This window comes from Cupressus sempervirens, chromosome 4 (assembly GCF_028749045.1).
Source record: "Cupressus sempervirens isolate cs-2001-9-10 chromosome 4, ASM2874904v1, whole genome shotgun sequence".
In the NCBI taxonomy this organism is placed as follows: Eukaryota; Viridiplantae; Streptophyta; class Pinopsida; order Cupressales; family Cupressaceae; genus Cupressus; species Cupressus sempervirens.
In genome coordinates, this window is record NC_143121.1 from 220,015,135 (window position 1) to 220,087,223 (window position 72,089).

The 72,089-nt window shown below is 36.0% G+C and overlaps 1 long non-coding RNA gene and 2 pseudogenes across 1 annotated transcript; 1 reads left to right on the forward strand and 2 right to left on the reverse strand.

Moving 5' to 3' along the window:
- Positions 1-4,336: 4,336 nt before the first annotated feature.
- Positions 4,337-5,376, reverse strand: LOC149560790 (protein NRT1/ PTR FAMILY 5.12 pseudogene; annotated as a pseudogene).
- A 13,126-nt stretch (positions 5,377-18,502) lies between these two features.
- LOC149560791 (EG45-like domain containing protein) lies at positions 18,503-19,531 on the forward strand (annotated as a pseudogene).
- A 7,226-nt stretch (positions 19,532-26,757) lies between these two features.
- Positions 26,758-28,449, reverse strand: LOC149560792 (uncharacterized). The gene is made up of 2 exons (XR_016363379.1): positions 27,586-28,449; positions 26,758-27,449 (listed from the first exon to the last, which is right to left on the reverse strand). It is a non-coding gene; the product is annotated as an uncharacterized LOC149560792 (long non-coding RNA).
- Between the last annotated feature and the right edge of the window lie 43,640 nt (positions 28,450-72,089).

Below are 72,089 nucleotides of genomic sequence, written 5' to 3' on the forward strand. Positions count from 1 at the left end.
AATTTGGGTCAAAAATTTGATCAATGAAGGTCAAAAAATGAACCCAAATGCACTGGTGCAAGTATGCTCGCCAAGTTGACTCTTTGAGTTCGGTCATCAAGTCACCCCACCAAAGTGCCTCATCAAGGTCAATCTTTAGGTCCGCTCATCAAGCTTGCTCACCAAGTCAACTCGCCATGTCACGTCTCTAAGTGGCCTCACTAAGTCGGCTCACCAACTTGCCCCACCAAGTTGCCACTTTAAGCCCACTCACCATGTTAGATCGCCAGGTCGACTCCCCAAGTCATCTTGCCAAGCTGACAATTGAAGTATGCTCACCAAGTTGACTCTCTAAGTTCGCTCACCAAGTCCACCCCCTAGGCCAACTCTCCAGGTCAACTCACCAAGTCACCCCCACCCAGTCACCTCAACAAGTTGACTCATTAAGTCAGCTCACGAAGTCAACTCACCCAATGGTTTTACCACCTTGCCCCATAGAGTTGCTTCTCTAAGCTCGCTCACCATGTAAACTCACTTGGTCGGCACGCCAAGTTGACACTTTAAGTTTTCTGATCAAGTCACCCAACCAAAGTGCCTCATCAAGGTCAATCTTTAAGTACACTTAGTAGGTTGGCTCACCAAGTCGCTTCGCGAAGTCGCCTCACCAAGTGGCCTCGATAAGTCAGCTCACCAACTTGCACCACCAAGTCACCACTTTAAGTCGACTCGCCATATCAGCTTGCCAAGCTGACTCCCATAGTCAGCTTGCCAAGCTGACAATTCAAGTACGCTCACCAAGTCAACTCTTTAAGTTTGCTCACTAAGTCTGCCCCCTAGGTCAACTCTCCAAGTCAGCCCACCAAGCCCATCCCCTAGGTCAACTCTCCAGGTCAGCTCGCCAAGTCACTCCCACCTAGTCACCTCAATGTAACTTATCTTGGAACTACTCCAACTAAGAATCATTAGCATTGTACAAGGATGGGTGACAAGCATTTTGGTAATTCTTTATGTCTTGTTAGATAAAGATGTAATCATGTTTAGCAAACAAAAATCCAAAACTAGTAACATACATTGCAAAAACCAAAAATTTCACGTGATGGGAATAAAACGATCACTAATTTTAGTATCCCAATGTTTTTAAGTTCCATTCCATTAGAAGTGAGCTATTTGTGCATAGTAAACAACTTTTCCCTGCCTCAGAGAATCGTTTCAATATTATGATACATGTAAACACTATATCCATTGCGACACATATTTGAGGGAAATGAGAATAATTTAAGATACAAGATAGATAAATAGTCATTACCAAAACTCTATATTAAATTGATTTTGTACAAGAAACCATGCTATTAATTCACTCCCTAATATGTCCAGTTGTTGTACCCAGCAAAGGAGCTAGCTATTAGCGCATCACAAATTGCAGTTTCCCAATCATGTGTAAAAAGAATGAGATGATTAGAGGTATGAGAATAAGATAATACCATCGCAATACAATTTTAATAGGTGTTGTGAGACATGAAGTGAAGATATCAACTAGAAATTCAGGACTCTGAGGAAGAATCTCATCTACTCCAGAAGCTGCAAGTAATATACAATCCTTCATTGCGACTGCAGAAGAAATGCCAGAACCCAAATCTTGATGCTGCACATCAACCAAAGACACTGTCAAGAAATATATTATATATACTCAAACAAATAATTAACTTATAAAGGGGCATATGTATTTGTTGGGATTAATCATAGAAGATTCCATGCGCTTCACAATTTATTGAGTAAAACTTATCTCCAGAAAAGCATTCACAATCATATCACGTAAATTTTTCTAAAGTCTGAAGGATACAATGTTGAAGCAGCTTCAAAAAGATCATCTGAAGGACATGATATGCTCAGGCTGAAGGAGCTTTGAGATTCATTACCACAGTCAGGAATGGGCTCATATTCAATCTTCTGAAGATTGAAGATGAGCCCATTCCTGAGTGTAGTAATGAATCTATAACCTTGACACCCATCTCTTTGTAGACTTGGACACAGGCTTCAGAATACTAATGACACAATTCATTTTTCCATACTATTGGAGCAAAAATACTACTGTAGAATCCAAAAAAGTTAGGCCAAACAAGTAGATTACAGAATCATGAAATTGTGAACCATTACACACACACACAAGAAGAACAGTACCTTGAAACACTACTGCATGATCTTATTGCAACTTTAATATCTCATTCCATCATTCTCTCGGAGAGAAAAGATTCAAAATAAACTACAAGAGAATGACCCACCTGTACTAGAATACTTTTCAATACATTAAACATATGAAGAGAAGGTGGGCATCTTGTAAAGGAGCACATGCAAGACTCAGTGCTTTTTGGGTTGTGTGCAGTGGGCAGCATGTGAATGTTTAAATCTCACTGAACATATCACATGATTGATTCTTCAACTATAAAGATAATATCTATGTAAACTTCTAAATACATATATATAATTGAGTTTCTATCTGACAGTATTATTTAATGGATTTAGTGAAACTTCCTAACGTCATTGTAGCATACTACCTCCTACTATGCCACAAACTAAACCCTCCTTTAGGAATCTAAACAAATCAAGTACAAAGGAAACCAAATAAGAGTTATAAGGGACAACGATTGCACCTAAAAAGTACTTCTAGAATGCTAATAAAAATCTAACAAATATCTAGGACCAAATCAGAGACTTGAGAATAGCAAGCAAACTCTTCCCTTGATTGTTGTGTTACTTGAAATCAGTACAAGAAACTTAAGGGCGCAGTAAAAATGAAGGTTAACTAATGCAAATTGGTATTGGTACCTTATGTTTTTGAGCTTTCAAATGCAATATAAGTCTATCTAACAAGCCAAATTTGCCACACTGCTGAACCAACTGAGCCACTGGTGGGTAATCAACTGAAGAGAAAGCTCAATGTTAGACATAACACTAAATCAATTTGTCCCACTAGTAATTAGTTTCAAAAAAACCAAGCTTAATTACTAATTAAAATGTTACTTGATTGATCGAATTGTGATTCCAACAGATCAAGATGATTGCAGTTCTTTCTCAGTTGAATCATCAAATTGTTTAGCTTTGTTCTGATACCTGTTCCTGAAACAAATGAAGGAAGTCATACCAAGCTTTTACTATTCAAGCAAATAAGACTGGCTAAATGGCTGATAGTACAATTTAATAAAGGAACGCAACTTATGCAGGAGCTCTACAAAATAACTCTTTAAAATTAGAGAACACATTACCCTACCTCTCTCTGCCTTACTCTGCAGGTAGGCCTCAAGTGTTTTATTGACTAAATGCTCTTGTATCTGTTTTTGATGTTCCGTCATATTTGCATACAGGATTATTTCTTTTTTCTTTGGGAGGTTCTGTTCCACCTCTTCCTTCAGTCTTCTGAGGAGAAATGGCCGAAGAATCAAATGAAGCTTTGAAATTACCTGAAAAGGCAACTATTGTCAATCTCAAGTCCAACAACAGAAAACAAACATAAAATTAACTGCTTGAATTTGTGTGCTTGTCTACATTTTGTCTTTATGGGTTTTTTGATGCCATCACGATGCTATTTAGCTTTTCATGGCCTGCAGTTAATATCATGTGATATGTAACCCCTTTTCGTAGTCCCCATTTTGGTGAACTTAACGTAAAAATGCCAAGAATCTAATGAATATGCAAGATTTATTTATGTTTGTAAGGGTAAATACACTTGATTTGGTTTTTGCACAATTATAGAATCACTTACTACCCAAAGTTGTTCACTAGTAGCTGTGCAATTGATTATTTTTTCTCTCATATTTATTTATGTCTAACCTAACCAATGTGTGCATGCACTCTACAATATACATCTAAATTAATTAGACATTTTGAATAAGTTACAACTCAATTAATTTAATTAGGTGTTAAAAATGAACAACAATTTGTACTTTTAAGCCTAATAAGGATTATGAATAAAAAAATAACTCTCAAATAGTCTAATTAAGAGAAATAATGAGCTTTTCAATTATCACTTAGACCTAAAGAAGGGGTTCAATTGAACAATTGTAAGAAAATATATTTATTCTCAGTCAATTATATGTTGAAAAAAATGCACTCATGTAGAGAACAAATAATCGAGAGGAAATAATTCATAGTAAAATTCTATTTAATAAAATGTTCTCTGTCAATCGTAGAGGAACGAATGTAAACATTCTTGCTCAAAAAGATTGAACAATGATATGGATGTGGTTGATGGAAAAAAAATATTTACACTATCATGATAAAATTTAAATAACAAATTAGAATAGTAAAACTGGTAATGTAAGCACTAGTGTCACCCCTCATAGGTATAACATGAAGTTAGTTTCTAGGAAGCATTCTCTGTGTCAGTAGATGCAGTCTCTTTGTACTTGTAATAGCTAGCAAAGGTCATGAACATGCCCAGATTGAGTAAACTCAAAGAAGCAAGAAGCCAATAAAAGTAATCTAAATGAGATCTATTCAAGTTGTTTGCAAACCAGCAATGCTCCTGCTTTCCACAAGTAGCCTTCTCAATGATCAAAATGAGGAAACTACTAAGGAGATTACCAACTCCTAAAACACTCAAATAAATAGAAATACCCAAGCTTTTCATTATGTCTAGCATATGATCATAAAAGTACTCTTGCATTCCTACCATTGTAAACACATCAGCCATGCCAAAAAGAACATATTGTGGAAGTAGCCCAAAAACACTTATTGGGATTGTTGTCGAGGGAACGTCTATGAGTCCACTATCCCTTGTTGCATTGATTCTCTTAATTTCTACCCCTACAGCAACAATCATTGAAATGGCAGAAATGAACATACCAGTTCCTATCCTTTGGAGCAATGTTATACCCCTCTCATTCCCTGATAATCTTCTTGCAATTGGAACAAAGATATGGTCGTAGACAAGGAGCAATAGGATTATAGATATGTTCATGAAACATTGCATACTTGCTGAAGGGATCACAAAATGTCGACCAATTTTTCTATCCATTGTGCTACCCTATTTTGTGAAGAATGTTGATGATTGTGCAAAGACAACGCCATACATTAAACATGCCATCCAAATGGGTAATATGCCTAGGAGGAGTTTTACCTCTTCGACCTATTGTACTGTGCAAAGTCTCCAATTGCGTGTTGTTTTGCACTCAAAGTCTAGTTCATCTTCAATTGTTGCTTTGTCAAGAAACCTGAAAAAATAAGACTATGAGTTTCATCAAAAAGGAATCTCCCAAGCATATAGGCCCAAAACAAACACAGTTGAGAACTCCAAGCATTTGAACTAGCATTATTCCCAAATGTTGTTACTGAACTAGAATTTGAAATTGCATCCACCATCCCTTTTGTTTGGCATGCCTATAATGGAAACTTGGCAGACATTTCGAAATTCCCCTCAGCCTCATATTAAACCACGACCAATTTGGTCCATTCCCAGTTTGAAAACACAAAACTTATCATCTAAGTCTATCAGATTTTCACAATCCATATTAAATATTTGCTTTCTTTTCTGGGATCATGGGACAGTTTTTAGCATTAACCAAGTAGAGTGAGAAGAAACCAAGTAGAGTGAGAAGAAAAAAAACCCAATCTTAAAATGTGATGTTTTGAGTCTGGAGCAAGACTCTGACATATACTTGCATAGTGAGGGTTTGAGACTCCTGAGGGAGGCCGATAGAGTCACCAAGATTAGCCCCTGCCATGTTGCATTGCATGAAGTGTTACTTGGGCATGTTAAAACACTGGAAAATGAAAACTTATTCATCTACTTTGAAACCAAATGGACATCTGATTCAGTTTCCAACAAGTGCATATTCAGTTTCTTTATTCACAAAAACTCTTAAATCTGTAGATAATACTGGTTAAGGAATTTTATTCCAAATTACTCTACCCATTAATTGTACCGTTAAGGAAAAGGATTTTGTGAAGGAAAAGAATACTAACAAGTAGGTAGATGAGAGAAGAAATAAGGATTGTCCAGTACCGACCCAAATATGAATCAGCAAAAAAAGCACCCAAAAAAGGAAAAATGTATTGTACCCCTGACCATATGTTCACATTGCATACAGTAGTTGCAGTGCTTTCATTCAAAACACTTGTGAGATAAATCATCAAATTTGAAGATATGTCGGCATGAGCAAACCTCTCTACAATCTCCACCCTTGTTATTAACAAATAAATTTAATGGTTGAAAATTGTCTCTGAATGGATAGACTCCTCAAAACCAAAGGAGAAAAGGGTTGGTCATGTTTAAAAATACTTGTCCACTTCTCTCCACATGGAGAAAATGTAGCTGAAAAGAACCTTCAAGGCTTCAAAAGCAAAGGAAAACTCAACTAATCTAGATGGAGAAAACATAACTGAAAAAAATCTTCTGTAAAACTTATAAAACCACTTCTGATAGGAAGGGTAAGCAATGCAATACAACAGGAAACACCAAGAGCAATTTTAACAAACACTTACACTAAAGACCTTTCCACCTCACACTGTTTGCTCCCCTTAAAGAGAACACTATTATTTAGCCTTTAGATACTTTAAATTTATTACATTGAATGCAAACTTGAGAGTTGAGAGGGTAGTGAAAACATGACATCATTTAATCCTTGGCACAACTGGCATATGCATATTTCTAAATATCTAATGAAGCACATCTTATGGTAAGAGGAGCATGTCCCAAAGTATGGGATTTTGAATTCGAGTAAGCAGCTATTATTTGATGGTCTATCCAAGCACAGATTCCTGACAACGAGGAATTATATCTACATCCTTACAGAAGGTAATGGAAGGTTAGCTTTCTTCAATAAGGAAGATGGATCATGGAGCTACTTGGGAGTGGATGACAGTAGAAAGAACATCACAACTACTGTTAATGCGCATCTCTGTGATCCATCATTGATTAATCTTGAATTAATGACTAATGTCTTAGGGGCGAGGTGAGGTGCTAGAACTTGATGACAAATCAACTTCATTGTGTGAGATTGATTTATCTCAAATCACCTTGTCTATATTTTGATCTACATGGATAATTGCACAATCAATCATACAACCATGCATCTCGTGTTGTTACATAGTGTGAGATGTGTAGCAATCAAAGTTTTGCACCTCTTTGTTATGTTATAATTGGTGAAACTTTCCGATGCACTTTTTGAATGGTGTCATTTTGAGTTGTAATTGCAAAATTATGAACACAAAGTTGAGCTAATAGGCTTGTTCTAGTTTTTTTTCATAACTCTAAATTTCCATATGGATCAACATCAGTAGCGAGTACTTTCGTGTTTGTTCCAAGTAAATCCTAGAAAACAACTATAGTTATTGATTCCACAAGTTGATATAATTTTTATTTTTTTTCTTGTCCCCCCTGTTGTATTCACATTTTTCTCCCTTGTCTTGTGTGGCAGTTACAACAATATCATCATAAAATATGCTTACCTTGCCACAAAGCTCACATAAATTTCTGTACTAGTGTACTAAGTGGGTTAAAATTTTGTTAGAGAAGGTATGCCTCATGACCTGGAAAATCAAATGAGTTAATTCTAGTTCCATCCATTGTTCTATTATCCAGGATGTTACTAGAGTCCAGATGAGCTTCACGTCTCCTCTCATTCAATTGGCATGACACTTATAGAACTCTCTTGATGTGGGTATGATCCATACATCAGAGAAATAATTGATTCCTAGAGTATCATTTTGTACAAAATAAGCGACGACTAATTCATCTTCTTGATATATCTTCTCTTAAATGCAATTTTTCTAATTCCTTTTATTGATTTTTTTCATTTCGTGCACTGCTTCCTAACTTGTTTTCAATCAAATCCAACATCTTCATTTCATAATGTCAGTTCTATGTTGCACAAGAAGCATGTTGCTTCAATTTATTTTAAGGGCTTTGAGATTATCTATTCGTACACAAATTAATGATGACTGATTTCCCACTTCTAATACAAAACGCATATAGCTTTGAAAAAATGAGACCCAATTAGCTTGTTTTCTTAGAGAAAATCAAGTGAACTTCCTATAAATTCCTATTCTGTCATACTAAGTGGGAAAAAAATTAAAATAGGCAAAGTGAGTCAGCTAAATCAACCAAGAAAATCACCAATGCAAACCCTCATGATCCTACAGTCAATAGCTATCCTCCTAAGACCTCTCTTACTCAAGGTAGCTCCAATCCCAATGTTCAATCTATAACAATAAAGAGTCTTGTCTTCCCAGAAGAAATCTTAATGTAATATATAGTAGCCACTGCTTAATTAAACTACTAAGCTCAAAATCCTAAACTCCTACCAATGTAGACAAGATGCTCTAAACTCATTATATCATTTATCCAAAAATGCTAAAAATTAGTCTACAATGGTGTCAGCAGATGTCGTTTCCAAGATTGTTCATCTCCTCACTATCTGTGAAGTTGATTTTACAGAAATTTTCATTAGCATCTTATATAATCTAGCTACCATTGAAGATGGAAGAATAGTAATTGCCAATACTAATGGTTGCATCATGACTATAGCAGAGCTGCTTGATACAGGCACCCCTAAGGAACAAGAACAATCGGTGGCTATACTCTCATTGCTATGCACCAAGAGCTTTGACCATTGTCAACTGGTTTTAAGAGATGTACTTTGAAATGATGTACTTTGAAATCAACAAATGCCCTCTTATATTATTCAAACATTATTTTATAGACTTGTAGGCAAATATCAACATGAGGCCAAAGTTGTAGATTTGAATATTGATTATTAGATAGGTTCAAGAGATACTAACCAGTGTCAGATGCCAAATAGATGATTGCCATAGCAACATCCCATTTTTCTCCTTCTTTATAAAGAGGTTGGTTTTTCTAAAGATCACCTAAGAATTCCTTGGGTGAAAGTATGCCCATTCCAATAATACCTTCAATTGGACCATATGCAATACCATTTACACATATTCCATAATGCATAATAATTAATAAAGACTATAATGCACAATAATTAATAAATATTGTACAGATTATGGAAAAACTTAATAAATTTCTTGTGCTACTCTTTGTTTGAAGGAACTACATCTGGGGTTTATAGCCACTTTATAAGTTATCATCATACAAAGGACTTAAATTGGATCCTACATGGCATGGATCAGAAGGCACATTCCAATTAACCAAGAAGATTATGCCTACGATATTGTCATGTCCCATGAGAAAGAAGACGATGGAAACTGTGGGCAGAACAAGTAAATAGAAATCACCCTCAAAAAAGAAATCATTGAGTTCCAAAGGAAGCTTAAAGATCAATACAGCTTAGCATTACCAAATGAACTTCTGGATAAAATCTCAAAAAAAAACAGTCAAACCAGACCTTGTGTATAGAAAGAAAATAAAATTATATTAATGTCCACAAGGGACTAGAGATAGCAAAAGTTAAAAAAAAGTTGTAGGAAGATGAAAAGCAGAATTGTCTGAACTTTGAATTTTGAAGGTGTATTTATTATTGAAGTAATATGTTAAAACTTAAGACACATAAATCATTGATAAGTAGGAGATATTTTCCACATCAAGTCAAATTCTGATATTGCTATCAAGATTCAACAGTGTAGTTTTTGAGTCAAACTCATTGAACCATGATTCATGCATAGTAGTTCACACAGACTCATTTCTCATGAGAATGAATGAACACTTTGCACTCATTGCATCGAGGGAGTGCTCACAAAGATGAAGCACCACGACTTGCTCAAAGGCTCAACCATTGCAGTACTACTCCAGCTCAAGAAGGCTTAACTATGGAGTTTCCTCCATGGTTTAAACCACTCTACTTGGAATCCCATTTGCAAAACCTACAAAAAGTGGTGTACCTTATGAACCATTCATTAGAAAGCCCCTTAAGCTCATCAATAGATAAGCCTAAGATATTTTCCACAGCAAGTCAAATTGTGATATTGCTATCACGATTCAACTGTACATTTTTTGAGTCAAACCCATTGACCCATGAATATAATATATGACCCAAGAAAGAGGGTGAAATTGTAAATGTAATGGATTATACATCCTTTCCTCCTACTACCAGATGACTAAAGGTGCTTGTGTGCTAATTGTAACCCCTTTTCTTGTAGTTATTTGCAAAATATATGTAGAAAAATGAAATTTCTAAAATGAAAACTCACAGTAATACAATCAAATTTCTAAATGAAATGTAACCATAAATACTGGTAGAAGCCTTCAATTACTTAACACAAATATATAATTGGATTGTCGTTGAATTAAATCCTACATTGGTCAAAATTAAATAACAAGGATAACATATAGAGCATCACATGTCCCAAAATGCTTTGTCAATAGGACAAGTGGCTAGACAGTGAAAATCTCAACATGGGACGATTATACCATTCACTACTCCCCTACTAACAAAATGTCAAAAAGTCTTTAAATGACTATGTGCCATGCAGGTCCCTTTATCCTTAATACCAACATACATGAGGAAGATATGTCTTAGTTCAATGACTAGTTGAACTTTGTATATACACTCAAAGACTTAGGTCTACATTTAAACAAGAAATTCAAAAGCCTTCTGAACAAATCAATCTTATCTCAATTTAGATTATGAAAATGAAAGCACAACTTTTACTTCTTTACAATGACTGATACATATCAGATCTATCCATTTAGAATGGAAGGCAAATAAGCCTTTTCAACGAGGTAATATCAAATAATTTCTAAGTATTCAAACAAGAAAATAAACTACCTTACTCTATGATTTCAAACAGTGAATATCAAATGAGCCATATAGAACAATCAATGAAAATGTTCTAAGTGGTCAAGCAAACTGTCAAAACTGTATAAAGATCAATGGTATGTAATAACCCCAACTGGGTATGGCTTCAATAAGCACCAATTTCCTTTCCAATTCAATTGTTTGACATTTCATCAAACACTTTGACAATGACTAACCCTCACTGTTATGCAGTTTCTTGTGGGATTTTTAAGTGATTCTTCTAGTCTGAATTTTAGATAATATGTTGGAAAGAAATGATAGTACTAAAACTTCATCAAACTAAGCCAATTCTAAATATGAGAATCAAATTTGTAATGTTGAATGTACCAATGAAACTCATAAAATTGAAATGCGAATAACTGATATCAAGAACAGTGTAATAATCCCTGCTTGCTCTGATCAACTAAAACATCGTGACAATTAAAGCAGACACCAAATGAATTAAAGCACAATTATGGATATAATCAAATTGAAGAAATTGACTAGCAAAAATGTTTTTTCCTTGCATTCCATTAAGGATTGCATGTCCTAGACTGCATGTCCTATTTTTAACAATCAAATTTTGCAATAGTTTATAAGGATTTTATGAGTAGTTAGTTTAGAAGAACTCATCTCTCATGAATGGAACATATAGCAATCATTGCATCTAAGTAGGGTCTTCACACGAATGCAAAATATGTATGTATGTATGTATGCATGGTGTGTGTATGCATGTGTTTGTGTGTATGCAGGCTTCTATAGACATCATTTAAGCACTGATATGCTACTTCATTGTTCATCAACTTGTACAAATACATTACAAAATATAGTAAAACAAGGTTTTACCAATTCTAGTGGGCATAGATGAGGATTTCTGCATGCCCCTTGTTCCTGACGATGCACTAGGCAATAGTGGACCGGCAACTGAAGGAGGAGTTTGCACTTCATCATGAGTTGAAGAATACAATATTGTTTGCAAAGACATTTGCAATGGATAAAGATCAAATGGAATACTAGCTACAAATGTCCACAAAAAAAAAGTAAGTGTTATAATGTTGATGAAAACAAACAAAGTGCTACTTACATGAAGGTTGTGCGCAACGACCATCACCATGTTCACCATGTGATGTCACAAATGGCACAAATGTCTATACAAGTACACATAAAATTAGAGATCATGATCCATAAGATAGTATAAAATATTCATATCTATTGAACTTCTATTATTGCTTTAGTTGAATTATTGCTTACCTGCAAAGATTGGATTCTACGGCCCAATTCTGTTCTCAGTGCCTCTTTCTCCTCACTTTTGTCAGCCTCGATGATAATGTTAACAAGTTCATCAGTGTATCTTTGCTTGATTTTTATGGTGATGAACACAGGGTCAGTACTAAGGGTGATGTTATGTAGATATGAAGCCCATATTTCAGATCGCATTTGATCAGCGATCATTCTAGCTTTTTCCTATCATTTGTGACATCAAATATCAGTAAAATTTCATCAAAACAACTCCAAAGCCATAAAGAAAAGAACATAATAATACGACATTTGTTTCCATATTTACATTATAATTTACAATATTTAATGTTTACCTATACTGAAGTTGTCTGAGATGGTGCATCCATATCGCCCTGTGAAAAAAATTAGTAAATCTTAGAAATCAGTAGCGAAATTAAAGTAATAGACTTACCAAAAAAAAATATTAATAATAAAGTAGATTGTATATGTAAATCATTTGTCTTAAGTTAAAAATTTAGTGTAACTAATGTGTATATTTAAAAAAATATTTGACATGTTCTACTTAATGTTTATATGTGCACATATGGTTTAGAAAAAAAAGTTTGGTCGTACAAGACCCCATCATAGTTGACATTGATCCTAGCTGTACATTTCATTGATCATCACGATCTTCATCCATGTCATCATCATCATCATCATCACCATCATCGTACTTGTCACTTTGATCATCGTCGTCACCACCACCATCTTCATCGCCATCATCATCTTTATCACCATCATCATCATGACCATCATCGCCATGATCATGATCATCATCAACATCATCATCATCATTATCACCATTATCATCAGCATGACCAAAATCATCACCATCTTCTTCATCTTCATCACTGGGTAATTGTTGTTCCTGATAATCAATTACTTCCTCTTCTACTTCTTCAATTTCTTCTTCTTCGATCACATTATACTTTACTGGCCTTCCTCTTGGGTCATGTCTAACAACAAATGACCAACCTAGTTTGTGTGGAACACCAAAATAAAACACTTGCTCGCATTGGCTTGGAAGAACATAGGGCTCATCTTCGACTGGCTCAAATGACCTTGTATTAATCATAGTAAATCCACTATCATGTTCAATAACAGTCCTATCAGGATCATTTCGATTCAGTCATAACCTAAACCATTTGACGACAAATAGAACTATTTTGAATGAATTAAAGTCACACTCAAGTATATCATCCAAAATGCCATAGTATCAATTTTCAGATTGTTGAGGATGTATGTCAGTTCTAGATGAAATATTGGTGACCGCAAAGACAACACTTATCTCGGAATCACACGTTTTCTTCGTTTCATCTAACTTTTTTGTGAAATTTATAGCCATGGTAGTACATAGCTTTGTGGTGTTTGACCTGCAATTATTCAAACATGTCAAGATTATTTGCATCGATCTATGAGTTGATATTAAACTTATGTGTGATGATTAGTAATCTTATGCGTACCTTTGTATCTCTTAAGCCATATATTAGATCAAGTACCATTTGTGTAACATTGGGATCTCCATTATGATGAGCTTCTTTAACCAATGATACAACACCATCCCATGTTAATGAGCGACCATTTTCTTGAGACTGTTCAATCCATATTGTCATCCAATCAAGGTTGTTTGCAATACACAAGTGTAGTGCATCCCACTCACGACCAACTATAAAGAAAATAATTACACTAGTTACAAACAACTTATATATATTGATGATGAATAATAATTATTAAAGTTTTAAAAAAAAACTTATAATTACCTCTCAACCTCCTCATTCTACCTTTCCCCATCAGGTACTCCCCTTCGAATTTGTCATTAGAGTTGGGATCCCAAATGCGATCTACATAGATATCTGCTGCAAACTTTGGAAGATATTCAGTAATGTACACCATGGTCTGGTATATCATTTATCCCTCTATCATAGAACCCTCAGGATGTGCTCTTTGTCGAACCAAGCCCTTCATAAATTTCAAGTGCCTCTCAACCATCCACATTGATCTAGCTTGTACAACTCCACACAATTCAATCTCCTCAACTTGATGTATGAGGTAGTGTTCTTGAGCATTGAAAAAGGTTGGAGGTAAACACTTCTGCATTTCACACATAAGCAGTGGAATTTTTCTCTTCCAATATTTTATATCTTTTTTGTCAATTTCTTTAGATGATAACCACCTAAAAGAGATTCAACACGCAAAACAAGATAAACGAGATTTCAAATAAAATTTTACAATAGATTTAAGAGAAAAAGCTACAAATCTAAGAAAAAACACTTCTAACCTCATGTATTTTCCAAGATCATATATAACTTATTTAATACTATTGTCAAATTGTTGTGGAAGGGATAGAGGTAGGACGAACTGCAATCATTAAAAATGATCATTTCAATATATTATTAAATAATGCAATAGGTAGTACATTCAATCTTACAAATATACTATAAATAGAGAACATGACTTACCCTGACGAAGGTATGCCAATCATGTGTTTTCAACCCTGGCCCAAAATCACCTTTCTTTGATAGAAGAGTGCTTATATTTGCAGCAAATCCTGTTGGAAATTTTTATTTTATTTTATGACTCCTTTTAATGCATCACTTTGTTGCTTCGTTAATAACCAAGGAAGGGCACTTGTATTTATGCAGTCTCCATTGCTATTTGATTCAATGGAAGCTTTTAGTGCATGATTGGATTCATAAATGTCGATACAGATTTTGGCAATTTGTTCTCTATCACACCTTCCATCCAACATTTTCCATAGTGTCTATGTTACATTCTTTCCAATATGCATAGCATCAAACAAATGCGCAATTGGGAGATCCTTGTAGTACGATAACCTACTAAATTGAGTAGGATAACTTTTCATTCCTCTAGGAAGTTGGTCATTGATGCCTTGACAACCTTCACAAGCATCAATTACAACATTAGTAAATATAAGACAATATCAAAATACAAATTTTAAACTTCAGACGACAAATTGGATATTACCTCGACAATTTAGTCGATCATATTCCAACTTCCATAAATGAGGTGTCATTCTTCGTGGCCTTGATGATGTCTCTTCTTTTCCATTGAAAAGATGTTTTTTAGCAATTCGATACCTATGATTATTGTGGAGAAAGTGTCTAAACTCATCAAACACCTGCTTTCTTAAAGTTTTCAAATGACAAGATTTCATCTTCGGACCACAAACTGGACATGCAAATTTTTCCTTTGTCTGAAGACCTAAAAGATCATGTAGAAGTGGATCATGTACAATTATCATGCGCAACTTAAGCATTTGATAGTAATGTGTAAGCAATATAACAGACCAAAACTATGTGATATTAATAATATAACATACCACAAAAATGAGTTAGCCCAGGGGCATCATGTATTGTCCATACAAGCATTGCATGGAATTGAAATTGTCGATGTCCTATCAGTCTAGAGATGTCATACATAGTGATTCCATTCCATAACTTCAACAACTCGTCAATTAGGGGCTCAATATACACGTTCATATCTTTAACTTGGTATTTACCTAGCAATTGAATGAACATAAACATTACATCATTATTATGACCATTTTCATGCACTATTTATAAATTAATTTAGATAACTATAAAATGAAAAAAAATTATGAACATCCAAGGAGGAATATTATTGTTAATAACAAAAATAGGCCACACTGAGTAAACAGATCTCATATCTCCATATGGATTGACACCATTCGCTGCCAATGAAAGCTTCAGATTACGAGGTTCTTCTTTAAAATGTGACCATGTTTCTTCTATCTCTTTAAATGCAGAACCATCGACAGGCATTCGCATAATGTCATCTTGACTTCTATTGTGTGCATGGTAATCCATAAATTGTGCCAAGCTAGCGCACCTGAATAACCGTTGAAGACGTGGAATAATGGGAATGTATCGAAGAACCTTGTGAGGCACTTTTTTTGTTATTTGATCTGATCGATATCTACTACTATGACAATTAGGGCATTCTGTTGCAAATTCATGTTGTTTATGATATAGAATGTGATCATTGGGACATGCATGTATTGTTTGATACTTCATTCCAATTTGATCCATAATGTTAGATAATTCTTGGTACGAACGAGAAAAAATGTTTGATGGTGGTAACAAAAACTCACTAGTCAACCTACAACAACAAATATGCATTGTTAATATAATGAATAGTAATTGTATGCTAACATTGAAGATGACAAAAATGACATACCTCAGCATATGTGACATTGCTACATTGGATATACCATTCATAACCTTTAAATTCACCAACAACACTATAGCCGAGAGCAGAGTTGTTTGGGAGCCTTCGTATAAGGGCTCGTGTGCCTTATCAAGTAAAGGTATATCAAGACCATCTTCATCATCATTATCAGATTCGCTAGTACCATCATTGTGAGCCTCTTCATCACCTGCCCCAATACCATCTTCTTCAATCATGTCCTCTGGCACATTATCATCTTCTTCCATGAGAGTATTATCCTCAGCTTGGATATTCACACCTCCATGTTCCTCCAATACGAAATCCACATTTAGCAATGGACAAAAATCATGGCCCCCTTCAACATGACCATGTTGCCTACAATGACTCTGGGCTGTTGTGATTGGAATTCTTCAAGTCTTTAACCCTTTACACTTTTTGCAAGGACAATAACATTTATTAGGTTTTCTTCGGAACTGAGCCCACAATGTAGCCATTGTCTCATTTTGTTCAGCGTTCATATTGTCAAGCGTGGTCTTTCTTCATAGGAAAATATATCTGCAAATAAATTGGAAATTTTGTGATTAATGTTTATATCTGCACATATGGTTTTTCTTGATTATTGTTTTCAAATGTAACTAAAATGATCCTGTAATTTCTAGAAGGCATAGATGTTTGCAAAATGTGGATTTATAGACAATGTATGTTAATTATTTCCATCTAAAAGAGTATGTTAATTAGAGAAGGATAACTTATCAACAAAATCAAAATGTTGAATACAAAATATCTACACAAAAAATATCTAGCAGTGTATCTACAAAAATTAGAATTGCTATAATCTGACACATTTAAACCTAGAATATACTGACTACAATTGCATTCAAAATAGTGAAATATTTCAACGCATCCTTGGTCTTTTGGTGAAGTTGAAAGTTGAAATCATCCATAACGTAAAAAAGAAAATAATAAGTGATTTCCTTCTTATGATAAGTTTGAAGTACTCGCATTTATTTTAGTTATCTCTAAAATCATTTATTTTCTGGAGATCTCCCTATGTTCAAATGATTTCATATGGAATGTGGGGATGTCGGCTGGCGGCCCTAAAATTCTATGGCGTTAGATATTACAGGGCTCATATGATCAGCATTAAACATTAAACGATTAAGCAATAAACGATTGAGCAAAGCCATTGGATTAAACTAAAATGTTTGTGTTTGTAATGAAGAAAAGAAACATGCACCCACATGCTTCGACTAATTATGTACCAACAAATACTTTGGTAACTGAGCACTACCGCATGTAATACAAAGGTGACATTATTTGTGATCTACTTGGTTTGTTCAAGGGATTTCAAATAGAGATGAAATATATGCATACAATACCTAGGTTAGTTGTGGAGAAGTATACAGATATAAATTGCTTTATGGTTGAAACTAATTTGGCATGCATGGAGGTTACTGATTAAAGTGTAAATATTTAGTGATACAATAAATGCTACAAAAACTTTAAAATGTGGAATTGTACGAGTTAGTGCCAAGCAATTGATTTGATCCTCAAGACATTGCTGGAACTATTGAAAATTGTAGCCTGGTGATGAAATTTATGAGAAGAATTTACCATGAGTATCAAGAGGTATCAGTAAAAGATGCAATTGCATCCATTTCCCGTTTTAAAACAAGAGCATCAACAAAATTATCCAAGCCTTCACCCTGCATTTTATCTTCAATAGGATGATGAGTTATCCCAACTCGGTGATGTATTACACGCCCCTGAGGAAAATTATATGTTACGAATTCCAATCACACTTGACACTACTCCTGAGGATAAAGAGCACAATCGAAACAACTTCATGGCCAATGAGGTTAGTAATTTAGAAATTTAAGAGATTATGACAAAGGCGACGCATGAGGCTGAATACATTGAAGATGATGTGCTGAACAACGAAAAGAAGGAGATATAACAAAGATAGAACCTTACTATTCCGGCAGAGGTTACACTAAAGTTGCTAAACGCTGCTGGAACTCAAACAATAAAACTAGCCTAGAGGACGTGTTAGACACATTTATATGGTGGCCACAAGCATGGAATTGAATGATATTTCACAAGTCAAGTCAATGGCTTTTAATGACTCGAAGGTTCCACGTTGCTCAATTCATTTGTTTATCCACTTCCATCATGGCATCCCAGATCATCATGTATTCTCCACGAAGCTACAACAGTTGAATGGAATCTTAATGAAATTGACCATTCATTCACTCTATTCAACAACTTTGTAGTGGACGCTCTGTGCAACTAAGATTTGAATGGCCATGGTGATAGAAATGAGAACCATCACAATTCTATGAAGTTTCTTTGCAATTGCAATTTACAGGTGCTTGGGAGATGTGGGCACGGCTACTTTTTATTCTCCTCCTTATGTTCGTAAGTTCTACTGCTCTCTACTTCTCTCTTGGCTTTTGATTCAATTCATTTATTGATGTCTTTGAAACTTTGAGTTTTTCAAATCAGAGATCTATAGATCTATTTGGATGATGAATCATCGAGTATGATTTGAATACTGATATTAAAAACTTTGGATCTACTATTTTGGATGTTGATTGTACAATGTGATTTCAAATATAGATACTCAAAATCAAGCATCTAACTTTTTTGATAATGAATCATAGAATGTTGTTTGAAACCAGGTTATGAAAATTAGAGATCTTGGATCATAGAGTGTGATTTTGAAATGTCGATATCAAAATCAAGCGTCAAACTTTACTATAATGAATCATAGGACATGATTTGAAATTTGTTATTTCATTTGAAGCGAGGTTCTAAAAATTAGAGATCTTAGATCATAGAGTATGATTTTGAAATGATGATATCAAAAATTGAGAGCTTACATTCTGATAATAAATCCATAGTGTGGGATTTGAAATGTCATGGGATCTTGAAATGAGAATGATAGACTTAGATATTGTAAAGATTTGGTAAGTAATTTAATCACTAGATTCATATTGGAATGTTTTGTGAAACAAAAATTGTTGGCAGCCTCAGAATGCTATTGGAATGATGAAAAGCAATTTCCAGCTGGAAATCTGTTTGCAGCAGTGAGTGATGCAATTCGGGACAATGGAGCAGCTTGTGGGAGACAGTACAGTGTCAGATGTCTCAGTGGTACAAATAAAATCTCACAAAATCCATGCTCAGACAACACCAATTCCATTGTTGTCAAGATACTCCATTACTGCTCTTCTAACTGCAATGGAACACTCCAACTCTCTGCTGATGCCTTCAGAGATATTGCTACTTCCACAACAGGGACAATCAATATTGAAGATGATCAGTAAGTTTATATTTAACTTTTAATCTGGTCATTCTTCTTTAAAATAAGATGTGGGCCTATTTATTATTGACTAGTCTCCTCCCAATTCACCCAAATTAGAGTTGGGGGTTGGATTATAGACATTTCAAACCTATAAAACAATAAAAGAAAACACTAATCTCCGACCTAAAATTCTCTCAAGTTGTTAAAATTGGTAGCTTTCAATGATTATTGACTTTGATGTGTTCTATTACAGAGTATAATAGCATCAAGTTCTATTACACAAGTGTTAGGAAACTCTTATGTTTAAGGTTGCCATGAATTGGGGAATTAAAGGTCAGAAACATTGTGTAAAGAGAATTATTGTATAAGCATCTTATTTATTCCATTTTATGTATCACACAACTTCTGTAATAACATTAATATTGATTGTAGCCCATTCCAACATTATCACATTCATTGTGATTGTCTATTGCAAATGTTCCTTATCATTATATGTGGAATAGTGTAAACTGATTGTTGATATATATTCGATTAATCTTAATTTCCTCTAAAAAAATTATTTTGGAAGATGAAATAATAAAAGAATGGAAGATCCCATAGGTGTGATAGTGGAATCAAATTTAAAATCCTACAAAGAGGGAGTGGAGATACAAATTCCCATCTCCAAAGAATTTGTCAGAACCAAACCCAATTGTGTGGAATTGATAATTTGTTCTTGGGAATTCCTAGTTCAAGTGATAAGTCATGGCCTTCTATAGAGAGTTTTCTTCGTTAGATCCAAAACAATTTGGGTAACATCGTCAAGTTTATGGTATTCCTGACTATTTTAAGAAGGATACAACTAGTAGAAATTATTGAGGGTTGCCATGGATGATGGATGGCACTGGAATTTATCTAAGAGATTGGGAACCAAATATCTAATAAAACATACAATTTTCAACCTCGATATGGATATCTGAATTGAAATTAACCCCATCTAGATGCATGAAGTCAGCAATATAATACCATGGTGTAGTAAGGGGAACATTGATGTAGAGAAATCTCAAGGAAAAATAATGGAGATGCTTACAGAAATTTTCATGGGAGGGTAAACTTTATAATGTTACATCATTAGTCATAATCTTGACAATTAGTGATATAGTGAAAGGAATAATTGGACGATGGAACATAAAGTGACCTTTCAAATGAACGATCTATTCAAATGGATGGCCTTTGTCTAAATTGATAAGAAATGAATGGCCTATTGTAAATTGATAAGGAGCATGTAATGTCTTGACTTTATACCACTCAATTACTGAATAATAAATGAAGGTAAATTGTTTTTCCATTTCACAAATATGATAAGCACGTCACTATTCATATTTGCACATAATGTATTGAAACTAAGCAACACTATGATCTAGCTATTGTGACACCTCTCTCAGGTAGCCGACAGAAATTAATCTATTAAGTTATAACTATTTTTTTCCTTAAAAGTTTATACAACGCTATGGTACACAATGCGGAAGCAATATGAAACATACACATTAAGCAATGCAAATATAGTTTTGATTACTAAAAGCTTCCTTACTGTTCCGGCAAAGGTTGCACTGAAGTTGTCAAACGTTGTTGGCACCGGCAGTAAAACATTGTTGGCACGTAATCTTCAAACCCTTCCTCTGCTGGCACCACAAAATGCAGTAAACGATAAATATTAACCGCACATCCACAGCCTTTCTTCCGATCGTGTAGCAAGATTGAAATTAGGGCGAGGCAAAGAGCTTTTTTTGGATTTTGACATAGTGTATAAGTTCGTGTTGGTCGAAATTTTGACCAACACGGGCTTCTAGTTAAAAAAATTATATACATTGCCTTACATAAAACGACCAATTTGACCCCATTCTATTAGATGGTCGAAAATTTTGGTCTAAAAATGGGATCAAATGTACTAGTGAATGGTGATGACTTTTTCACAACTTTATACTTCTCAGGAGCTACAAGAATGTAGAGCAGATCTTCTTATGATTTCCAAATTTTGGCAAGGTTGTAAAGAAAATCCAATCTAGTTTCTTGGACCTTGTATACTCACCAGTCACCTTGTTGCAGCTATAAAGGTAATACAGTATTCAATATTCCTTAATGAAAATTATGGTTTTTGCAGGTTGATGAACATGAATTTCAGCATGCAAAAATGAAGGGAGTGAAGACAAATAGAGAGGGGAGAGGCGGTCGCTATGGTGGTGAAAAAGGAAAATGTTAAAAAAAACAAAGAATAATCTAGAAAAAGTTGTGTAGGGTATGGCGGTGGACAACAAAATTGATTATAAAAATCAGAGAATGATGGGCATTTAATGCCAAAAGCGTATGGCAATTCTGAAATTTAATGCCAAAAGCATATCCTATTCTTCGATTTGTAAATTTTCTTTCTAATTTCTATTTAGAAAATAAATTTTTCTCCTTGCCTTTTTTGAGTTCAGCCAATTAGAATTTTGATAATTAGTTATTTTCTAATTTTAAAAATATATGAAAATAATAAACTATATAGTAAACTTTAGAAATGATTTAATTCTAAAATTTGATTGGTTTAAAGAATTAACTTTTATGCACTGCACGAATGCATAAGCATTCCTGCCGTAGGCAGGAACTAATAAAGACAAGAGCTTCATGGGAGCAAGAGTCTCTGCCTATTAGGATAAGAATAAGGAAATTAAATATTACAATAATTACACACAATATTTGATGTTTTTAGTAGGGAGTGATATGTGATAGTGAGCTAACTGAAATCCCAATTGTATGGGTTAGAGTAAATTTAATATTTCTTGTTTCAATTTTTTTATTGAAGGGAATGAAACCTTTATGTCTTAAACTTTCAAATCCTTAACATTATTGCAAGGAGCACTAAAAAGATCCTAGCCAAATTTTTTATTTATTATATGTATGTACATTCTAATGACTTGGTCATATAGCATTAATTCAAGGTCAATTGGGATGTAATTTTTATTAACTTTTTGAACTTTGGGAAGAAAAATATTTGACTTAAATTTGGACATGGGCATATGCATTAGTTTCACCATTATTTCTTCTCAAACATATTTTGAAATCCTCAAAGACTATTTTAGCACATATTCATATATTATAATTTTTTATTTTAGGGGTTTTCTTAATGTCTTGCTCTATTTTTCTTTTGTTATCAGAATCTTTGTCTTATCATTTTTTGATACATTGAATTCAAGTTGAGATCGGACCAGACCATAAATTGAAACTATTGAGTGTTTGTTCATTCCACTAAAATTTAAAATAAATGTAATTTAGATTCATTTAGATAAAATTTGAATTAAAACTATAAAATAATTAAAGATATAAAAGAAAATATAGAATGTAAAATCATTTATATTAGATTTTTTTGATATATGATTTATACTAGAAATTTTTAAGTACCAATGTATATTCTATATACAGTCTATGTATTTTTAGTGGACTAATTAAATCATTTCAATATAAAGATTTTCCATACCATTAGATCTATAGATAACCAAATTGTTGAGTTAGTTGAAACAATTGAAAAGTTCAAAAATTGCAAAAATAGTTTCTAAAATAAGAAGAAAAAAAAATTCATGACAGTCCAAATCATCTAAATGATACACTAGACTTGCAAGACAAAATTACTGAATAAAAATGAAATAAAAAATTCATCAAATAAGATATATCGCCTATCCAAAGAAACTAGAAAAGCAACTTATTACACTTCACAAATCTATTAGCTTATTTGAACTAAAAATAAATTAAAATTAAAATAATCAATTATGCACATCCAAACATCAAGCCTCAACTCTATTTATTATATCCTTTTAAAATACATAGTCAAATCATCTTCTATTGAACGTGTTTTCGAAAGAAGCTCAAGTTAAAATTTGATGTGTCAAAATTATCATTATTTAACATTTGGTACACTTTTATCCATCAAAACTTGGCTCTATGATCTATTCTTTTATCTTGTTCATTTGAATGATGGATGATGGAGCATGTTCCAAAATGTTCATGGATAAAAGTGCTCAGATATAAATCTTTAGATACTTAAAATTGAAAGTTACTAAGATTCACCACATGTTCTATATATAAAATAAATTGTTGAAAAAAATTGATTTGTTAGTTCAATTGATTTTTTTCAATGTATATACGAAAGATTGAATTTTGTTTAGTGTACATTAGACTATATAAAATACAAATGTATCTAATATTTTTAAAACAACTTTATTAAATTAAATACCCAACAACATTGAAGATTAATTATTTTGTGAATATTGTAATTGTAAATAACTATGATTAGTTATACAAGATTAATTAAAAAAATTACAGCTAAGATAACAATGAATCAACTTAAACTTAGAAATTTTCATAAATCATTGACAAAATTTTGAAAATTTGTGCAAAAGAAATTTTAAACAAGTGCCACATAGTGTCATGTACTTGCTGTAAAATATATTGTAATAGATATAGCTACTAGCTTATATATATATATATATATATATATATATATATATATATATATATATATATATATATATATATAAGCCGAGATTTATCCTTCTCGAGGCGCCTATTGCACTTAGATTATGAAAATAGACGCCTCGAGAAGGATAACTCTCGACTTATATATATATATATATATATATATATATATATATATATATATGTATGTATATATGTATGTATGTATGTATGTATGTATATATATGTATGTGTACATACATATACATGTATATGTATGTGTACATACATATACATGTATATGTATGTGTACATACATATACATGTATATATATATATATATATATATATATATATATATATATATATATATATATATATATATATATATATATATATATATATATATATATATATAAGCTAGTAGCAGACACGGTGCACAATTAATAATATTATTTGTTTAAATATATTTAACAAAGCAAAAAATATCATTATTTCTTTTCTTTCTAATTTTAAGCCTCCTTAAAAAGATAATAATGTTTAATTTGAATGATTACAAAAATTAGAAACATCTAAATATAATTAGAATATATTAATATATTTAACAAGGCAAAAAAAATCTTTCTTTCTTTTCTTTCTAATCTACACTAAAGAAAAATCCATGTATTAGACTTATTGAGTAGACCAAAGAAGAAATTATCTTATAACTATATGTCTAATCTGTGCAGTTTTGATATTCAGTTAACTACTACAAAAAAGTTTATGAGGGTTGCGTATGGGAAATTGTTACGGAAATTAATAAGTGTATAGTGTTGTTACTAAAATTAATAAGTATTGAAGAATAAGGTTTGCTCTACTGGAAAGTGGCAATTTAAATGAAATGCAATATGGACGCCATGTTCAGAAGTGTAATAGCTCTAGTAGTCACGAAAACAACACAAGTTCATTACAAGAAATGCTCTATGCAACTCCATCAAAAGATAAAATCAAGATGCAGAAGATTAAATTGCAGAGAAAGGAGAACAGTGACAATGAAGAAGACAAGGGGATGAAGAAATCAACTGGATTTTTCAGAAACAGCTGGTCATTTACACCTGACAATACCAGGTCATCCCATAAAGAGAAGCTCAACGCCACTATAGGGAGGTTTTCCTTTTCTCAAGAACATCAAGGAGTGGGTGACATTGCAGACGAGTGTTAGCAGCATTAATCGATGATATTGCATCTTTGCATTTGAAAATTTCTAAAAGAAAAATGCTAGAGACTTACATTTAAAAGCTTAATCTATATAGTTTGGTTTGAAAACCAAAGGATGCATATGGATGTCTGTGTCTAATAAGCAAAATTTGTAAACTGTTAAAAAAGAAATAGCAATGAAGCATACCTATGGAAACTTTGATGATGAAAGCTAAGCAATCTTTGCTTCTAAATCTAAGAAATGAACGTGGGAAAACCCATATTTATAGAAGCTGGGCGAATTCTTCTGTATCGCTTCATTAGCTACCATAACAGACAATGCAAATTTTATTTACAATTGATGCCTTAACGAAGCAGTAACGTTAGAAACATGTCTTTCTTTTGCTGGTGTAACGTATGTTCCAAGCAGAGGTAAAAACCAAAAAGGTAATAAAAAATATTAAAAGAGACAAATTGTCATTTTAAATTTAGGCCTTTAAAATCCCATCTCCTCCAAAGACTCAGATCTTAAGTAACGTTTGTTGCTATCAGCCAAATCATTAATTCATTGATTAAACGATCTATTAACCGACAACCAGTTTGAGATCCATTGGACGCTTTAACTTCCTGTGGAAATGCTCCAACTAAGACTTTTGAATGCACGTCAATTTTATTGAAAATGCCAAATTGTTTACAACAATCGATGCTCTCATTGTAGAAGCCTCTCGGCTTAATAAAAATAGATGTATAATGTTTTTTAATGTATTATATAATTTTAGTATTATAAAATATTTTATAAAATAATATAAAATAATGTAGAAAAATATATTAGTTTGATATATATTTTGTGAAATAAAATTTATTTATTTTTTATCTTAGTAAAATATTTAATATCATATGTATTAAAAGTTAATAAAAAAATAAATTTTCATAGTAAAAGTTAAAAGTAATTAGAAATTATCACTTCATTAGAAACATAGAAATATTTAATGAATTTTTTTTATTATAATTGGTCAATAGTTTGTAAATTAATTTATTGATTGTTAAAAGTAAATACAATATAATAAATTATTCAAGAAATATATATATATATATATATATATATATATATATATATATATATATATATATATATTCAATGATAAATTATATTAATAAATTAATATATAAACTTTAGAATTATTTGATTAATCAAAAAATAATTCATTATGATTGGTGTATAGATTATAAATTAATTCACTAATCATTCAAATTGAATGCAATAGTACTAGCCTACGACAAGAATAAGACATATGAATGTTGAATTGTATATATGTTCTTTTGTCATTATCTTTTACGTTTCTCCAAACCTAAATAAATTATTTTATCAAATTGCTTGAGATGTCTCTGTTCAAATCCTTGACTAAAATAAATATTTTAATTAAAAATAGAATAAAGTCTCTAAATATAAAAGTAAAAATTTATTGCTAAAATGTAATAATATTGAAAACTTATTAATGAAGTATAATAATAATAACAAGTAAATGGATGAAAATTTGAATCAAAATATACTCCGAGGCATTTGGTAAATATTAACGACAAAACAGTCATACTTTGTGACAGTGCTTTTTTAAACATTTATTATTATCATTTTATTGATAATTCGCTCATAGCCACACACCCAAAAGCCACAAGTGTGAAGCTTTGCTATTTCCAATACAGACCACAGGAGACATCGAACCCTAATCGAGTGAGGCACTTGTCTACAGGAAGAAATTTCAGATTGGAGAATATTTGAGTTGGGGTTATGCTAAAATGTCATCGGGATTGTTGTTTTGGCTAGGGGCCTATCTGTATTAGGGCTCTCTAGAGCGTGCAAAGTCAGAATCCTTCAAACATTCTCATCGGAAGATATTATTTCTCCATCCCCTGGATTATAAGAGTAATAGAACAAAGAAATCTCTAATCCACAACAATAGGCGGAAGCCTTCTGTCAGTCTTCCTCCGTAATTTTGAAAGGCTGCGACTGTGATCCTTTTTGGATGAGCTTCCCGCTGCAATCATAGCTTAAGGGAGGTATTTGACAAAAATGATATGTGTATATTCTGCCACTCTGCCTGGTCTGTCTATGGCTGACCATCAAGATTATCAGCATGCTTGTAACTTCGCTGAAGACTACACAGTGTGAAGAAAAGGTGAATTGTCTTGCCATTGGTGAACTACAAAAATCTTGGAGCCCAGTCATGAGCACAGGGGATGCCACAAACAACTTTGGAAAAGATGCCGCTTATTCTTGTATGCCACATCCACAACTAACCCTAAATCACAAGGAATGGAATTAGTAAATTTTGATGGTAAATTCCTTTGGGTGCTTTCATAAGCAATAAGGGGAAAGCAATTTTCATAAAAGTTTGTAAAGCCATCGAATGAAAGAAGTAATGAGTTTCTTAACACCTGTGTCCACTGTGGAGGGCCAGAGATGTGAACACACCTCTACCCATATCTTCTCGTCTCTTGTAATACCCCAAAAATCTGAAGAAACACATCTTGCATTTGCAAGTGTTGTGCCATCCACGTGACCTAAGATCTAAGATCTGGCTAATAAGATCGCCATTCAAAGACTTCATGCCCATATCAATTTTTGGAAATTGGGTTACACTAATTATCTTTAAATCCAAATGGTTTGAATAGGGCATGAATTGGGGTAACTCTAGCCTATATATAATTATCTTCAAAATCAAATGAATTTTGATGAGCCTATCAGTTTTTTCAAGTATTGGTGATTCGTGGATCATGACATAGCTTTGTTGTTTTCGAAATGCCCTGTGCCACAAGTTGCATCATATAGGCCATTGACGCCAGCAATTAGAGATGAACAAAAGCTTCCAAAGATCTGTCGGATCACAGGGGTTTGTACAGGCTTAACTTCTGAGCCGGATTTAACCATCCCAATCGAATAGTGTTTGACGATAATGCTCGAGCAAGGGTTTGTAGAGGCTTTCTAGTTAGGGAAACAACTCGTACCAAATTTAGCCATCCTAAAATTTCCAAATGTTTTTTTCTAAGACTTCAATCCAAGAGAAAATTATTTTTTCAGAGGCAGACGCACCTGTATGTAGCTCCATTCAATTACTAGGACTTAGAAACCAGATGATGCGGGTATTTTAAAAAGGAAAGACTTGGCAATCTGGATCCTCTTTCCATGAAAGCTTATCACAGACTTATGCACCCTCAGTCCAGGTGCTTGGGGATCCATTCTTCTTCATGGCTTTCATGGCTACCAAGCAAGGTAACCATTTTGGTCGCTATCGGATGAGCAGAGTGTGCCCAGTGAACAATATTTCCAGAGTTTCTTGGAGCTTTCTAGAAAATTAATTATTCATTTTTTATTGGAAAAACAATAAAATCCCTAGGAAAATTACAACTAGCCAATCATAAAAAAGAAATTAGTGATTAGAAATGAATTAAAAAATAAAACAATGTAGATATGTCTCAAAACTTTAGAAAGTCAATAATGTTTGTTACAAAAATTAATTGTCAAGTGCAACTGGGAACATTAGTTCCCTCGCAGGGACTAACAATTGAAATATAATATAAAAGCAATATTGAAGTACCTCACATATATAAAACATATTGAGAATTTATTTTTCAAACACTCAATTAAAAGAATATTTTTGTTTTTAAGATTGTATGTACAAGAAAAAGTCTTTTATAGTTCATACTACAAGCCATATTTTTTCAGTTTATAATACATACAACAATATGAAAAGAATAGAAAGTGAAAATTTACTACAAGCCATGGACCAATATAGAAAGAATAGTAGACATGAAAATTGCTTAAAACTACGCTACATATTTGAACTTTGTAATTTATGTTGCTATGACATAATTAAAAAAAATTAAAAATGAGCTAATAAATTGGAAGTGGACTAAAATAAGTCAAAGCGCACCGATGAAATATGTGAGAAAAGAAGAGTATCAGTCCGAAAAGTAAAGTATATCCGCCTCATTTCAGCTGGAAAAGTTGCCCTTTTTAATTTTAAATAAGCTATTCTCAAATTCTCTGTGCACGTGACAAAATACATTTTGGGGATTGTTGATAAGTTTTCTATCAGATCAACATTTGAATCGGCTTAGGCTTACGGGTGAGATGTCTGTGCATGTTAAAGTTCATTGATTGATCATCTGTGTATTATCACTTTTGAATATGAGACGTGCGCTTGAATCTGGTTTTGAAAAATAAATGGTCTTTTTTAGTAGTCCCTGACTAAGGTTTTCACTCAGCAAACACACTTCCTATCTTTTTTTGAAATTCTGCCAGCTTATTGATCCCTGCATTTCTTATGGTCTGCAGCTCCGTGATTTTGATTATTGAATTTTAGCGGGTTGTTTCCTTTTCTTGATTCACCCATCGCTTTTGGCACAGGGTTTTTTGTTTGAGGAGCAGAGGAAAATGTTTTGTATTTACGATGTTTCTTAGATGTGGGACGTGTCTTCAACATGGGATGGGTCTGCCTAGAAACTTCCCCGGATGGAAGCTTCAATAGTGGGCACATGTGTGGGCATGTGGCTTTGTTGGCGAGTGATATGTATCTAGAGGGATACACAAGTAATTCAGGTGCTTCATTCTCTTTTGATACTTATTGCTCAAAACAGGCATTTTCTCTTTCGAATCTGTGGCGAAGAGGGAAGAGGTCGCCGGCTCCACAGACATCTACTTGTTTCAACTCTATATACTTCAATCATCATCTCTTTTTTGGCATTTTCGTTTTCAATTCATTTTATTTAATTCTGTATGTACCGAACATCACTTGAGAAATGTGGTGCGAAAAAGCTTAAATCCAATGAGAGACAAAGCTAGGTCCATATAGCTAAATTTTATCTAGAACGATTGTGTATATGTTCTTTTATCATCAATGTTTCAGATCATACTCCAGGATCCATCATCAGAATGCAAGAATTCAATGATGCAAATGATGCAAGAATTCTCTGATTTGAAATGTTGATGGGAAAAACATATACACAATAGTTCTCGGAAATATTTAGCTAGATTATTTATGGATTGTGGAAATCTGCTATCATTAAAGCTAGGTCCATTCCTCTAGTGGCACGCAACTGTTCTGGTTTTCTGTGTCTTCTCCATGGGTTGCATATGGCGTAGGGGTTTCCGGCCAGATTTGGTATTCTATGTTATTTTTAGTTGCCTTTTAAAAAATGCTATCCTATAAACCCCACAGGGAAAACCATTATCACTTTGCTCTTGTAGATGTGCATTACTATGATGATTGACTTCAGTGACCTACAGCCTACCAAATATCACAAACGCTTGGAAATTATTTAAACTGCTCTTTTGTTTGGTACAGTAGTTTGGCCCATTTTTGTAAACCAGAAAACACAACGGCCCGGAAAAAAACAACTACGCACAATTAGTCTCTTTTTTCAACGAATTTTTCAGTTAATATAATGTGGCACTTGTACTGGTTTTCCTGCAACTTGAGGTGCATTGAACGAAAGAGCTTCCATAATCTGCATTAGCATTTAATCTTTTTCTAAGCTTTTTGAGTAGGGTGTTTTATCGCAATAGCCATAAGGACATCTTTGGGACATCACAATTTCATCAGATATCACGATATGCATACAGGACAACAATAATATCTATATTGTCACCTACATAATCGACATTAACCCGAAATAATAATTTATTTTGTGCTTACATCTCCAAATTGGCAAATTTGGTCAAACATGCAAATCCTATGTTCTAAAGTGCTAGCACAATTGTTTATATATTTTTGTGCGCAATTCAATCTAAGTTTAAAATGTACCATTTAAGAGAGAGTTATCTTCTCTTCTATTTAGTATGTGTTTGGGTATGTTTCACAAAAGGTGCTCCACTCTAAGGTCCCGTTTGGTTGGGGAAGATGAATTTCTTTCATAACCAGGTTTTCGAAAACCTGGTTATGTATTTTAGGAAGATAGTTGGACCGTTTGGTTGCAACGGAAGATGAATTTTCAAATCCATATTCTGCGTTTGATTGCCAATTTAGAAATTGGAATTGGAACAGAATATGACTGGGAATATCTTTTTCTTGCGTTTGGTTGTTCATTTTCGAATTGGAATTGGAATTTGATGTAAATTTTTTTAATCTTATTTAATTAGTGAAACACAAGGATTATAATGAGTAAAGTATTAATATTTATGATTCAATTTATTTATAATTAGACTACATTATTATTATTTTTTATTCTTGAATATTCACAGTTTTATTTTGTTAGTCAAGAATAAATAAAATGATTATTATTTTTTATTTTAATTCTATTTATTAGCAAAGAAAAGTAAAAAATAATCATACTTGCAATCATTTGTACAAAGTTATTTTTTGTCCCATTGTTGGAAATTGTGATCATATATATTATATATTTTTGAAAAATTATGTAAGACAAATTTATCGTCGAATTGAATTTATTGTCAAGTTCCTCCCAACTTCATAATTGTTGAACTCGAACTGAAACTTGAACCTTGTGACTTAGCCGCTAAATATGTGTGTTTGTGTCCTCCCTCTATCCCTCCCTGTGTTTGTGTTCATCCACGTGATTTGGCAGAAGGATTGGACACAATAAATGTTGTTTATGCAGATGAATTATTGCCTACACTATATGAGAATTCTTGCATCTCTTAGGACTAGTTGCCGACACAGAGAGGGATTGTGAGGCGTGTTGTGGCTCTTGGTTGGTATCTTCAGAATCCATTGGCCATGCTTGCAACATTATATAGTCTTGGCAAAGAAATATTATGATTGAAGCTTCATTCACTGGAACATTTTCTTACTCCAGATGAAAAGTATGAAGCTGTTGAGTAGGTAATAGTTACAACAACCAACTGTAGAGGCTATGAAGCGACTTGTCGTTATAAATGTTATTGGTTTTTTTAAGGGTTAGAGGGAATGGACAAGCAGCATTCGAAAACCATGTTATGGATCCATTGGATGATACTAGAATTCATCCAAAGTCATATGAATTTGCCAAGAAAATGGCTAAGGACATATATTGTGAAGAAGCTAAACATGATATAGATGATATGGATGAGGAAACACAAGAAATGGCTATTGAGCATGTCAAAAAATATCTTGATCTGTTAAATGCCCTTAATATTGATGAATATGCTAGAAGTGTGGAGCAACAGACATCCAATAAAAAGCAGGAAACCCTTGCTGACATAAAGAGTGAATTGTTACATGGATTTCAAGATTTGAAATCGCCATATAAAGAGCCATCCCAGGATGAGGAATTTTATCTGCTGACTGGAGAAAATGAAGAGACCCTGTTAATGGGAAAAATTGTCCCCGCAGAGTCCAAAATCATCGTATAATTTGTGATCTGGAATCAAGCTTGACAGGAATAATATTGAAAGAGGAGCTTTCTGATGATCTAGATATAGATCCTGTAGAAAAAATTGCAGAAGGCAGCATCCTTACCTGTTGGGTGAAAACTATGACAAAAGTGAAGTACCTAGTTGAGTTAACTTGCAAAGAGAGTTCACTGAAGAATGATAACTATCAGGGTGAACAGGATAAGGATGAGGAGGTTAAGGATCCATATTTTGCGGAAGAGGATTCCATTTCACGAAGTGAACAAGAGAATGAAACCATTAAGTTCCTAACAGATAAAGAGCCAGGGGAGAGTATTATCCGTCCAAGCTTGAAAGGGCCTACTCACTTGATTCTAACACTGAACATTTTCAATGGAGTTTATGCACACAAGGATATTGTGGAGGGAGGAAAACACCAAAAGGATTTTGCTAGTTATCCTCAACTTGGAAAATACTTTCAATTGGGGAGGAGACATTTGAAGATCTTGATGAGGCCATAGACAGATATATATATTCAAGAGAGAATAAGATATTTCGGTAGTTTGTTCTATTGTTTGGTGAGTCATAAAACACACATCAACAAACACCTTTCTACAGATGCAAGAACACACAAGCTCCTCTCTCTCTCTCTCTCGCTCTCTCCCTTTGTCCCTCCGTCCCCCCTTCCTATCCTGCACTCTCTGCCCCTCTATGTATCTCTCCCTTTTAATAAATTTATTAAGTTAGTTAATTATTCAACAAAATATGCAATTAAAATTTTACGTGAAATATTATATAGTAAAAAATATACCATTTTACATTCACATACATTAAACATTTGATGATAACTTTAACAAGAAAAATGATGCTTTGTCAATAATTGCTCTTAAAAAATGTGGAATTTTGGCAACATAGATTTTACATGCAATTTTTAAAAGAAGATCATGAAAATCATTAATCATATAAATCATATTTTAACATCATGAAATTCTGATAATGAATTTCACATAATTACTACAATATGAAAACTTGCTAACTTGATAGAACAATATCCATGATTTGAATGGTGGTGTGAAAACACACCGTTAAATACGAAAACACTGAGAAATCCACGATGTATGCCTTTATGCCCCACATTCGACAGCACACCGTTACATACGAAAACACTGAGAAATCCACGATGTATGCCCTTATGCCCCACATTCAACGGCAACCCTCTCATGCTGCTCAATCTTCCCATTATTGTTTGTATTGTTAGATGGTCAATCCTACATATATGAACTAAACATGCTTGAAAAATTAAAACCTGATTTTTTTTTTAATGGAATACACCAAGGAGTGGCATCAGAAATATTGATCATTTACAAACACAGTAAACAATCATCAGATAGCTCATTTTTTATTAGCATGTGTGTTCTTGCAATATCAGCAAATCAAGAGCAATAAAAAATACAAGAGAAAGAAACTTTATCAATACCGTTGACAATCTTGTCAAGAAGCACGTACATAGGAAACCAAATTGTGAAAAAAAAAACAAGAAATTTAAAAAATATCTAAGCAAATTAGGAATATACATATAACATGGGACAAAATCATGACTGTACAATCATCTACCAGAAATCTTCAATACTTTTGATAATCTTGTCAACGAGAACATACATAGGAAATAAAATAGGGACAAAAAGACAAAAAAATAAAAACATATGCAAGCAAATTAGGACTATAGATATAACATAGGACAGAATCATGAACTATACAATCATCTAACAAATCACATTTCTATATGCTTTCAAGTTCTACAATTGAGCATTCATCATTTGCCACTCCTTGTCTATTCCACGTATGTATGGTTCAAATATAACTCTAATTAACAATGCAATGAACAACTATACCAAACCTTTACGAGATCATAAACTACGTGTTGTGAGAGATCAATGCAATACCATTAAACAAAGCCAACTAACCCTCTGGAATTATTTCACATGTCAATCGTGTGAATGTCAATGAAATGAACAACTAAACTATGTATTGACCAATGCTAATCATGTCAATGAAATGAATGACTAAACTATGCATAGATCAAGTATGTATACATACGTACATACATGCATGTACATACATATGCACAGACATACATACATATGCACATACATACACATGTACATACATGTGTACATACAAACGCACGTACATACATACATACGCACATACATACACACATACATACATACATGCTTAGCAAAATAGTAAAAATGTGCTCAGTAATGATTTCCAATATAGTGTTGTGACAGTTCAATGTAATACCATTACACAAAGCCAATTAACCATCTGGAATGACTTCACATGCCAATCGTGTGAATGTCAATGAAATGAACAACTATCCTGCGCATTGACCAATGCCAATCATGTCAATAAAATGGATGACTAAACTATGCATAGATCAAGTTTGTATACATACGTACATACATGTGTGTAAATACATATGCACATACATACATACATACATACGTACATACATACATACATACATACATGTGTGTACATACATATGCACATACATACATGCATACGTACATACATGTGTGTACATACATACATACGCATATACATACATACATGCTTAGCAAAATAGTAAAAATGTGCTCAGTAATGAGTTCCAGTATAGTGTTGTGAGAGATCAATGCAATGCATAGATCAAGTATGTATACATGCGTATATACATGTGTATACATACATATGCACATACATACATACGTACATACATACATACTGTTTGTTTCAAATCTGTTTAGCAAAATAGTCAATATGTGCTCACTAATGAATTCCAGTATAGTGCTGTGACAGATCAATACCACTGAAATGGACAACTAAACTTTGTAACAATTTCTTGCCAGTAATGAGTTCTAGTATAGTGTTGTGAGAGATGAATGCAATACCATATAAATAGAGCCAAGTCATAAACTATGTATAGATCAATGGCAATCATGGCTTTTATCTAGACATAATCAATATGTGCTCAATATGTGCTCAATAATGAAATTTACAAGTATATCACTAGCTTTTATCTATACATAGCTGACCTATACATAGTTTATCATGGTTCTATTTCTATCTGCTATCTGCTTAGCATAGTCAATAGATGTGGTAACTATTTGTTTCAAATCGATTTAGCAAAATAGTCAATATGTGCTCACTAATAAATTCCATATGGTGTTGTGAGAGATCAATACCAGTGAAATGAACAACTAAACTTTGTAACAGTGGTTGGTTGTTTGTGTCAAATCTGTTTAGCAAAATAGTCAATATGTGCTCAATAATGAATTCTAGTATGTGCTCATGTGATTACTGTATATATCATAATGCCAATCATAATAGCAAAACATGGCAATCATGCTTTTATCTATACATAGTTGACCTATACATAGTTTATCATGGTTCAAATCTGTTTAGCAAAATAGTCCAATATATGTTGTAACAGTTTGTTTAGAATCTGTTTAACAAAATAGTAAATATATGCTCACTAATGACTTCCAGTATAGTGCTGTGAGAGATCAATGCAATACCATTAATCAAAGTGAATCGTGCCAATGAAATGAACAACTAAACTATGGATATATCAAGTATGTATAGATCCATGCAAAATCATTCAACATACTTATGAGGTCATAAACTATGTACAGATCAATGCAATACCATTAAACGCAGCCAACTCATAAACTAGGTATGGATACATGGAAGATCAATGACAATCATGGCTTTTATCTATACATAGTTGACATATACATAATTTATCATGGTTCAAATATGTTTAGCAAAACAGTCCAATACATGTTGTAACAGTTTGTTTAGAATTTGTTTAACAAAATAGTAAATATATGCTCACTAATGACTTCTAGTATAGTGTTGTGAGAGATCAATGCAATACCATTAATCAAAGTGAATCATGCCAATGAAATGAACAAATAAACTATGGATATATCAAGTATTTATAGATCCATGCAAAATCATTCAACATACTTATGACATCATAAACTATGTACAAATCAATGCAATACCATTAAACGCAGCCAACTCATAAACTAGGTATGGATACATGGAAGATCAATGAAAATCATGGCTTTTATCTATACATAGTTGACATATACATAATTTATCATGGTTCAAATCTATTTAGCAAAACAGTCCAATACATGCTGTAACAGTTTGTTTAGAATCTGTTTAACAAAATAGTAAATATATGCTCACTAATGACTTCCAGTATAGTGCTATGAGAGATCACTAATTAAATAGTCAAAATGTGCTCAATAATGAGTTCCAATATAGTGATGTGAGATCAATATAGTTTCATTTTAGTGCTATTAGAGATTAATGCAAACCATTAAATAGAGTAATCATGCAGCATAAGTCATTGCAATCCAATCAGTAGTTGAAATAGCTAAATGTTACCAAATGTCATTGCAATCCACTCCACTCTCTCCACCTCATCCATCATCAAGGACCCTTTGGCTCTTTCATGTTGAAGCACGAAGGTATCATGTGCTTTCATGAAAATTGCTCGACTCAGTTCAGGGATAGCTTTGAGAGCAGTAAGCTTTGAGAGCAGTATATGCAGCAGTCAAAATATTATCATCTTCAGATTTATCCACTTTTACAATCTGAGGCTTAATGAGGCCATCTTTCAGTTCATCCATAGTTTCGCATATCACATCCAATGATGTAGCCAAAGATGTCTTCTTCCTCTTTCCCCTCCTTGATGATGATGGTGGAGGAGTCCCTCTAGCACTTGCACTCGACTGATTGGAATGATATAACTCTTCATCAATATCTGGTTGGTTGTCAAGAGGTGTACCACAATTGGTATCATCCTCATCAAGCACATTAAATGCATCGTTCATAAGGTGCCCTTCTTCAACATCAAGGGTTGTTCTAGATGCGAACCCTTCAGCAATGTCATTACCGACAATTATAGCCAACTCATTGAAATATTGGAAAGGTGACCTCTTATACATTTTTGCATTTTTGAATTCTCTCCTCTACATATAAGCATTAATAGATGGATTAGGTTGTAAGTTTTTCATTATTGAAATAAGAAGGGAAAATTTCTTCAATGAAAAGAGTACAAAGATCATCCTACCTTCAAAAGGTCATCCCACACTGAATCCTCAGCATCCACAGTTTGAGTTTCTTCATTCCAAGCTAACCCACTTGTATTTTTCAAGTCCTTCATTACTTTATATCCTACTTTCCATGTTTTCAGCTTATTCTTAAAATGATCTCGTGACAGATTCGAGTTCATTGCTGCATTGAATGTCCTCTCTATCGCAATCCACACCTCTTTTTTAAACCCACCTTCACCTTTCCGTCCGAGATGGACTTGTTCGAGGAGCGAGTCTAGAAACTTGCGTTCCATCAATTTTGTCCACATTTTCTTCTTTGAAGAAAAAGATTTGTTGCTCATAGTGAGGGATCCATCTATATCACTCAAAGTAATGGGAGAACACATCTGGTTCACATGATCAGATCCGTCCATGCTCATCATGAGCTCGGTATATGTCATTGTGTACTCCTTCCTCTATTTCATTTAAATTTGAAGGTGAAAATCTTTAACTATCAATTTGTAATACGTCATAATGGAACAAGGCTAACATATTGAATAGGTAAACGTATTATGATTTAAAGTAATCATACGACTGAAATTGAAAGTTATTGCTCTTTAAATTTAAATGGAATGCAGCAAGCAGTAACATCAGAAAAATAGGATTTTCAACGAATTCGTTGTTCTCTTCTTACTAGTGGGCTTATGATCTTCATCATTTGGTACTCCTTGTTGTATTTCATTTAAAATTGAAGACAATAAACTTTAAATATCATTTTTTAATACATCCTAATGCAATGAGGCTAACATTTAATAAACTTGAAAGCATTTAACTGAAGATGATACACATTTTAAGCAATAATTGATGATAACACATCAACATCAAAAAAACTACCAGTAAGACAAAATGGTGATATCAATGGAAAGTAAATAGTCATGAGCCCCATTATGAAGCATGTTATTGTAATTTCTCAATGCAAAGATGTATAATAATTGTGCTTTCTTGCATTTAAAACAATGTAATCTATATTTCAAGTTGAATTGTGTATTGCAAATATAATCAACAATTTTTGTACATAATGTAGGTGTGAAATTGAAAGTTAATGTTCTTTTTATTTAATTAGAATGTAGCAAAGACTGATATCAGAATAACGAAATCACACACCATCATTGTATATGCATACATCAATTTAATCATATAAAACACATTGCCTTCTAATAAATCAATTATTCTCAAGATCTATAATCTTCCCACATCCTATTTGCTATATCTTCTCGAAATTGGGCCCACTCATTTCTATCCTCCTGAGACAACCCATATGTCTCAAGCAGTGGCACCTCTATCCCATCACGATCATCTTCCTCTTCAATAGCTTCTTCTGATGGAAGGCCATCCTCTATCATAATGAAATTGTGAAGTATGTAACATGCTAAAACAATATAGGATTGTGTCATGATATCATAAGACGTTGCATCTCTTAAGATTGGAAAACGCTGCTTCAAAATACCAAATGTACATTCTACTGCATTTCTAAGAGAGGAGTGTTGATGGTTGAACAACTCATGTGCAGAGTTTATTGGGTTTTCTCTTGACCACTCTTTCAAGTGGTAGCGTGTACACCGATAAGGAGCGAGAAATCCAGGTGCATTTGGATATCCAACATCCACGAGATAATATTTTCCTACATAAAGAAAGTATATTGTCAATACTTGAACCATTTAGCATAACCTTGAGTATATTAAAATGTGATTTGGCTTACCAGGGGGAACTAAAAGTGGATCTATTCTGGATAGAGCTAAGGCTAGAACACGGCTATCTGCAGCAGAGCCTTCCCAACCAGTAAGGCAATACTGAAACTTACAATCAAAGGAGCAGACACCCATAACATTTTGCGATAGGTTCCCTTTTCTATCATGATATTTACCCTGTATGTCAACATCAACTCGCACTGGAATATGGGTTCCGTCGATGGCTTCAATGTAATCTTGTGGGATATGATACACTGATCAAATGTATGCTCAAGTAATAATAAGACAAGGACAACATTCTAAACAATAAACTTGTAACAATGTGTGATTTACCTTGAAGAATGGTTCAAAACGATCCTTCCAACTAATTTCAGGAGGAGTGCCTGGACTAGGTGGTATGAAGTAATCTCTGTGAAGGGCTAAGACAACCATCAAAACCTTGTGGAAGTACCGACTTACTGTCTCTCCTGAGTGTCCAAAGTTATGGGCAATCTTGCGGTTCCTTAGATTGTGCCCAAGGGTGTAGAGGAACATCACTAGTTGTTCCTCTAACTTCAAGTGGATCATATCTCTCAAGCTTCCTTTCAGCCTCAAAATATGAGCTAGAGAAAAGAAGGTTGCCCTACTCATCTGAATTTGATCATGAAAATCCACCTCATTCGAATGAATAATATCTCTACAAAAGGAATTTCCTTTTCTTATTTGTTTACCCATTTGACTGCCTTCTCAGGCTACCAGTACTTTGGCTATGCCAACAAAAGCAAAAAGAATTGTGAGAATGCGGGTGTATGTGGTCTTCCTAACTATGCTTCCTTGGACCTCTATACTCTCCATAGGATCCATCAGTGACCTGAAAGGTGGACAATTTAAACACTATCAGTTATGAGATATCAACTATCACCTATCGAGATACAACATGATTATTTGCTAGCCTCATTGCATTAAGCAGTCAATTATTTATTCAAATACAGCAAGGAGTACCAACTACCGAGGATCATAAGCCCATAAAGAACAAATTATAATGTGTTATTATACTCCATGTAATCTATCTATACCAATGAAAGCATAATACTGATTCCATTTGTCTATATGTATACACACATGTATGTATATATGTATGTGCACACACATGTATGTATGCATGTATGTACGTACACACACACATGTATGTATGCATGTACGTATGTACACACACATGTATGTGTGTGTGTATGTACACACACACACATGAATGTATATATGTATGTATGCATGTATGTACGTACACACACATCTATGCATGTATGTACGTACACGCACATGTATGTATGTGTGTACGTACGTACACACACATGTATGTATGTATGTATGTATGCATGTACACACATGTATAAATGTACAGACACATGTATGTATGTACACATACACATGTACAAACTATAACCTGAATTTGGGCTTTTATGAATGTGTTTTAATAAATCGTCAGGTCCACTGAAACTGAGGCTCGTCTTTTAGAAGATGAAAAGTAGCATTGTTGGCAATGGGAATAGAGTTTCTTTCTGCATTGATCTATACATAGTTTGAAATCATGGCTTTTATCTATACATAGTTTATGACCTCATAAGTATGTTGAATGATTTTGCATGGATCAATACATACTTGATATATCCATAGTTTAGTTGTTCATTTCATTGGCATGATTCACTTTGACTAATGGTATTGCATCGATCTCTCACATCACTATACTGGAACTCATTGGACTATTTTGCTAAACAGATTTGAACCATGATAAACTATGTATAGGTCAACTATGTATAGATAAAAGCATGGTTGCCATGTTTTGCTATTATGATTGGCACTATAATATATACAGGTAATCACATGATCACATACTAGAATTCATTATTGAGCACATATTGATTATGTATAGATAAAAGCCATGATTGCCATTGATCTATACATAGTTGATCTATACATAGTTTATGACTTGGCTCTATTTAATGGTATTGCATTCATCTCTCATAGCAGTATACTAGAACTCATTACTGGCAAGAAACTGTTACAAAGTTTAGTTGTTCATTTCACTGGTATTGATCTTTCACAACACTATACTGAAAGTCATTAGTGAGCATATATTGACTATTTTGTCAAACAAATTCTAAACAAACTGTTACAGCATATATTGGATTGTTTTGCTAAACAGATTTGAGCCATGATAAACTACGTATAGGTCAACTATGTATAGATAAAAGCCATGATTTCCATGTTTTGCTTGATTGGAACTATGATATATACAGATAATCACATGAGCACACACTGGAATTCATTATTAAGCACATATTGATTATGTATAGATAAAAGCCATGATTGCCATTGATCTATACATAGTTGATCCATACATAGTTTATGACTTGACTCTATTTAATGGTATTGCATTCATCTCTCATAGCAATATACTAGAACTCATTACTAGCAAGAAACAATTAGAAAGTTTAGTTATTCATTTCACTAGTATTGATCTCTCACAGCACTATACTAGAATTTATTAGTGAGCACAAGTTTATGACTTGGCTCTATTTAATGGTATTACATTCATCTTTCACAACAGCATACTAGAACTCATTACTGGCAAGAAACTGTTACAAAGTTTGGTTGTTCATTTCACTGGTATTGATCTCTCACAGCACTATAGTGGAATTTATTAGTGAGCACATATTGACTATTTTGCTAAACAGATTTAAAACAAACAGCCAGAAACTGTTACAAAGTTTAATTTTTCATTTCATTGGTATTGATCTCTCATAGCACTATACTCGAATTTATTAGTGAGCATATATTGACTATTTTAAAAATAGATTTGAAACAAACAGTTACCACAGATATTGACTAAATTGCTAGGCAGATAGTAGATAGAAATAGAACCATGATAAACTATGTATAGGTCAGCTATGTATAGATAAAAGCTATTGATATACTTGTAAATTTCATTGCTGAGTACAAAAAAAAAAAACTTTAACTATGATATATACAAGTAATCAGAGTTAAACATACTGGGACTCATTCCTGAGCATATATTTTAACTAGTTTTCTAAGCAGACTTGCAACGCGCAGTTACGTTTGAATGAACCAAAAAAACTTTTAAAAAATCCAGTATGCAAAGGTGGGTGTGAGAAGAGAACCATTTAGCACCACCGCTGTTCAAAGTGGAGAAAAGAAATCGCAGAAAATGCCACAGCCACAGGAAACCACGACCACAGAAAACCCACAAACCCAACAAATGGCCATAGCCCAACAAACGCAGCAAACCAGAAACCCTCGCCTTCGCACAATAGAGTACGAAAACAACACAACCATCGTCTTCCAAAAAACCCAATTTGTTCTTCCAAAAACCTAAGGCAGATTCGATGAACTCGACGATTTATTCAAACGCATTCATTAAAATCCAAAACCTGGTTTTCATTTCAACTTCCACCTATTTCCTAGAAGAAGTTTCTTCCAATTTTTGAGCGAAATTGGCAGACGAAACCCGAAATCGGGTTATGCGTTTGATGAACCAAACGCCACCGTTTTCCTCCATAACCTAGTTTTGGTGCTGAAAACCCTATTCCACGCCTAGTATTCCCATAACCAAACAAGGCCTAAGATACAGGAGTCTTGTGAGCTGTCTCAATTTGATTTTCTTGGTCTAAAACCAAGAACTAAATGTCGTACACAGTTTTGTAAATCAATCATTTAATTTCCATTTCAGTGCCTCATTAACCAACAAGGTTTACTTTAGTGGCAAATATTCGCTAGATGGAGAATTTCACTCATCAAGGAACCTGAACTTGACAAATTTTTTTGCACTTTTTGGGTGGCGACATCACCTGCAATTTATGAAGATGGGGTCCCATGCTCAGACCAATCACCAATAATGATACATGATCATTTTTATTTGGATATGACTTCGCCAATGGAATCTAATATTTCCACATGGTCAATTAAATATTTTTGCCAACAATTTATGGGGCATAACTTAATAGATGGTCACATTTTCCAATCATTGGTAAAAATTGGTTTATATGTAAAGTACATAGATTTGACAAGTGTCTCTATTCCGAAGACATTCTAAGGAACTTTTTATCCTTCTAATCTTTGACCTGAAATAGATTATACTATGGACAAGTGTCATTATTTTAGAAACTTTCTCAAAAACTTGTTGTACTTTAACTTTTAAATAACTAAAGAGTCGCCATGATTTTACAAAATTTTCATATGATGGAAAAAAAATCGCCAAAAAAATTAATTTTTTTCTTATTTTGAAAAAAAATTGCCAATACAAATTAATTTTGTGCCCCTAAAATAATGTTGGATTCACTACGATTTTAAACATTTTTCTAAAGGGGAGTCTCTTAAAGTTATCCCTGTTAACCAATCCTTTCAATTGTTATATATATGTGTGAAGAAAAAGTGGGATTCACATATATATTATAGACATGTATGTAAAAGGTGGAAACACATCAAAATGCATTATTGAAAAGGCTTTACAAACTTTGAAGCAAGTGCAAACCATCATGCTACTTAGTTGTCCTTAATTTGGAGCTTTGGAATAGGTAATGGATATCCAACAAAACATAATTGAAAATGGATTTTTTTTTCAAGACGTTGTAGGAATAAGTGTCATTCCCAATCACCACATCATTTGTAAAAACTTATGCACAAAATTCCATAAAAAAGAAAGATAACATATACACTTATTCTCTTGAATGATTTCAAATTCTCACTAATTTTTTGTTAAGCTTGTATATGAGGTTTGAAGTTCCTTGCAGTATCTATCTAGTATGTCGTGTTGTGGGGTAGTTGTGGCTCCGTTAATTTACTAAGATATATTCAAATTTGTGCTCATTGATAAACATTGTTTTTTAATGATAGAAAATTAATGCGTGTTCTAGTTTTCTTTTTCTTTTGAAGATTTGTTTCCTTTGAGAGCATTGAATGCTTCATTTGAACTATGCATTGAATGGCTTTCTCGAAAGAAGCTTTTGTTTGGACACTAGCGAATGGAGTGCATTTTTTTTGCTAATTTATATTATGAAGAATTTTCAGTGTTGATAACTTGAAGCTATATTTTGGATAGTAGACTGTACCCAAAATAGAATAGATCCAAAACTAAGCTGAAAGGAACAACCAAAAAAGTGACTTGTCTTGGGTACAGGTCCACTTGTAGTGATGTATACATTGATTTTAAGGGTAGACATCAACTTAGGTTGACATATACCTGAGCATGAAACTTTTGGGGACCCCAAGATTTTTTCGAAAAAGGGCACTCAGATATGCCAACAAATTTTGCTTATGAAACCTAGAAAATCTAGAAAATGTGTGTTTGGGTGGCTCTATAGGGATTTGCCTTCGTCAACCTCCCATTTTGGTGATATCCACCTCTATGAATAACCATTAGAGAAAAAGGTCATGTGTGTAGTGCTCATAAATCCTAGAGTAATGATCTAGAATATAAAGAGCTAGATGTAAAAATGTTATGGATCTAACTCTATACTTGTGAAACCCTACTATGTAAATGTGCATGTACATATATAGATATGAAGGAACAAGGAATTAGATATGAAAATATTCTTGAAATAATACCAAGCCCCCAAGGCTAAAGCACTCTAACCATCTTTATAACCCCTTTGCAACTTCATGGTTTGTATTGTTTGTTGCTTTCTTGCTTTGAATAATATAGATGATAAGCTCCCTTTGGCACTGAATGGATGAATTCAAACCCTTTAATTTCACCTTGCAATCTCTATGTCAAATTGGGATGTCCACTCATGATTGCATCATCATATTATGTTCATTCATGTTTCCAAATGAAGTCAATGGCGTGCTTTTATAGTGAAATTTTGAGATTACTTCCTATAGGAGCCAACTACAATAGGTGGGAACCTTGGAAATTTAAATTGGACTCAGGGCCCAAAATTACTAACCATGAGCTATATAGGTTAACCTAAGTTGACCTATACTTGGTATAAGTCATCTTAAGTCAGCCTATACTAGAGACACATATTTGGGGGATGCTCTGAGGTCCCAAATCTATAAAATGTTTGGGAGTAATTGCTTCGTAAATCGAAAAACCAAATCTCAATAGGAAAAATACTAATCTTTAAACCCCACAAGGAAAACCATATCACTTTGCTCTCGTAGATGTCCATTATGATATGATGATTGACTTTAGTGACCTATAGCCTGCCAAATATTACAAACCCTTGGAAATTCTTTCAATTGCTTTTTTGTTTGGTACAGTAGTTTGGCCCATTTTTGTAAACCAGAAAGTGAGAAGGCCCCAAAAAAAAACAAGTACGCACAATTAGTTAGTATTTTCAACTAATTTTTTAGTTAATATAATTTGGCACTTGTACTGGTTTTCTTGCAAGTTGAGGATCATTGAATGAAAGAGCTTCCCTAATCTACATTAGCATTGAATCTTTTTCTAAGCTTTTTGTGTATGTTGTTTTTTGGCATTAGCTATAGGACATCTTTGAACACCACAATTTCATTAGATATCATGAGATGCATATGGGGACAACAATAATGTCTATATTGTCACCTATGCAATCAATGTTTACCAAAAATAATAATTTATTCCCGTAATCTCCAAATAGACAAATTTGGTCAGGCATATGCATATTCTATGTCCAAAAGTGCTAGCACAGTTTTACTTATCAAAATTTTATATATTTTTGTGCATAATTCAATCAAAGTTTAAAATGTACCATTTAAGAGAGATTTATCTTCCCTTCTATTTGGTATGTGTGTTCGACAAAACTTGCTCCACTCTAAGATATACAAGTCTTGTGAGCTATCTCAATTTAATTTTCTTGGTGTAAAACCAAGAGCTGAATGCCATGCACAGTTTTGTAAATCAATTATTTAATTGCCTTGGAGTACTTAATTAACTAATCCTTTAAATTGTCATATGTATGTGTGTAAAGAACCCATATATTATAGAGATGAATTTAAAATGTGGAAGCACATCAAAATGCAATGCATTACTGAAAAGGCTTTAGAAACTTCGAAGCAAGTGCAAACTAGCATGCTGCTTAGCTATGCTTGATTTAGAGCTTTGGAATAGGGAATGGATATCCATCAAAACATAATTGAAAATGGATTTTTTTTTCAGATGTTTTAGGAATAAGTGACATTCCCAATCACCACAGCTTTCACAAAAACTTATGCATAAAATTCCATAATAAAGATCACATGCATTATTCTCTTGAAAGAGTTAAAGTTCTCACTAATTTTCTTTTTAGCTTGTATATTAGTTTTGAAGTTCCTTGTAGTATCTATTTAGTGTGTCATGTCATGAGGTAGTTGTGGCTCTGCCAATTTAATGAGATATATTCAAATTTGTGCTCTTTCATAAACATTGTTTTAAAATGCTAATACAAAATTAATTTTTGTTCTACTTTTATTTTTCTTCTGAAGATATTGTTTCTTTTGAGAGCATTGAATGCTTCATTTGGATTATGCATTGAATGGCTTTCTTGAATGAATCTTTTGTTTGCACACTAGGGAATGGAGTCTAAGACCCTTATCAATTATCATATTTTGCACCTTGCTTAACCTAGAAAGTGAATTTATGTAGGTAATTTACATTATGAAGAATTGTCAATGTTGAAAAACTTGAAGAGCCCAGCGCTATGAAGCATCTTTGGATGATTATAGTCAGATATCATGCCAATCCATAAATTGGCATAATCTAAAATTTACCTCTTTAATACATCTCAGGTGTTACAATTGGAAATTAGTCTTGTAGTAGGCAAATTTAGGATTGGTGTTTACCTAGTAAATACTTGGGCATTCCTTTGTTTGAAGGGGCTTTGAAGGAAAACTTATTACAAAATTAGGTGGATAATTGCATCAAAAGGATGGAAGGCTGGAAAAGCAAATGGCTCACCTTGTGTGGGAGAATTATGCTTTTAAAATCAATGGTTTTAGCCATTCCAGTGTTCTTAATGAGTTGTCTCAAGGTCCCCATTCTAAAAAAATAATCATAGAACAAAGAATGAGGAAATTCTTTTGGAATGGGGCAATGAGGAAAAGAAAAGAACCTTAATTGAGTGGGACAAAATCTATAAACCTAAAAATCATGAGGGTGTTGGGCTAAGGAATTGAAGTCTCATGAATGAAGCATTAGGTACTCCTAAAGCATTGGGTGCTCATGAAGCATTAGATGAATGCTAATCCCAAACTCCTAGGGTTAAGATTCTTCTAGCTAAGTATTTAGATTCCCAAATGGATAGTCGAATCTTAACCATCACAAATCCCCTTGGGGACAAGCTGCCATTTGGAACTTCTTATTAGATTAAAAACCTTTAATTATCAATAATTTATCATGGCAATTTGGCAGTGGAATCTTGTAAAACTTTTGGATTGATTCTTGGAGAGGCTAACTTGCAATTGGGATGGATCATAACTTGAGAGAAGCTAGAATTTGTTTAGAAAAACCATGGGGTTCTAAGTTTGTTGATGATTTGGAAAGAGTGGTGATACCTTATGGTGAGGGGCGGAGAAGGAAAAGACTAGATCATGTGAATTTGGATGCCATTGGAAGAGGACACTGCAAGATCTCTTTGACAATAGAAAAGTTTTGAGAACTAGAAATGAAGACAAATTAATTTGGTGTGCTGCAAAGAGTGGAAATTACTGTCAAGATTAGTTACCAGATTCTTCCTGATGAGGTTCTAGATGAGGAGTGGCCCATAAATTTTTTTGGGGGAAAAATTGCCTTCCAAAGGTAGGGGTAATTTTCTTGGCTTGCGACAAAAAGGAGAATTCTCATTGATGCCAGATACCAAAGATTTGGTGTTCATGGACCTTCAAGATGTAGTATGCAAAAGGAGGAAGGTGAGAATGCTTATCATTTGGTACTAAATTATAAGGTTGCCTTGGCTACTTGGGCTATGGTTCAAAAGAAAGTGGGTTTGCATGTACCTTTACCAAGAACACTAAAGGATTTATTTTTGTGTTGGCCTCATAAAGTTCCTCGTTCAATCTTTTCTTGCATTTGGCAAGTCTACCCATCAAGCATCATATGGGAGCTATCAAAGGAACAAAATAGGTACATTTTTCAAGGAAAGGAAGAACCTTTGGAGAAAATCCTCTTAAGAATTGATCTTGCAATAGAAGAAAGTGTTAATCTAGTTACCTAGAATACTTCCCTACATGTGCCTTTCTCTAATAAGGATGAAATCTGGCAATCAACATGTCCAAGTTTGAAGTATAGAATAGGCCAGTAGGAAGCCACTGGTAGGAAGAAAGTGGATAGATCAAATGTTAGATGGATTACACCTTCCCTAGGGTGGGTGATAGCCAATTTTTGATGGAGCCTCGATTAAGGATGGAGAGAAGTCTAGTGTAGGTTTTATATTTAGGGATTATCATGGGGAAAATTTAGCTTTTGAGGCTATGAGGCTTGCTAATGTCACCAATGTAACATACCATTTCTTATATGCTAGAAAAAAATTAATTCTAGAGATAAATCTATTCTTCATCATTGAATTACATAAGGTAGCTATAATGGTTACTTCATTTAGAAAGAAAATGAACAACTGAGTTCAATATACAAGAATATGTAAACAACAATTAAGAAAAAAATTCTTTCCTAATTATATGAAAAGAGACTAATATAACTTCCATAACCACTTCTACCATAATAACTTGATACTATGATGAACATAACTATATAAATATAAAATTCAAGGAATAACATGAACATAAGATGAGGGAAAGTTTACACAAGTTCAAGAATCGTACAAGTGTCGATATTTGTTAATGTGTTTCGCAAGCCTTGGCATCTGGTGAAGAGGAGAAGCATTGGCATAGGCTTAACCTCCCAAGTATGGACCTTAACTTATCCTCACACAATCTCTTACACAAAAGGCCCTTCCTACCCCAGTTTAGGCTTGGAGCATTATGGTCCTATCATTCAAGCATCCTGGTGTTAAGAGTGTCGGCTAAGCAGTAGACAAGGCAATGGATTCCCTCCATCAACCTCCCCTTTATCAACTAGCACCTAGACCTATGGTGATCAAATGTAGCAAGCATGCTTCTAACATATCTTGGCAAAGGATTTAGATGGGTAGTGTATGAGTTCGATCACCCAGCACTCGACTTGATTACTAGAAAATTTATATTTGGATGATCACAAGCTAACCTGACATATACAGTTTTAAGTTTTTCATTTTTCTCATTTTGACATTTTTAGGTTATTCTTGAAGGGATACTTCTCCTCCTTACCCATTTGTGGTTGACCTTCTTGGTCTAGGGTGTATCCTAGGAGGTCTCAATGTATACAATGCATTTAAGTATAGCAATCAGAATTCCTTACTCAAGTCTAGCTCTTATCTCAATGTCATATAGATTATACCACTATATAAGTCAGATCTCTCAAGTAATATTAGGAGAAGCTCTATATATATTTGTTGTACAAGATACACACTTTGATTGTGATTACTAGAAATCAGAATAATAAAATTTGATTGGAACTATACGGTCTGTATGATTTCCATTACTTGATGCACCCAAAATAGAAATATGAAGGGAAATAAAATAGCTTTTGTGCTCTCTAAATCATTAGACAAGGCCTTTGAATAATGCTAGTATTTATAATCCATGAATCATGGATGTACGACATCAGTATGACCATTCATTAATAATGGTATAAAAAAAGGATAGAATGAATGTAAAAGTGAATAATGGCAATGGTAGCATGACCTGAGAATTTATATTCATGCTGGGTGATCGCAACACATCACCAAGAGTTACAGTCACAAGCTTGCTTTCTAAACTGTGAGCACTCGCTATGGTTAATTGCAGTTTGAGGTGGCATATGTGCAACAAGAATGATGATATATCGAATGTCGTATAATATATATTCTCTGTTATGATTTCAGAGTCCTTATGAAAAGAGAAAAGAGAGAGAGAGAGAGAGAGAGAGAGAGAGAGAGAGAGAGAGAGAGAGAGAGAGAGAGAGAGAGAGAGAGAGAGCGCACTATAACACTGCACACCCCCTCCATTACAAGAAAGGGAGTGGCATAGTGTGAAAGTACTAAAAAATCTTTAAACAAATTTCAAAAGAAGATTATAGCTAATATGGAGGTGGCAATATTTCAACGTCATGGAACCGATGAAAGGCATATCATTACACTTGTTCAAGGTTGATATAATATACAAAATATAATTATATATTGGCATCATGTTATTTAATGTCACTTATGATTGTATGTACACCTATGCCTATGTATATACATACATGTGCATTTGTAATTTAAAATCGTGTGGTTTTCATTTTCCTTTCAATATATAATTTTATACACACACATGTACATATATATGGCCAGACATGTAAGTGTAATTATAGGTGTTAAAATACCATGGTTATAATATATAGATTTACATTCTGATGACAACTTAATGCCCACAAAAAAAATGAAGAGAAGGTAACATCTCCCTTTCCAATAATTGTTTAAATGTTTTCTTGCAGTTAAGAACTAACTGGGTAGCTCATGATTATCCAAGCTACATTTTGTGTTTCTTAGCCATTAAATTCTTCATCAAGGTGGTTAGAGCTCATACCTAATAGTTTATTAATGGACCTTTTTGTTTTAGTGCCCCATCCTTAAATCTCGTTTAGCAATGCTTCTGTAGAACAAGATTTAGTGTGCAAAGAGCATTAACAATAAGGAAAACATTCACAAACTAAAACTATATTCCCATATAAGATTAGACAAAAGAAGGTGTAAGAGAGTGCAAACTAAGAGCAAGATCACTCCAAAAGCCTCCTTGATTTTGTAGATGCGTCCTTTGATGTAGATGTATGCTCAATCATATTGCTCAAAGCTTCAATGAAAAATATGGATCAAAGTGGATTTGTGGATGGATTTTACCATTATGATGGTATTTTGATAGTCCTTAAGCTCTCAAAATAGCATCATAACGTTAGCATGACTTTGGCTTCTCAAAATGGCATGGTAACTTTACTTGATGGATTGTGATTATTTGGCTTTGGGAGGGGATTACTAAAATAGGCAAAGGGCTTGAGGGATCGATGGCTAGGATGGAAGGAAAAGAGAAAGCATATGGAGGGCTCAGATTGAATGAGAGGAGAGCACATGGATTGTGCTTCCTTGTAGCCAATTAGGGAATGACACATGTCACAGGGTCATTGGTTAGAGAAAGAGGGGTTGAGGGGTCAACAAAGGAGGCTCAAAGCTTCATAAAGACCCTCATAATGGCTTGTAAGAGCACTAAATGGGCTTGTAAGAGTCATTTATGGCTTGTAAGAGCATTTATGGCTTGGTGGTTGGGATATTTTGAGGGGATAAACTTTGGCTTGGCTAAGGAAAGTATTAAGCTTATTTAGGATTGTGCAAATGATTAGGGGATGGGTTAGGCTTGGGTTAGGATTAGATTAGGGATGTTAAAGATGTGCAAGTGGATGGTATTAATGAGGGTGGGTGAGTTAGTGGCTAAGCTTAGTCAGTATGGGTAGATGGGGTGGATAAGGCTAAATGGAGGATTAAGGATAGGTTAGGGGCTATTAGATTTGAGGGCTTTATTTATTAAATAGACTTATTTAATAAATGAGGGTTTTGGAATTAGATAGAAGAATAGGATTTAATTGATAAATAATAGGTTTTTTGATTTATCAATTAGGACTATAGATGATTTAATAAGATTAATCAGGTAGGGGATGGCAAAGGTTAATTTAAATATGAATTTAATAAATGATGCCTTTAGAGATAGCTAAATAGGATTACCAAAGTAGTGTAATCAGATTTAGGTGTCTACATTTTGCCCCTCTTTGACATAGTGTTGAGACAACACTATTTCAAAGAAGTTTGAATATAAACGACATAAGGAAGATGTTTTAGCAACAAAGTTTCCCTAGTCTCGGATAAGAAGAGGAGAGACTAGACTACAAGATGCCCCCTCAAGAAGGCGGTGGAGAGAGAAGACGAGGCTTGACGGCTTCTTGAAAAGCATAAGAATTCGAGACGAGCAGAGACACAGATTGGCAAAGAGAAGGGGCTGAATTAGTTCAAACTCGCACTATGGGAGAATGATAAAGGGAGGGTAGATGCATAAGAGGAAGTAAGCTTAAGACGATCCAGGAGTGGGGGGAGGATGAAGGAGTGGAGCGCTATAAAAGGAAACTAGGAGGGGGGGATGGATGATGGGAAGATAAAGTGGTTTGGATGGGGGAGACTGGAGATGAAGGGAATTCATGGAAGCGGTTTGAGCGGGGGGATACTTCAAAGAGAAGTACCACCACGGAGTTGAGCACAAGAGTTAATATTGGAATGTTGGGTAATTGCCAAGGTTACCAAGAACAGCAAGGCCTTTGCACCAACTATCCAGAGGACTGACGAACGGACCCAAAACAAGCACACAACGATTGCCTCAGCATTGCACATGAATCCTAGAGGAAGTAGTGTGAAATCGACACTGGGTAACCCACAAGCAGAAAAGAAAAAAAAACAAAAGACCTGATCAAGACCTTATGCTCAGAGTGCCCCATTCGTAGTGTACTATGATATGGAAGATCGTGGCAACTTTGAGGAGGGAACAAAAAGATTGTGTGGAAAAGATAAGTTAAGATCCAAAGGGAAAAGTCCAAAGGAAAAAAAAGAAAAAATCTAAAAGAGAACCGTTTGCTAATGAGATGTGTAGGACAAGGTACTAACGGACCAAGATCAGACAAGAGGAAAGTTATATCCTACAAGGATCTAGCGGAGAGCACCTAAGCTGAGGGATCGAGGGGAGTGATGCATCTGGCAAGCTAAACGAAGAAGGATAACACTTTGGTGATAGGAGATCAAGCTAAAAGATGCATTGGAATAGCTAACCAAGAGTTGTGTGATGTGTGCAAGATGTTGATCAAGGATGAACTGACACGAAAGTAGGGACAGAGACAATGAGACTAAGTGAAAGAGGATGGACAAGCTGACAGACCAAGAGTTGTTACAAGTGTACAAAGTTGTTTTGTTTGCTTTTGGTGAGATGGGAATGTGTTTGAAGGGTGGGATGACCGAGAGGGGTAATTAGGGTACTGGGGTGGGCTATAAGGGGTGAAGAGGGGGCTAGAAGGGGTCATTTGCAGTCAGATTGAGGAGGAGATATTGTTGGTGAGGAGATCTGTAGTGGAGATTATGATGGCGGGTATTGGGCGACTAGAGCACCGAGCGGACATAGTGCGATGAGTACGAGTACGAGGGACGCTCGGTCGATCGGTAGGGTCTAAAACCTCTTTGTGATTTTTGCTTATGCATTCGGTAGATCATTCTCGCGAAGGCGAAAATGCGATCCCGCAGGCACAGGTCCGACGGGAACATGAGCGAGATTAGCAAGATCGCAATCCCGTAAAAAATAGCATTGGGTGGGATGGATGCGAGGGTTAAACATGTAGTTGCAGGAAAGCGAGCCCACGATGGGAAATTATGCGAGAACGGGGTAGAGTCGACGGGATCGCATTCTTGCAAAGAGGAATGCGATTCATGTAGCGAGAACACGGACCCACGGGTTAAGGTCATTACATAGCAGGAAAGTGGGAAAAAGGGGCACAGGGTAGGAACATGGTCCCGCGGGATCAAGGATTAGTGGGATGAACATTGGTAGAGACCGCGGGAATGCATGAGTGGGAGCGGGGTAAAAAGTCAAGGGTAATAGTAGAGTCAATCATCACGATCCCGTCGGAAGATAGTTCTGTGGGAACATGGGAGGTTAGGCTTCGCGGGAACGTAAATTTTGCAAAATAATGACAAAAAAAGTGAGGTTTGAGGAAAGGGAGAGTGGGAGGATAAACAAGGAGATAGAAAACTAACGTTTGGATTTGTTTTGGTGGTGTGCAGTGGTCGTTGGATGCATTAGTGTCACAAAAGCGACGAGCAGCAGTGTTGTGTACTGGAGAGATGCTGACGCCGGTTGACTAGGTGCAGATTGAGGCAGTCGGGCTAGGCCACCTGGTGAGGTTGCCCCATACCTGCACCTACATGAAAATGGTCATAGCGTTGTGTGAGAGATGGCACAGTGAGACAGCGACGTTCCACCTACTGACAGGGGAGATGACAGTGACGCTGGAGGATGTGTATCATATATTCAGACTACCAATGCGGGGGATGCCAGTCATGGCGACCAGAGAGATGACAGTAAAGGCAACCGTGTAGAGACTGGTGGGGCTTGGAGTGGAGTACAGGATCCGAAGAGGACAGTTCACACTAAACGAGCATCTAGATAGTGTGATGGTGGAGAGGCGAATCTACTTCTATGTTCTAGGGCTGGTTTCGGTGTACATTGCCCCAAATACAGTGGTACAGGGGTTACATTGGCATTGATTCTAGTGGTGATGCAGATTGTGGATGTGGGATGCCCAGTGGCATGGGGTTCGCTAATGTTGGCCGAGCTATACCACGACCTACATCAGATAGTGTACCAGGGCGGTGGCCAATAGGGGAGGAGTATTGGGTTCCCTACATTGTTATAGGTATGGGCATGGGAGCATATTGTAGTGCTCAGGCCATTGGGGCGCAGGAATAGGTAGCCAGAGGAGCCAGTGGCATACAATTGGGCTGAGCCATTGACATACCACCACATGAATTTAGTGGACTACTAGAGAGTGTGGATTGATGATATAGTGACAGTGGTATGGAGGCCATACATGGGCTTGGGACTGCGGAAAGAGGAGGGAGAGTAGCTCCCATACACCATTTTTCCATGTTTTGTGTTTGGGAGATGGGAGTACGTGGCAGAGTAGTACAGGTCAGACAGGGCATTGCGGCAATTTGGGTGGCAGTAGGTGGCAGTAGGAGATTCGCACTGGTATCAACGGGTCACACGCGAGCCAGTGTCGATGTATGGGCCAGCCCTGTAGAGGGATGGGTTATGGAGGGCATGGCTGGAGCTAGAGCCATAGCAGTGGGATTGGTTCAGGGGGCTGGCAGACACGGGCTCCACATAAGAGTACCGAGATACTTTTGTGCGGCTGAGACCAATGGGGAGAGCACAGGGCACGAGGTCACCGGTGGTGGCAGGGGAGCTAGCTCGAGCAGCCCGATAGGGGTGGTATGTGGCGAGGGGGTTGCGACAGCGGTTGCTCAGGAGGAGCCGGCTCGGTAGAGGAGGAGGGTGGGGGGAGGAGAGGAGAGCTCAGCTAGAGAGGAGAGCAGAGGAGAGGGGAGCCCAACTAGAGAGAGGAGAAGAGGAGGCACAGGGGCAATAGAGGGCAGAAGGGGGAGATGCAGGGGGATAGTCTGCCGAGGGAGGAGATGACGGATTGGCAGCCTGATACGCCTTGCTAAAGCAGGCACACATAGTGATGAGCTAGCTGCTTCGTGATACACAACAGGAGAGAGATCAGCTCTGGGTAGAGCGGGATCAGTTTAGACAAGAGCGGGATATAGCCCAGGGGTAGGCAGATAGGGCAGGTGTGGAGGTGGGGAGGTTACAGATGGAGGTGGGCTGGATGGAGAGGAGGTTGGATGCCGTGACAATGGAGCGGCAGGGGGTACAGGCGAGACTAGACACCCTCCAGCAAGAGCGAGATAGGCTAGTGGTGGAGGTGGTGACCTTAAGGGCGCAGGTGGCAGTGGGAGGGGGTTTGGATGAGCTGCGGAGACTGCGAGCAGAGATGGAAGATTTGAGGGAGAGGGTTGGATTCTACCGGGGGAGGTACCATGCCGCAGTGCCAGCATCATAGATTGAGCAATATAGGCGGCCAACTCGGTCAGGGACAATAGGTACCCACATAGGGATACAGGGAGGAGGGGAGAGTGGATGGAGCACTGGAGGGGAGAGTACAGGAAGGTCCCAGTGCACAGGGCATAGTCAGAGGGCAGGGATGAGCCAACGGCATGCGATGAGAGAGGAGGCAGAGAGCTCTGGGACAGGGGGAGGACTAATGAGGCCACCACCTCCACCACCACTAGCGTCAGGGGCCGGGAGAGGGGCACAAGAGGAGACTGATGAGGCAGGGACAATGGGTTGATCATCGATGAGCAGGCGACCTTTTGGGATACTGAGCATCATGTATATATCGAATTTTGAGACACATGGAGGTTTTGTGCAGACTCAGACCCATTTGTATGATATGGACATTTGTACACTAATGGACTGTTATTTTTTTATTCTTTCATTGATATATAGATCTGATAATTTTGGTGATATATGTGTTTATGGACTGGTGATGTTATGTATAGTGGTTGAAAGTGATGTTTTGATGGTATTGCTGACGATTGGTGATCCAGGATGTGATTTGTGCTTATGATTTTATGATTGTGCTGACAGTTTTTGATGCAAGATGTAAGTTTTGATGATTTTTTATATATGATACAATATGATTTTGAGGTGATTTTGGCTATGATAGTTCAGATATGATGTGATGTGATTTTTATCTATGATAACACAAATGTGATGTGATTTGATGTGATCCTTGATGACATGATTTTCCTTATGATATTGTAGATGTGATGATAATGAGATTTGTTGTATGATAGATGTGATAGGTTTTTGATACGATCCTGATGATGTGATGTGGCTTATGATGTGATCCTGGAGAATTAATTTCTTTGAAGAGTATTTGATATGATGTTGTATGATGATAAGTACAAAAAATAAGTGACAAATGTAAAATGAATTACCAACTAAAGGATAAACAACAGATTTATGATATGAAAAATTAAAATAATGTCATGATATTTAGGATATGTTAACACAAACTAAAGATGGATGAAAGATTAAAAAGAATTTACAAAATAAAAGATGAAAATACAAAAAATGAAGTACAACTTAATGATGAACTACAATGCTAAAATGAAACCTAATCTAATCATGAGTGGCTATAATGCTAAAATGAATCATAATCTAATGATGAGTGACTATGCTAAAATGACTGATAATCTAATGATAAATGACTATGCTAAAATGACTGATAATCTAATGATAAATGACTATACTAAAATGAACCAGAATTTAATGATGAATGACTATGCTGAAATGAACTAAAAGAGAGAACAGTAAATTTATGATATGCTAAAAAGAACACAAACTAAAAGATACATCTGAGATTTATGATAAGCATGTGAGAATAACATAAAAAATCGAATGTAATGGTATTCCAAGATATGGTAAAGGGATACAAGCTATGATAATACAACATACTAGATTCTAGGAGATGCAAGACAAATAATGATGGTGGAATAGGATAACCAATGCTTGACTTATGATAGTGTTCTATGATATGAAAAGTGATTATAGGAGATACTAACACTAAGGAGAATAATGTTGGAAAAAGAGTGACCAACAAACTCGCAGTCAAGAGGATAACAGAGATTTTAGCGCTATGATAGTAACTTATGATGGGGATCACATCATGATGAGAATGAAAAAGAATTGATGTTCAAGGTTTTGAATCAAACAATTTTGAGGGTGGAAAAAGTGATAGTTCAAGGGAGAGGGGTGATGACAAGGAGGAGGATACCAGGGGTTCTAAAAATAAAAGTGAGGCATAGGGGAAGCTTGAGCATGGGGTACTTCGTGAGGAAGTACCACTATGTAGTGTGAACACTTTATTTGATATAGGATTGTTAGGAATTTGCCAAGGTTGCTAAGAATGTCAAGGCCTTTTCCCTAAAATTTCATAGGACTGACTCAAACAGGCACGCAAGGATTGCCCCAGCATCACACATGAGTCTCAGAGAGATCAGTTTTGGAACGATGATGGATGATCCACAAGCAAATGAGATTACCCAAGTGCATCATGTTTTATTGAAAAATGAAAACATGTTGGAAATATGCAAGGATACTATAAAAACTGACTCACAAGCAGCAAAAGACTGTGATCGAAACCAACCTCCTTCGTTGCCCCAGTCAAAACAAACCATGATATGAAATGATCATGGCAATCTTGAGGAGGAAACAACGAAAGATACATGGAAACAATCAACCAAAAAAAAACAACAAAAGATTCTGCAACGTGAAAAAGTAGCCTTTTTCCAAAGAGATCAACTAACGAGCTACTAACGGGTTGCAACAAGACCTGGATAGTATGTACAAGTATGACCAGTTATGGGCATGGGAACTCGTGACTAGCTAGCAAAACATAGTAGTAGGTATATGCATGACGGGGGAAAGCTCAGGATGAAGAGATAGCTTTGTTATAATACATGGGTTTGTTTAGATGGGACAATGTAAAGCGTGATTTATGTACAAGGGTCAGGATATTGTTGTATTCACATAGGTATGGTACATGGGAGACAAGGGTTAGCGCAGAGGTATGAGACACATGTTATATGGGTTGTATATGCTACATATGGTAAAGTACAAGGATAAACAACACTTGATAGGGTACATCTAGTAGAGTACAATGGTAGGATACATCGAGTATGATACATGGGATGCTATAATACAGGAACAAGGTGGGATGTTGCATAGTGCAAAGTGCTAGAGGATGATGTTGCGAAGCATGTCGAATAACAATAGGGAACACCTTGGAAAAGCGGGGGGGATGAGTGATATATTTATGGAGGGGTGATAAAGGGGTGTGTGTCAGTGATAGATAATGGAAGAGTTGTAGTACACCTGGCGCCTATTTGCTAGGTTTTCACCAGGGACCTATCCAAGGTGCTTGAATTGCCAAGTTTTCACCATTGGACGCTTTATTTATTTTGTGCCTTTTTTCTTTCCTTGATTTGCAAATTTTGTCCTTAGGCGTAGAATTTCTTGAGGTGAATAATGTTGGTAGGATCATTTAGGACTTCACCTTCAAGGATAGATAGTTGATAGGCTCCTGAGCCAAAAGATGTTGTGACCACATAAGGACCAAGCCAGGTGGGCTCGAACTTGCCTTTCTTTTCTCTGTCAGCTTGAACCTTCATATTCTCTTTAAGGACCATGTCACCTTCCTGAAAACTGCGTGGATGGACTTTCCTATTGAATTGTGCTTGAGGTGACTTTGATAGACCATGAGGTGCTCATAGGCCTGTTGCCTTTTTTCATCAAGTAGATCAAGTTGAGTAAGTCAAGCCACTCTATATTCTTCATCAGATATTTGTCCTCGAAGAGAAATGCAGAGTGATGGGAGTTCAACCTCAATAGGTAGGACTGCTTCAACACCATAGACCAAGGAGTATGGATTTGTGCTAGTGGTTGTATGGAATAAAGTGCGGTATGCCCATAGGGCGGGATTAATTTGCAAATGTCAATCACGATCGGAGTCATTGACAACTTTCTTGAGGATTTTGAGGAGGGTTTTATTAGTTGCCTCAGCTTGACCATTACCTTGTGGGAAATATGGGCTCAAGAAGTGGTGGTGGATGTGTAGGGAAGTGCACAATTCTTCCATGTTAAGATTTTCAAAGTTACCTCTGTGGTCGGTGAAGATAGTGGATGGGATGCCGAAGCGACAAACTATGTGATACAAGATGAACTTGGAGACCTAAACTCCTGTAGCTGAGACTAGGGGGACTGCTTCCACCCACTTGGTGAAATAGTCTGTAGCTGTGATTATCCACTTGTACCCTTCTGAAGAAAGTGGCGCAATAAGACCAACAAGATCAAATCCCCAGCAGGCAAAAGGCCATGGTGGTGCAATGGGTTGCAAATCCTGTGTTGGAGCCCGGATTAAATTAGCATGTTGTTGACAAGGTAAACATCATTTCACAAATTCACATGCATCTTGTTCTAGAGTAGGCCAATAATATCCAGCCCGAAGGATCTGCTTTGCTAGCACCATCCCACTCGTGTGAGCACCACAAAGTCCATCGTGTACCTCTTTGAGAGCCATCGCAGCCTCATTTGGATCTAAACATTGAGAGAGAGTATCATGATAACCACGACAATATAGGGTTTGGGCGATGATAGTGTAACAAGAAGCTTTGCGAATAAGGTTTTGGCATTGGGTTCATGTGAGGTGAGGAGATATGATGCCATTTAGTAGGTAAGCATGAATTTCATGGTACCATAGAGATTGGGGACCAACCAAGATACAAACCTGTGTTGATTCATCATTCTCATATGCGGGTTCGTGCAGTTGCTCAACCAAGAATTCATATTGCATAGCTTCGTGTGGTATTTCCAAGAGAGAATCACTAGTAGCCATAGCATCAACTGCCTTATTCTAAAGTCTAGGTATCTGTATGAACTGGATCTGAGTGAAATGCTCCTTTAATTGATCAACCAGATCCTTGTAAGGTAGTAACTTGTCATCCTTGGTTTGATATTCATTCAAAGCTTGTTTGATGATAAGCTGAGAGTCACCATAGACCTGAAGCTCTGTGATATTCCATTCAATGGCAATTTTTAATCCCGCAACAAGGGCCTCATACTCTGCAATGTTATTGGTACACCGAAATTGTAGCTTGAAAGATTTAGGAATATAATCACCTTGAGGTGTAATCAAAAGTATGCCCACACCGGAGCCATGAGATGTATAGGAGCCGTCAAAATATAGTTTCCAGAGTGATTGTTTTTCTATCAAACAGATATATTCATCTGGAAATTCCATGATGAGTGGGTGATCTGCAACTAAGGGTGCATCAGCCAAATGATCTGCAATAGACTGGCCTTTGATGGCCTTTCTGTCAACATACTGAATGTCAAACTCACTAAGAAGCATAACCCATTTTGCCAGGCGTCCGGTGAGTACTGTACGAGAGAGCATATATTTCAATGGATCAATCTTTGATATCAATTATACAGTATGACTCAACATGTAGTGACGTAGCTTCTGGGTGGCAAACACCACTACTAAGCATGCCTTCTCCATTGGCATGTAGTTGAGCTCATAGTCCACTAATGTTCGATTGATGTAATAAATGGCTCATTCCTTTCTTGCATCGTCAAGTTGTGCTAGCAGAGCCCCTAATGCTGTGGGAGTGGCTGTGATGTACAATATGAAGGGGTGCCCTGCAACTGGAGGAACCAAAATAGGTGGATTAGCTAAGTATTGCTTGATGAGTTTAAAATTACACTGACAAGCTGAGTCCCATTTGAAATTCTAATCTTTCTTAAGCAGGTGAGTGAAAGGTTGACACTTATCAGCAAGCTGAGAAATGAACCGCTAGACCAATTGGAGTTTTCCTTGCAAAGAACGAAGGTGCCTGAGTGTCTTAGGGGAAGCCATATCCATGATGGATTTGACCTTCTTAGGGTCAATCTCAATACCATGCTATGACACAATGAAGCCTAGGAGCTTTCCTGAAGTGACACCAAAGACACACTTCTTTGGATTTAGCATGAGACGATATTCTGCCAGTCAGTTGAACACTTCCTCGAGGTGAGATAAGTGATCCAAAGCATTGAGAGATTTGACTAGAATATCATCCACGTAATCCTCAAGTATCATATGGATTAGGTCATGGAAGATGACCATCATCGCACGTTGATAGGTTGCCTCGGCATTCTTTAACCCAAATGGCATCATATTGTAGCAGAATGTGCCCTAAGGTGTAATAAACATTGTCTTATGTTGATCTTCTTCTGCTATGTGAATCTGATTATATCCAGAGAAACCATCCATTAGTGACAAGAGTTCATGACCTACAGTGAGATCCATAATTATGTTGATATTTGGCAATGGAAAGTCATCCTTCGAACAAGCTTTATTAAGATCCCAAAAATCGGTGCAAATTTTGATATCACCAGAGGGCTTTGTAACAGGTACCATATTAGAAATCCATTTAGAATAATCTATTGGTCGAATGATTTTGGCCTCTAACAACTTCTCTAGCTTTTCTTTGACTAATAAAGCCACTTTGGGGTGCATTTTTCAAAGTTTCTACTTTACGGGCTTGGCTCCTGGATCCACTGCCAGATGGTGTACAACTAGTTTGGGGTCCAACCCCAGCATATCCTGATATGACCATGCAAAGTGGCCCATATTTTCATGGAGAACTTCAAGAAGAAGCTCTGCTTGTTTAGGTGGTAAAGAGGTTGCGATGTATGTGATATGTGGTATCTTTGTTAGACTGATATTTATAGGCCGAGTTTCTTTTGTCAAAACTAAAGATATAGGAGGTCGATGCTCTTGTGGGGGGAGGATGAAATCTCCATCCTTAGGTGCCTCTGAGAGTTTTTCACCGTTGGATACATCCTTTATTTTTGTTTCATTTTTTGAGTCACCCAATGACGCTCCAGAGGAGTTTTCACCATGGGATGTTTTTCTTTTATCTCTTTGCTTTTTTCTTTCTTTTAGCCTTTCATTTTTGCGACTAGAGATTTCCTCCTCCCTGAAGTAACCCACAGGATCTAGCTTGTATCCATACACCGATGGTGGAGATGGTCATTTATGTGGTGTTTCTGCCCCCATGAATTTAAGGAGCGCGTGCTCAGTAGAGAACTCGTCAACATGGACGACACTTGGTTGGTCCCAATCTATGAGTTCGAGGTGAGCGAGGGGGAGGTCTATGAGATTCAAGGATAATTGGCAGAGCACAGAGGCTCCAAGGATTATTTCGTCAAGGAAAATATCGTCGTAAGCTTTCTTTTTAACTTCCTCAAGGATGTCTTCAACCTCAACAAGAGTGTTTTGAATGTTCTTAAAGGCATGGCCTTCCGTTGTAGTGCCCCCAATTGCGGGGATTCCATAGCCCAAGCCTATGGTTTTCTGCCCTTGGTGTGCTTCTATAAGTTGTCTCATACCTGATTCCTAGCAGTCTAAACCACCTCCTTGATAATCCCATTGCTCTGTGGCCAAGCAATGTGACCAGGGATATTTCTATTTAAAGTGATCAAGAAGTGCTTCACTTTTAGGAGGTGGCTCTTTGTATAACCATGTGTTAATGTCTGGTGTGTTTTCTGCTCCATCAAGGATACCTTTGGTGACAAATGTGGCAGGGCCCAACTAGTGAAGTCGAGAGGTGGTTTCTGGTATAGGCCCTTGATGTATTGGGCATCCTTGAGTATGTGGGTCAAGTGGTAGAGCGCTAACAGCAAAAGCATCTGTGAGACTATACTCGCCATAACCTTGGTAGTTGATCTTAACCGTGGAGAGGGTGGAGGCTAAAATGGTGTTCGGATCGTGGCAGGTGCTAGAGGAATTAGCCGTGGTGGTGCCAATTTTGATCCCAGGACAATGATTGGGGTATGAAGCTTCAACCGCATTGCAATAAGCAAAGGGTTTATGATTTGCGTGGATGGTTATCTCAGTGCCATTATGCAGAAATTTGATGCACTGATGATATGTGGATGGAATGACTTTTGTGGCATGAATCCATGGATGACCGAGAAGGATGTTATATGGAAGATTAAGATCAACTACATGACAAAGTGTTTCTTGAGTGGCTAGGATGACTCTGATAGGGAGCAAGATGGTTCCTTAATTATTACACTCCAAATTGTCATATGCTTTGATGGTGATCACCTCATTGATGATATCTGCTTCAGTATATCCTGCCTGCTTGATGAACTTTAGATTACATAGGTTTAGAGCCGATCCATTATCTATCATGACACGTTTAGCTGCAAATTCAAAAACCATAACAGTGATGCGAAGTGGGAGGATGTGATCGGGTTCAACTGTTGGGATATCAGTATTTTTGAAGGATAAGGCACATGAGGCTGAAAGATGGCTAACCAAGTTGCGAAAATCAATGGCATTTATGTCAAAGGGGATGCGGGACTCACGTAGAGTGTTGTCAAGGATCTCTTGATAAAGTGGGCTTGTCCGTAAGAGATCCAAGATGGAGATCTGAGCTGGCATGTTTCCAAGGTGTTCCAAAATGTTATACTGTGGCCCTAGTGAAGGTGATTCTGATGGAGATGCTCGAGATGGAGGTGGTCATGCTAATGGTGGTCTGATTTGTGTGGATACAAGTGGACCAGCTCTATTAAGTCGTGTCTGATGGGTAGCAACTGCACACTGAGTGTCTGGGCCTTTGATATTGATGACATTGACAAATGGTTCAACTTGGGATATGCAACCAATTAAGCTACCATAGTCTAAGTATGCTGAGTATAATTTTGAGACGTGTCTCGGTTGTCACCTTGTTTACCCAGAGCATTGTTAGGTTTGTTGACAGGAGGGTTTGCAGGTGCCTTTCTCGAGTTTGTGTTATGAGGAGGGAAAGCATTTTGATACATAATTAATCCTACATTAGGTGAGGGTTGTGCCCCCACTGTGATCTCTTTCTGATAAATGAGGTCCTGTACATAATCCTTAAGTTGCATGCATTTAAGGGTAGTGTGCCCTTTGACACGATGGAATTTGCAATATTCATTATCTTTGTACCAGGATGCTCTAGACTAATTGAGTTCCAAGGGTTATGTTTGTGGATACTGAACAAGGTTATCTTTGGCCAACTTTTCGAAGATTGTATCAAGAGGTTCCCCCAACGGGGTGTATGTTCGTGGTTGCCTCTGAACACGGGGTTTACTACCTGCCGACAGTGTGATAGCATTAGTTTGATTATGAGGAACAAGTATTTGTTGATGAGTTTGCAAGGGTGGCTGGTGATACACAAGAGGTTGCTATTGATAAGTTTGTTGTTGGCAAAATGTGGTGGGAATACTGGTAGTTGCCCCAACAATATGAACCTATCGAGTGTCAGTGGCACCAACTGTCACTATATTGTTTTTTTTGTTCCAATATCGAGTTTTGTTCTTGCTCGGACCGTAGTCCTGGGTGTTTTCTTTGTACAATCTGATGAGACCATCCTTAATGAGGCCTTGCTTGAGGCCCATTCCTTTTTCTTTGATGTCCTTGTATGTTTGCAAACAGTTCATAACCATATGATGAGCGAGGCTAGGGTGTGCATTGTTTATGAACATCTTGACAAGATGGCGCTTAGGGATGGTACAAGAGATCCTTGTTGTAAGGATCTGCCAGCATTGTAAGTACTCTGCAAGGCTTTCTCCTCCCTTTTGTTTAGTGTGGACGAGGTCCACTACAAATAATTCAGTTTCAACGAGATGGGTATACTAAGCAATAAAGGCCTCATAAAGTTTTGTAAAAGTTTTAATAGTACCTTGAGGGATGTGACATAACCATTCCAAGGTTGGTCCTACTAGGCTCTTGGGAATGAGCCGCATGAGGAACACATCATTATAAGCTACCTCTTGACAATGCATATAGAATTCCTTAACATGTGTGACTGGATCACTCTTCCCCCTAAATTTTTCAAACTTGGGGATCTCAAAATGTTTAGGAAATGGAGTCAATGTGATAGCCCTATCAAAAGGGTATGGGAAATCATTTTTAAATTTGAAAGTTCTGGTGTTCGTCCCATCCTTGAGGGCTTTGAGAGCATTTTTCATCTCTTCCCATTCAAAATTTATAGGTGGAGGAGCGGGTGCCCCCGATCCAAGTGCCCCCGGTGTAGGATACGTGCCAAAATCTGAAGTGTGATATGGAGAAGTCTGAGGACCATATGGCGTCAGTGGAAAAATGGTTTGCATAACTAGTGGAGTGGATGATATGGTTTGTTGGAATGTGGGTTGTGCATACTGTTGCATTTGCTGAGGTTGGTGTGGTAGATAACTATGAGGTTGTTGCCCCATGAGATAGTTCTATGCGGGTGCTTGGGCATACTGCTGATGTGAAGACTGTGGTTGAAAAGGTGGTAATGCAGATAATGCTTGTGCTATGCTCTGGGAATATATACCATGCCCAATATATGTGGGTTGTGCGCCTGCTTGAGAGTAGGACTGATTTGGAGTAAGCGCAAGGTAGTTAATTTGCGGCAAAGTGTTTACTGTAGGAAACTGCAGTGGCAGTGGATTTGGGCTATTGCCTAGAGGTGGCATGGAGAAATAGTTGGTGAGGGGTGGGAGTGAATAGCTATGTGAAGTAGTGGATGACAGTGTCGAAGGTGCAGACATGACTACAGTGCTAGGGGGGAGACTAGTGATAGGTGCCTGTGTCGCAACAATATTCCAAGGTCCCAAAGGAAATGCAGCTGAAGAGCTTTGGCTAGTTACAAAGGGGTTGATAGTGATGTTTGGTGGGATGGAAGATGAGGTATTGGACCCTAATGGTGGTACTTGAGTAGCAAATGGGCTAGATGCAATATGGGGTGGAAGTGAAAAGGTAGTGCTGCTAGATGCAAATGGAGGATTTGGTGGAGCGAAAAAATGAGTAGTGGAAGTAGATGCAAATGTTATACTTGAGGTTGGTTGAGATGTAGTATGCACTAATGATTGAGTGAGAATGGGATGAGCATTTTGTGGAATGGGAACCGGCACCTGGGTCGAGGGGATATTTGGGTCTGCTGGTTCTACCTGAGGAGGTTGCCATCCAAACAATGGGTGAGTAGGATTTGTTATGTTGATAGGTGGTGAACATCCAAGTTCAAAGACACCAACATTGTCTCGTAAGAAATTTCCCATGATGGTTTCCTTGTTGCGATCTATGATGGCATTTACGATGGTAGCATGACCAAGTTGGTTCATAAAAGCCTCAATATTTATGGATGATCCTGGTTCCTCTGGGATTTGTGGTGGTGGGTCTGATGGTGTCATGGATACTACAGAGTACGGATGAGCTCGAAATGTGTTACCGCTATGACTAGGATCCATGTCTTTTTTCGATGTATGCCTACCAAAACATGTGGTGGGTGGCATGAAAGGATGCTTCTCCTAAAGATGCAAATGCAGCGAGGGATGATACTAAGGGTGTCTAAAGGATATGGTGCTAAGTGCAAGAAGCTTGTATTTTCCTAAAATATGAATATGGGAAATGTGATGGTGATGTAAAAAAGTGTGCCCCTAACCTTTGACTCAAGGTGATGTGGGACACCAAAAACAACCTATTCCTAGCAAAGTGTTGTGTTTCGAGGATACTCAAGATGATGAGAGATGTGATGCAAAAATGTTTCTAAGTGTGTGAGGAAATAACACTAAGATTTTAACAATGCAGGTGGAGGATCCTTCTTCAACAACCTAAGATGAGAGGAGATGGTCTAACTTCAAGCGTTTGAATGGGATAGTGCAATTCCTAGATGAGAGACTAAACTGATAAGTGTGTGAGTGTGTGCGAAAAAAGGAAGGACCTAATCAGAATGAGTAATAGTAGAGTTGTCGATAAAGCTCGTATTAACACCACGTCGAAGGGTTAGGTTTTGGATTTTGTAGTCCCATTCAGTTTGCAATGCTACCTCAACTCCGTATTTCTCAATTTGATCCAATTTGGCAATCCTAGGGTTAAGGTTATGCTTCTTATGCTTTGCTTCGATTTCCTTATAGGCTGGTATTTGAGGAAGCTTAGCCTTTTTAAACTTAGTCTTGGGATGGCTTGACATGAGATGCTTCCAAGGATTAAAAATCACAATCGTGGGGTTCTTTGGAGGTAGTGACTACGCTAAGTGCCCTAAGCTAGGATTGACCAAGTTTGACAAACATTCATTCAACAAGTAAAAGATCAAGCAATAGATAGGAATAACTAGATAGAAGTTTTGATTTCTAGAATGTGATACTTGCACCAAGGAGTGTGTATGTTTTTACAAATGTTTTGAGCAATCATTTCAAGCACATGAACATCCTAGATGGTTGGCTACAAAGCTGACAGTTGGTTTATCTGAGGAGTCCTCGATATATGCAAAGTACGTGAGGCCCAAATCTATAGATGAAACCAAAAAGATGTCACATAGTTGAGAGGAGCGGTAACCCACTTCTCCTCTTTCACTTCTCAAGGGTATAAAGTTCCTTGAGGCTTAGCCTGAGTGACAAAATCTTGATCCCAAGAGAGGTGTCTTTGGATTCACCTCCCGATCTTTATACTTTGCCAGAATGCTAGAGTTGAGGTCGTCCCAAGGGGTGATGAAATCCCCAAGCAGACCCCCTAAAACTAAAAACAAGGTTTTGGATCCTAGTCTTATGCACCCAAGATGGCCCGCAAAGGCGACAAGGGGAGAGAAGATTTGGATGACCTTGGGCTAAAAAGCAGAGTTCTTTCACTAACTGATTCTTAGATTGTCTGATCTATTGAAAAAACAAGTGATTAAGATATAGATGTTCAATTCCAACTTTGAGATGCGTCAACAAAAGTAACATTGGTCGAAGAATGCAAGCAAGAAGAAGAGTTAGGGTCTGCAAATTAAATTTTGCACACCCGGAGGCCCTCCACGTCAATTGATTTTTGTTCAGTTTTAAAACCCAAGCTTGAAGTGTGATCGATTTAATCTAGATTTCAAGAAACCTTATAAGTTAAGACAAACCCTCAAAAACCCAATGAGTAGAGTCCGATTGTGGAACACTTAACACCTTTTTCAAGTGGACCCATCGCCCCGAGTATGGTGCTAAGATTGCAACCAAAGGGTTTGAATTGACGGGTGGTTAGAAAAATGGCGAGTCCAATGAAAACTACTCAATTTGATTTTTATTGATTTGTTTTTAACTTAACAAATTTTGTAAGTGTTCAAAAATCGAATTTACCTACATTGCATGCAAAAGAGAGATTTGTTTGTTCTTTTTTAAGCACCAAAATGAAGTGTTTGATTTGTGGGGTTTTTAGACATACAAGTTCATTTTTTCAAATTGCAAAGACAAGTGACAATGAATTTAACCAGATCAAAAAAACAGACAGTGTTCCCACAGAGAAAATACGAGAACCAGCGTTCCCGCAAGGGTACACGCGTTCCCGTAAGTGGGTTCGCGATCTGGCTGGAGTTCCTGTTCGTAGGAATGACAATCCCACCATGACTTTGGATCGTGTGAATGACAGGAAAGATTGTCAAAAAAAAGAAATTAAAACCACGAGCCAAAAACTCGAGAGCTCTTTTTGACAGAGCGATCCTGCGGATTTATGGCCTTACAATGTTCCCACAAGCGGAAATGACGATCCCGCAGATAAAGTTTTATTACAATTTTAAGAAGTTTAAGAAAGGAAAAAGTTAGCGTTTTCGCAAGCGAGAATGACGATCTCGCAGTTCTGAGGGATGTTCCCGCTGACAGATTGGCCAACGGGTCCGTTGGTTGGGTTTATCGACACGTGCGAGTTGATTAGAACTAGTTTGTTGGCGTTCCCCTTGGTCTTTCTACGTTCTTGAGGCTGCGGGTTTGCAATCTCGCCAAAGTATGGCGCATTCTTAGGACTGCGGGATTGCGTTCCTAGGGTCATGGGGATGCAAAAAGGTTTTGTATTTTGACTGTTCGCTGGGTGAAAATCAAGAACAGGGTTGGGAGCGCATTCCTAAGGTGTTCAATGTGGCTCTGCAAGCAAAATCAGAAAGCAACACAAACAAAAGATATTGCCATTAATGTTATTTTTGCATGGTTAACCAAAACATGAAAAAACGCATGTAAAACTAGCATTAATGAAGATTAAAATGACCCTTGTGGGGTCCTACCGGGCATCCCAAAATGTAGAACAAGATTTAGTGTGCAAAGAACATTAACAATAAGGAAAACATTCACAAATTAAAACTATATTCCCATATAAGATTAGACAAAAGAAGGTGTAGAGAGTGCAAACTAAGAGCAAGATCACTCCAAAAGCCTCCTTGATTTTGTAGATGCATCCTTTGATGTAGATGTATGCTCAATCATATGGCTCAAAGCTTCAATGAAAAATATGGATCAAAGTGGATTTGTGGATGGATTTTGCCATTATGATGGTATTTTGATAGTCCTTAAGCTCTCAAAATAGCATCATAACATTAGCATGAGTTTGGCTTCTCAAAATGGCATGGTAACTTTACTTGATGGATTGTGATTATTTGGCTTTGGGAGGGGATTACTTAAATAAGCAAAGGGCTTGAGAGATCGATGGCTAGGATGGAAGGAAAGGAGAAAGCTTATGGAGGGCTCAGATTGAATGAGAGGAGAGCTATGGATTGTGCTTCCTTATAGCCAATCAGGGAGTGACACATGTCATAGGGTCATTGGTTAGAGAAAGAGGGGTTGAGGGGTCAACAAAGGAGGCTCAAAGTTTCATAAAGACCCTCATAATAGCTTGTAAGAGCATTAAATGGGCTTGTAAGAGTCATTTATGGCTGTAAGAGCACTAAATGGGCTTGTAATAGTCATTTATGGCTTGTAAGAGCACTAAATGGGCTTGTAAGAGTCATTTATGGCTTGTAAGAGCATTTATGGCTTGGTGGTTGGGATATTTCGAGGGGATAGACTTTGGCTTGGCTTAGGAAAGTCTTAAGCTTATTTAGGATTGTGCAAATGATTAGGGGATGGGTTAGGCTTGGGTTAGGATTAGATTAGGGATGTTAGAGATGTGCAAGTGGATGGTATTGATGAGGGTGGGTGAGTTAGTGGCTAAGCTTAGTTAGTATGGGTGGATGGGGTGGATTAGGCTAAATGGAGGATTAAGGATAGGTTAGGGGTTATTAGATTTGAGGGCTTTATTTATTAAATAGACTTATTTAATAAATGAGGGTTTTGGAATTAGATAGGAGAATAGGATTTAATTGATAAATAATAGATTTTTTGATTTATTAATTAGGACTATAGATGATTTAATAAGATTAATCAGCTAGGGGATGGCAAAGGTTAATTTAAATAGGAATTTAATTAATGATGCCTTTAGAGATAGCTAAATTGGATTATTGAAGCAGTGTAATCAGATTTAGGTGTCTACACTTCCCCCCTTCATTTGCCACTCCATCCAAATTAATATTTCCATGATAATAACATATTCCTCCATTCGAATCAGGATAGCTAAAAACAACATTAACTCATAAATGTCACAATGACTAATTACCATTATAAAGCATTCATTTTTAGTTGAAATAGCAATGAACAACTAATAAGTTATTTTTACATGAATAAAAAATAGTTAACCATGGCCCGTTAATGGTCTTGTAATGGCTAATCCTAAACAAAAAGGGGAAAAGGTGTGTTGGCTACCACCAGAGGAAGGATGGATAAAAATCAACTTTGACGGGGCAACTCGAGGAAATTTGGGGGTCTCCAGTAGTGGTTGTATAGCAAGAGATTATCAAAACAATACCCTTGCTTTTGTGGCCAAATGTCTAGGGATGGAACGAATAATATGGCAGAATGTGAAGCAACTAAATAGGCTTTAGTCTTAGGTGCTAAATTGGGTATCCACAAAGTGTATCTTGAAGGGTATCAAAGATAATCACTAACAAAATTACGAAAGGGAAGTTGGAAGCATGGCATCTTGACAAGCACATAAAGCAGATTAGATGCATGTTTGTAACAAACAGATTTTCATAACAAAGTAAAGGTGATCTAGAAAGAGTTTTCCACAACTAATTGTTAAAACAATATACCTTGAATTCCTTTTCATAAGACATTAATTGATTTTAATTACTAATGAGATAACAAAACCCAACTGAAATAACTGTAATAACATTCAACTAAAATAACCGCAATAATGCTTAATTGAAATAACCATAATAACGATCAACTAAAATAACTATAACAATGATCAACTGAAATAACTGTAATAATGATTAACCAAAATAACTGTAATATTGATCAACTAATATAACTGAAATAACGATTTACTATCTTTCCTTACATACAAGTAAGGTAAATGCATAACATGAAATAGAAAGAAGAACATACGAGAAGTATCTGGTGAATCTTTGATTGGTTGTGCAAGCCTCAAATTTTGGTAAGAGGAGAAGCATTGAATTAGGCTTAACCTCCCAACTTCAGACCATATTCATCCCTACACAATCTATTGAATAGAAAGACACTCCCTACCCCAGGATCATGCTTGGTATACTTTTAGTCCAGCCACCTAAGCATTTCGGTGTTTAGAATGTCTACACAGTTATGGACAAACATGTCTGAATAACTAGTACTATTGACATCAAGTGATCATAGATGGAAAACATTCCTTTA